Source organism: Arachis hypogaea, chromosome 17 (assembly GCF_003086295.3).
Source record: "Arachis hypogaea cultivar Tifrunner chromosome 17, arahy.Tifrunner.gnm2.J5K5, whole genome shotgun sequence".
Taxonomy (NCBI): Eukaryota; Viridiplantae; Streptophyta; class Magnoliopsida; order Fabales; family Fabaceae; genus Arachis; species Arachis hypogaea.
Window position 1 is genome coordinate 10,407,757 of NC_092052.1, and position 72,089 is coordinate 10,479,845.

General features: G+C 36.5%; 2 protein-coding genes across 2 annotated transcripts; one reads left to right on the plus strand and one right to left on the minus strand.

Annotated features, from left to right (window-relative positions):
* Nucleotides 1–17,334: 17,334 nt before the first annotated feature.
* LOC112767165 (putative serine/threonine-protein kinase-like protein CCR3) lies at nt 17,335–20,314 on the plus strand. Its single transcript, XM_025813045.3, has one exon. The coding sequence runs from the start codon at nt 17,683–17,685 to the stop codon at nt 20,131–20,133; it is 2,451 nt and encodes an 816-aa protein (XP_025668830.1). The 5' UTR covers nt 17,335–17,682; the 3' UTR covers nt 20,134–20,314.
* A 14,966-nt stretch (nt 20,315–35,280) lies between these two features.
* Nucleotides 35,281–37,011, minus strand: LOC112762766 (uncharacterized). Its single transcript, XM_025808609.1, has 2 exons — nt 36,306–37,011; nt 35,281–36,206 (listed from the first exon to the last, which is right to left on the minus strand). Exons 1-2 carry the CDS (start codon nt 37,009–37,011, stop codon nt 35,281–35,283), a joined length of 1,632 nt encoding a protein of 543 aa, XP_025664394.1.
* Nucleotides 37,012–72,089: the final 35,078 nt, after the last annotated feature.

A 72,089-nucleotide genomic window follows, 5' to 3' on the forward strand; every position in this document is an offset into this window, starting at 1 on the left:
TATAAATATAGCATGTTAGTGCCTTTGGCTTCTTGCACGTGCCTCCAAGTTTCAATATCTATTTTTTTAACAAGATAGTTCAACATAAAAAGGGAAGCAAAAATTTTATGCTAATATCAATTTTGCAGTAAAAATTTTATTTTCATGGACAATTACAAATTTCACAACAAAGTTCTGATACCACATGTAAAAAAAAAAGACTTCATAGATAAGAAGAAAGGACTAAATTCTGATTTTTTTTCGTAAGAAACAACTTCCATCAAGTTAGTTATGTTTTAAATAATCATGTAACTTCTTTTATTTTATTATTTTAATTAAATATTTATTAAACCAATAAAATAAGACACACCACGCACATCAGACATCACATAATAATATGATTTCTTACAAGAATAACAACAAGCAAAAAGAAAAGTAAAAAACGAACAACAAAAAAAGCAAAAGAAAAAATCGCAAAGTAGCTCATCAAATATTTTTTACGCTCTTCCTTCCTATAGTGTAGCTCATCAAATATTTTATTAGATAATTAAGGTTTTAGGTGAAATTTAGGTGAAAAAAAACACTTTTTTAATAGTCACGAAAATATATTAGTTTTTTTTTTAATTACTTATAACAAAAAAAATTAATTATTTAAATAATAATTTTATTTTTGTAATAGCAATTTAATTTTCTGTATGACACTAAATTTAATTGACATTTGTTTTATTTTTTTTAATACTGGTTTGTCTTATTTCTAAAAAGATATAAAAGACACAATTTAGCTAGTTAGTTTTATACTTTTATGAATAAAATTATGCATTTTTTTTTATTACTACTATTTCAAACAGCTCTTAATAATTTTGAAGAAGAAGATACTACAAAAGATCAACCGCGTTTGAAGAACATCGACCAACTGCGTTTCAAGCTTTCAGCATAAATACAGTCGTGTCTTGAATTTTTTGTGGTTCTTCCAATATCTATTTTTTTTAACAAGAGAGTTTAACATAAAAAGTAGAAAAAAATAACAATAAGTAAACAGAAAAGTAAAAAAACAAAAAACAAAAAAAAAAGTAAAAAAAAAATGACAAAGCAATTCATTAACTATTTTTTTGTGTTCTTACTCCTTATAGTGTACTCTTGAAAAAAAATTATCTCAAGTGTATACATTATTAGATGATTAAGATTTTAGGTAAAATTTAGGTAAAAAAAAAATAACACCTCCTTAAGTCATGAAAATATATATTAGTTTCTTTAATTACTTATAACCAAAAGAAAATTAATTATTTTAAATAATAATTTTATTTCTATAATAACAATTTAATTTTTCTTAATAATAATCATAACACTAAATCTAATTTATTTCTTTTCTCTTAAAAAGATATAAAACACACGATTTAGCTAGTTAGTTTTAAGAATAAAATTATGCATTTTTTTATTACTACTATCCCAAACAGATCTTAATAATTTTGAGAAAGAGGATATTATAAAGATCACCGAACACCGATCATCCAAGAATCGCATTTCAAGCTTTCCATATAAATATAGCGTGTTAGTGCCTTTGGCTTCTTGCACGTGCCTCCAAGTTTCAATATCTATTTTTTTTAACAAGAGAGTTCAACATAAAAAGGGGAGCAAAAATTTTATGCTAATATCAATTTTGCAATAAAAATTTTATTTTCATGGACAATTACAAATTTCACAACAAAGTTCTGATACCACATGTAAAAAAAAAAGACTTCATAGATAAGAAGAAAGGACTAAATTCTGATTTTTTTTCGTAAGAAACAACTTCCATCAAGTTAGTTATGTTTTAAAATAATCATGTAACTTCTTTTATTTTATTATTTTAATTAAATATTTATTAAACCAATAAAATAAGACACACCACGCACATCAGACATCACATAATAATATGATTTCTTACAAGAATAACAACAAGCAAAAAGAAAAGTAAAAAACGAACAACAAAAAAAGCAAAAGAAAAAATCGCAAAGTAGCTCATCAAATATTTTTTACGCTCTTCCTTTCTATAGCGTTCTGTACTCCTAATTTTGTACTCATGAAAATATCTCTAGCCACTCCAAGCTTATTAAAATTCTGTCAATTCGACTGCAAACCTCTAAACCATGTAAGCTTTCGATCGCTAAGAGAAAGTCCACCAATTACATATTTTCTTGTGTCTAATTCTTAGAATCGTTCGCAGTCGCGGTTAATCTGACAGCATCCTTTCTCCCTTCCACTTGCACAATCTCATTGAATTTTTTCATAAAGATTGACATAATCTTGTAATATAACTTATTCCTTTCATACAGCAAATTTCTCTTCTCTTACATGAGCCTCGTAAAAAAAACACAATTAAAACTATTTAGATTTTGACCACAAAAATAAATTAGTGTAGTTTGACTTACGTAATCATTTATTTTGTTTATTTAGTTGGAAAAGTTTTCTCTACTAATATGAATTTCATATTTTATATATAATGAAAAAATATATCTCCGTTTTGATGGATTATATATATATATATATATATATATATTTTGAAAGAAGGAGTTCAACACTCAAGTGGAGCTATAAAAGACAAAAAAGGAAAATAAAATAAAATAAAAACAAGAACTCCTACATCATCTCCGACATAGCCATCGACAACATGAGTTATTTGTCACACCACTCCGTAGCACATGAAAATGTTTGAGCCACACAATCCACCACCCCTGTTGTCTTGCTCTTAAAAATGACATCATTCTGGCATAACCAAATATTCCAAATTGTTGAGAAGAATCCAACTAGCCAACACTTGTGCAACTCTTTTCTCATCGGCATGGATCTCCAACTCTTAAGGTGTTCTTTCAAAGTACCAGGTGCAGTCCACGTCTATCTGAACTCTAAGATTCAAACACACCACACCTGCCAAGAGTACTCACAAGTAATAAATTATCGTTCTGTGATAGAATTCCCAGCCTACTTAATCAATCCTTTGTATTGATCTAGCCAACTAATACAAATCAAGTGAACAGCTCTACTCGAGGTGGAACTAGGCCTTTCCAAATTTCTTTTGTAAATCTGTACCTCAGAAGCTCCTCGTCCAACGTCTCTTCCTGCAAAATCTGCACAAATGAGTTAGTAGAATAAACGCCTTCTTTATTAAATTTCCACACCACTCTATCTTGCACGTCTGCTAACAATCTAACAGATTGCAATACATGGAGCATCTGGTCTAATGTATCTGTTTTCCATTGGCGTAGTTTCCTCCTCCATTGGAAGTGTCAGACCCACTCTATCCCATCCCAGAACCCACAGTCCCTAATTACTGTTTCTATCCATCTCATTGGTATACCGAGATCTAGATATTTGCTTTCAGTGCAGATCCTGTCTCACATAGCACTTTTCACAGCACCTTACTAGCGCCCTCCTCCTTGGCTCCACTGTACCATCATACTGTCTACTACTAACCATATCATCTACCTTCTTTATTTCTTCCTCAAGCCTCTTTATTGTCTCTGTTATATCCCCAAAATGCTGCTTATGCCATCTACGCAATAGTGTTGCCAATGCTTTCATCTTCTCTAAGTGTCCATCACCTAATTCCCTCCATTCTTCCTTTACCATTCTCAAAAATCCTTCATGCGTGAACCAGGAGTCTAAACTACGAAAAGGTCTTAGAACATCGAATCTTCTACTATCTTCCATGATCAAGGGGCAATGATCCGATAAACCTCTTGGACTTCCCCTAAGACGCAATTCCGGGTACACATCACGCCACCCCCAAATTAACTAGGCACCTATCAATACGACTGCATGACTGTCCCCTAAACCATGTATACTTGTGATCATTTAGCGCCAAGTCAATCAATTCCATATCATTTGTCCATTCTCTAAAATCTTCCGCAGACGCTGATAATCTAGTCGCTCCTTTTCTTTTTACCAAATGCAAAACTTCATTAAAATCCCTCAAACAACAGAATGGTACCCGACACAGCCCTGCAATATAACTCAATTCTTCCCAAAGGGAGCCTTCTCAACTCTCTCATGCGGTCCATACACCAAACAAATAGCACAATGAAAATTATCTCTTACCACAACCCTTTCTACACACAGCCATCTATCCCTTTTATAGCAGTTAGACAATTTAAAGACTGCCTCATCTCAAATTAGCAATAACCCTCCAGAAGCCCCAATTGAACTTACAAACTCCCAACAAGCTCTGTCCCTTTCCTAGATACGAGCTACATCAAATTTAGTCACAAGCTCTTTCTTTGTTTCTCCTAAGCCCAACATTTCCAGCTTAAACTTACTTATAAAGTTCTTTAGCATACTAAATTTTCTAGTACCTCCCAACCCCTAACCTTCCAGGAACTAAAAATCATTTCACAAAATTATTACACACCTGTTTTCGAGTTTTTGGACGACTTCTTCGAGCTTTTTCTTTTTGCTTTGCCTGTCGTCGCTTCAAAACGTTCACTTCATTATGCTCCTGCAAAATAGCCATAATATCCTCCTCATCGCTGCACTGAGCACCTGACTCTACAGCTAATTTCCAAGCTTCTTGATTCTTAGCCATTTTCTCTTTCCAACTCGGCCCTTGTTCTTCACTGTAAGGGCAGTACCACCATCCAAGATAGCCCCTGTCTCTGATCCAGATTGTGTACATATATCATGTTCTTCCTCTTGTACATTGCCATTATCCTTCCCCAAGCTCTCCATCACGATTTCTCCCTCCTCCAATCCCACTTTTGTATCACCTTGTATGTGCTAGTCCTCCTCTGGTACATTCCGGCTTGTAATAATGCCAATGGCATTGCCTTGGCTTGCATCTCCACTTGCCCGCAAGCTCTCTTTCGAGTTACTGGAGTCCCATAGTACTTGGCCTGAATCTGCGTTCATGTTCCTTTCCTGCCTCCATAGCCGTCTTTCCCTTTCATCGTTCCTGGCTTCCCCAGCAATAAACTCTTCTCCCGCAAGCCTCCCCACCGTTGCCTCTTGTGAGACCTCCTCTGGCGCTAGCTGTTGGCCACAACCCTCCTCCGTTCCATGGTGCAGCCCATCCCCTGCTCCCCTCACACGTTCAGACTCCTCCCTCGCCATATCAAGGATCAGTATTTGCTTACCTTGTCGGGTTAACAAGGCGGCCACTTCCCCGTCGTCGACGCAAGCTACTCGTAGCCATCCTCCCATCTCCCCCGCGTCCTAGGCTCTCCTGCACACAAACATGGATGCGCCGTGATTGAAGAGTCATCCATCAGGCGTTGCTTCTCATTCCGGGTCAGGGTGAAATCCGGGTCAGACCCTACCCGGTTGAGAACCCCGTTGGAAGCCCTAGTCCGAACGGCCCACTCCTCCCCCTAGCGCCATTTTCCTTACTCACGTTAATGGACCCAGTACCTCCCAACCCATAACCATTTCTTGTGACATCACAAATTTGGTAGCCATTGCCTCCATAATAATTATGGGATATTGTTCCTTTCGAATCCACCTTGTCATTAATATGAACTGATTCCTGAGAATCCTCCTTCTCCTTTATTGTCGCGCAATTATTGTTCTCATAATTAGGATTTGAATTCTGATGATCCCATTCATTCAAAATTGCACATGAATTTACCAATCTGTCCTTGTCTTGTTCATCATTCCTATTGTCCACCATTGCCAACACTGCCGCCTGGTCCCAATCAACCTCATGCCGTTCGTCGGGCTTGTTCAATACACGACCATATTCTTCGTGTTGCATCTCTCCTCCATCTACCATATACCTGTCTCCTGCTTACTTTTCTGAAAGCATTCCTCCCGATATACCTCTCCCCCGACTTCTCTTACAAGGACGTCAAATCCACTTGCACCTATTGTAACGTGTATCCACTCGTTAATCATATCAAAGACACATGTATCAATCAGCACTTGGCCCACACTGAATGAATTACAAGATTCTGTCAGTTTATCGCACTCCACCACCTTGCCCCATTGCTCCCCAATTCTGCGAAAAGTGTCTCCTGACCATGCATGTAATGGAACTCCATAACAATCCAGCCAAACTCTTCTAGACTCGCTTCACTCCGTCTCGTCCCATCTTCATACCATATAAAACGTCTTCAATAACTCGTTCATTCTAAAAGTGTACACTTCTTCAGTGCTAAGCACAGAGTCTAACGTTATCATTGCTTTATATGCTCCTAGCTCCCTTACATGTGTTACTCCTGGCCATTCCTTGTGAATCTTTTGCTGTAAAGCATGAAAATCGATCGCCGACTTCATGCCTCCTACGATACTTCTTTGTAGCCACGCAACATTCTCATTGACTATCGGTACTTCTACCTTCTTTGTCCAACCATTATTATTTGAATCTTTGATGGGGGCTTCATTCGGCTGCCTTACCACTTTCTCTTCCGCTACTTTCACGCTCCTTGACTGTAGACTCTTTCCTCTAGCATCCTTCCTGGTGATAAACTTCTTTTCTCTGCCCCTTATTCTGGATCACAGCTCCCCTTCTATATTTCGCTTCTCCGACAAACAGTCTTTTTCCTCTCAATACTATATTGTTCATATCTGCAACAACTTTCAAAGCTCCTCTTTTCGTAGTATACTGCACAAATGCAAACAGGTAGATATGTCCATTTTTATTCTTCCGTCCCAGATATATGTCGATGATTCTGCCTGTCCATTTAAACATATTAAAGAGTTCTCTTTTTTATATATCGTCCGACAAATTGTCGACGAAGACAGAGAAAGAATCAAGCTCCAATCGTTGATACTCTTCTTTATTCCAAATTCTAGGATCTTTATCATGTTTACTCTCTCTTTCTCTCATTGTCTAAGTTTATAAGGTACAACTTTATTTATACAAATATTTTTTTTAATTTTTAACTAATATTTAATCAAATTTATTCTTATTTCTTTCCTTCTCTGTTTTTCTTCCTTTACTATTGTTTTGGAAAAAAATATTTATTTTTTTTATTTAATTAGTGATTATCTAAAAAAAATCCCTAAATCCCTAATTAGACTTATAATTAAAGAGTATCCCTTTTTAGAATGGTTGCAAATCTAGAATTCATTGTGGTAATATGATATCATTCTCATCCCTTATTTTGTTTTTTTATTTCAATATATCAATACGTCACTTTTAAAAAAAGAGATAGCTTGAATTATGTGATCTAAGAAATTGAAATGTGAGATTCAGAAGTAGATGAATCAGATATTCAAATGGAATGACATGGATTCTTCAATGTTTGGTTTCGATGCAAAAGAAGAAAAGGTGAGAAAGAGACAGAAAATGAAATATGGTGCTTTTGCAAGTTGGCACTTTGCTGGGAAATTGCAACACCGTTTCAGCAATTTCAGGAGGACCATATAGCAAGATATATATCATATATGCATACGTTATATTATGAAAGGGAAAATGTCATAAAAAATATTATAAAAAAAAGATTTTAAAATCAAGGAGGGGAACTTGTAAGAAAATGAAAGGAAAAATATTTTTTTTCATATATGAGCTCACAGTTCATTATTTATGTATTTTATCATTAAAAAAGTATAATACTATGAATAACAGCTAACACTATAGTAGATTATTGTCAAATAAATTTAATATAAAATTCACTAAAAATAAATTTTTGTTGAGTTTAAATTTAAAATTTTTAATTAAATTTTTGATATTCTAATTTTTAACAATTTTAGATGTTTCTTTTCTTATGAACGTTGAGGATAATATTAGCTATGCAATATTAATTTTTAAGACTTTCTCTTAAAACAAATATATCTAACATGCCAAGTTATAAAATATTACCAAAGTGTCGCAAATTCTTTATTTTCTGGTATATATATATATATTTAAAAATAAAATTCTAAGAATTTATACGAATAATAATTTAAAAATATATTCTAAAAACATATATTAACTAAATCATTGGAAAACCATATATATATATATATATATATATATATATATATATATATATATATATTTTATATTTATGGGTTTTCAATGATTTTGGACTAATGAGTAATTCAACAAATCTTTTGCAATTAACTCATTTTGGAATGCTTTTAAAATTTATGATTCTCAAAGGATATACTAGAAAATAAAAAACTTGAGTCAGATTTGTAATATTTTGTGATTGGACATGTCATAAATGGTTCACGTAGAAAGGGTATTCTGAAACCTCTCATTTACTGGGTTGGGTATCAAAATCACCAACTTGAAAATGGTAAATATTGTAACTCTTTTGGTTTTTAATATTTTTTACTTATTAAATATTATTTCTTTAATAGTTTAATGTCGTAAATTTTTTTATTCGATTTTGTTGATTGAACATCAAATGAAAATATTAAAAATGAAAAGTTAGAAATGATTTTAATGGTGTGTATAGAATACTAGAATAGTCTACCACTACTTAGGTATAACATTATTATATTTGTAAATAAAACTATTTTGCTGAGCAAAATAATACTGAATTCAATGCAAATGAAATTTAAGTTAAATGTGACGATGTTTGTGATTTTCCCCATTTGTGATATTTCTGTTTCTTGAAACTTGATTAAAATTACATACGTCAAAACCTTTGGATTTTGGGATAGAACCAAACATTGAGCTTAACTATTTGGATGATTTTTGTTCTTCAAACATAATTAAAATTATTCTATACGCTAAGGATAAACATGGACAAATAAAATATTTTGGGATAATTTAGTCCCAGTGTTTGGAATGTAATGTATGATTAATATTCCTTAACTCTTTTTACATCGGCTTTAGTTTAGGTCACGCTCTACCAATATTGAATTGCAACCACCAAATATTAAGCTGTTATTGCTACATAGAATGATAAAAATCTATTTGAGTATCTAAATTTTTTCTTTATAACAAACAAGTTCAACGCAATGAAATAGAACCATAATAGAACAAAGTCACAAAATCAATATATAAAGTAAAAATTAAAAATTATTTCTAATGTTATTTTTGATATTGTCATTAATAACATAAAAAATTCATACAACTCCACGTTCTATATCTAAATAATTTGTGAAAAAAAATTTCAATACCTACTTTTTTCTTAAAAAAGATTCGTCTATTCTTTTCTAGTTAGACGTTCCAAATAACTATAAAAAAGCATATGAGCTACTTGTTACGCTTCTCTTTTCTATTAACGACACCTGTCCAATTTTTAAAATATTGTTCCAGTAAGTCCGGAACAGACCATAACCTCTTAAAATCAGATAGTCATGCACATCATGTTTCATTTGTTCTGGTAAAAGATAGCTTGGATACTATCTCTTCCAGACGCTTTCAGATTGTCTATACTAAATAAGGACTCTTTAACCTCTTGTAAGGAAATGTTACCTCCAATAGTGGTTAAGTCAGATGAACTAAGCCTTAGAAACACCTCTTTGAGAGCAAACGGCACCTCTGAAGATCATTATGATAAAGCTTTGTAAAAAAATTGATACCCATAGCCTCTAAAATCTCAGCATTCGAGACCCAGTTTCCTTCTTCGTCTTGTAAGGAGACCACCTTATTCCTCTTTCTTCTTGTCATGGTGGTGCCATGCAAGTACTTTGTATTTCGATCACCATACTCTATCTAATGACACTTAGATTTTTGGAGTCACAACATCTCTTTCTGAGACAACAATTCTTCACATTCTTTTCACAAATTTTTTTGGAATTCTTCCAAAAAAAATTACCGTTCATACTTAAGTTATTAGAAATGCCTTAAAGCTTTCTCAAAATTTTACTTTTTCTTCTGAAGATATTCCCAAACACATTAGCATTCCAAGCTTTAAGAGAGTTTTAAAAATCAGCTATACATTGAGACCAAGAATCAGACATCCTCCAATTATTAGTAACCACATTATGAAAATCAGGATAGAAAAGCCAAGAGGCTAATAACCTGAATAATCTTCTTCCCTTATTCAGAGGAGGTATAGTGGAGAGTTGAAGACAAAGAGGAGAATGATCATATTTTAGCATGGGTGAGTTTTTAATCATGACATTTGAAAATCTTATCTTCTAATCAATATTGTATAAGTCCCTGTCAAGCCGTTCCACTAAATTTCCTCTACGCCAAGTAAATGGCCACCCAACATAGCCTAAATTTATAAGCCCGCAGTCCAACACACAATCTAAAAATTCAGAGCATGCACCTTGACTTCTAAGACTCAAACTACCAATTCTTTCAAAATCATGTACGAGAGCATTAAAATTTTCTATTACACACTAAAGAACATATTCACTTTTTTCAAGAGCATTTACCGTGAGGTTCCACAAAGCAACAGTTTTAAGAGACTCAATACCTGGGACCCAATGATCCTCCCAAAAAAGGACTGTTTCACCATCTCTTAACCTCCAAACAATGCTAGTCTTGAACTGGTTCCACACCTTAGCTATTCCCTTCCAGGCGTTAGAGCAATTAGGCTTTAGGTGAATTTTAGGCATAGTATCACCACTGCATCCATATTTGGATCTCATCACCTTAACCCATAAGGAGTTTGTATTTGTAATTAAGTTCCATGCTAACTTCATGAGGAAAAGGCGGTTCGAATTTTGAGCTTTACGAAGGCCTAGACCTCCTCTATGCTTGGGTTTGCACATAACATCCCAATTAATAAGATGAATTTTTTTCACCCTCACTAGCCCCCCAAAGGAAATTCCTGCAAATTCTATCAATCTGATTGCACACTTCTTTAGGGATCTTCATGGTTTGTATTACATATGTCGGAATGGTAGAGAGAACGGATTGAACAAGGGTACATCTTCCTGCAAAGGAAAGAGTCTTCATGTTCCAAGAGTTTAGCTTATTACGCATCTTGTCGAGGATAAATTGGAAATACTGCTTAGTATACCTTTCATGAATGAGCGGCACCCCTAGGTATTTTTCCAAATTGTTAGTAAGGTTAATACCTAGGTGTGAGCTTAGTTCGTGCTTGATAGTGTGGCTTACGTTCTTGTAGAAGAAAACACATGATTTCTGAAAATTGACTTTTTGTCCCGACCTCTTACAAAAAATCTTGAGAGTTTTCTTGATGACACGGACTTGCTCGTTGTTGGCTTGAGTAAAAAGGACCAAATCATCTACAAAACACAGGTGAGAGATCTTAGGTCCATCTCTAGATAGGATAATAGGCTTCCATTCCTTATTATTGATAAGAGAAGTAATAAGATGGGATAATCTTTCAATACATAAAACAAAAAGGTAAAGAGAAAAGGGATCTCCCTGTCTGATGCCTCTGGTAGGATAAAACTCTTCTAAAAGGGAGCCATTCTAAAGAATATTCATAGATGGAGTGGAGATGCAATGAGAGATTATCTTGATCAGGTTCTCAGGAATTTTACAATCCTTAAGCGTTTCCATGACAAAGTTCCAATTCAATCTATCATAGGCTTTTTCAAGGTCTATTTTTATAGCCATCAGACCTAAGCCTGAATTTCTAGTCCGCATTGTGTGTATAACCTCTTGGGCAACAAGGATGTTATCCACACTCACCCTTCCTGGAACATAACTTGCTTGAGTATCAGTAATAAGAGAAGACGTGTGCGGTTTCAATCTTTCGGCAATAATCTTAGTGATAATCTTATAGCAGACGTTACAAAGACTAATAGGTCTAAACTGTGCAAAGTTTTCAGGGGCTTGAACTTTAGGGATAAGCGAAATTAGAGTTTGGTTAACATCCCTAACATGTTCAGGTTCTCTGAAAATTTTTTGAACCCATGTAAACAGAGATTCTTTAACAGTATCCCAAGAAATTTGGTAGAACTTAGCTGGGATGCCATCTTTTCCTGGCGCTTTTCAACCACCCATATTAAATACAACATTTTTAACCTCTTCAAGGATGACATTCTTGTTAAGCATGGTGGCTCCCTATTCTGAAATGTTTGGAAAACAACCTGTAATAAAAAATGTAGAGTGGTTAATGTCATTTGTATATAAATTTTTAAAATAGGACACTCGCATCTCTTTAAGAACAGCAGGATTATCCACCCAATCTCCCTCGCTGGTTTTAAGTCCTGTGATTTTGTTTTTTCTTCTTCGACCAGTAATCTTCTCGTGAAAATACTTTGTATTTTTGTCACCAAAACTAATCACATTGCACCTTGACATTTGTTGTCAATAAGCTTTTTCTTGATTGATAATTTATTCATGTTCTTTCCAGAGGTCTCTTTGGAGTTTATCCAAGAAGGGGTTGTGGCCAAAAGAATTTCTACGGTTGATCCCCTCTATATGCAGCATAATACGGTTCTTTTTTTTAGAATATGGCCAAAAACTTCCTTATTCCACACCTTAGCTTTCTCAACAAATAAAGATATGTTAATAAGAAGGTCCCCGTTCTTATTCTAGTTGTTATTCACGAGGTTGTTATAGTCTGTGTGCAATAACCACGCCACTAGAAGCTTGAAAGGTCTTTCCTCTCTACCGAACTAGACAAGTTAAAATCTATAAGGATAGGCAAATGATCCGACTTGAGTTTAGGCAAATGTTTCACACCAACATTAGAAAACACATTTGTGAACTCTAAATTGCATAAAAACCTGTCAAGTCTCCTTTTAGTGTTACCCCTTTGCCAAGTGAAAGGTGGTCCAGTAAAACCCAAATCATTTATTGCACAATTTATTTATGCAAGAATAAAATCTATCATGGTCTTGAGAGAGGTTTGTGCTCCCTCTAGTATCATCTAGGGATAGGATAGAGTTAAAATCTCCTCCAATGCACCAAGGCTCCCGGATGTTTAAGGCCAACTCCTCCAAGCGGCTCCAAAGCCTTCTTCTGTTAGCTAAGTGAGGACTACTGTATACCGCTGTGAACCACCAAATATTATTGGCAGAATCTCTAATTTTCATGTGTATAAGTTGGTCTTGAATCGAAACAGGTTCAATACTCCAAAAAACTTTATTCCAAAGGCACCAAATACCACCGGCAAACCCAACAGCTTCGCTAATGCACCAAGAATCAAAGTCTAATTTTTTAATAATATTCTTGGCCTTGTTACCTGAGATATGAGTTTCTAAGAGAACACAAAAATTAGAATTATATCTATACGGCATATCTTTAATAAGAATGGGAAACCCTTTAGAAGCAGTTCCTCGACAATTCCAAATGATAAAATTCATTAAAAAAAGAGATAGAGAAAGAGTTTAGAAAAACTCCTGGTTGCGCAGGTAATCAAGCCTCCATAGGCTTTGGGCTTGAGGGAGATTCTTCCCCATCCACTTTTGGTCCATGATGACCATATCCTTTGACTCAAATTTCAGTTCTGGATCTCTTGGATCAATCGGATTATTAGCCGTGCTGCTGTCTCCTTCTCCTGAACCCTGTCCTCCCATGATTCTCGAGATGATCGACATGGTGGTTGGATTTGGGACATCAGAAATAGGGATGTGACCTCGGTTGTTGTGTTTTTTGGCTAATTCCTTATTAAGAAGGCTGAAGCTTCTCGAGTAATCCTGGTGTTTATCTTTCTGTTTTCCTTTGTTTTGTGTGTGCTCCATGATATTTTCTTGGTTCTGATTATTTTGCTTCTCATGGGTGTGAGTGGTGCTTGGCTTGTTTCGGTACTGGTTTTGATTTGGAACTTTTTTCTTTCCATCTCCTTGGTTTTCTCTCTCATGTTAGAGGTGGAGGCTTTACTTTTGGGTTGAGTTTTTTGATCTTACAGTTTATGATTGTGCTTGTAGGCATTATTCTCATTTTTTCCTTGATCTTGCACTCTCCCCTTATTATGGTACTAATTTCCATCGCGGACCGCTCTTTCCTCATTACTCTCATTATTATCATCGGGAGTTTTCTCTGATAACACTTAAAATTTTGATCATAAGAGATTTCATTTATTCCTCTCGCAGATTTCTCCATTCTGATTTTATTCCTTCTAGGATTGCATTTGACCAGCATCCATGGTCCAAAGGGATTCTCCTTATTAATGGTGAGTTTATTTCTTTTACCTTCCTCATTAACTATAGGATTCTTTCATTTTTTGGTCCCTGAAATTTGTTTCTCGTGATATAATTCCTGATTTTTTGCCTTGATAGCTCCTTCCCCATTAAGAGTTTCCTTTTCTAGGGATCCCGTCTGATTATCGGTACTTTCTTCTCCTTCACCGTACTGCGACATCCGGCCACCATCTATGGTTGTTTGAATTACTTGTTTGAGCATATCTCCCACACATTTTGAGCAGATTTCCATCCTATGTCTGTACCGCCCGCACTTAAAGCAAATCTAATGGAGGCCTTCGTATTCAAGCTTGAATTCCTTTCCTAGGGTCGAGAAAATTGGTATAATTAGTTTCCTTAGATCAATTTCCACGCATATGCGGGCGAACTTTCCTCTAGAATGTATTGATGTAAGCTCATCAATTTTCAGCATTGTTTCTAAAGCTTTTCCCACCTTCAAAAGAAAGTATTTGTTGTAAAATTTCGTTGGAAGGTTTGGAATTCTAATCCAGATTGCTACCTTACGTATATCCACTTCTTGGGGGCATGAAGAGAGGTCTCCAGCGTTGAACTTGGAGGTAGTGATCTGCGATCATCCAAAGTTCCTCAAAGAGGATGTACGAGTAGTATTCCTGATTAAAGAAATGAATCAAGAAAAAGTTCTCCTCAAGATTCATAACTCGAACCACGTCTTTTCTAGCCCATTTTTTAAGAACCCATCTCTCCATAGCCTAGAGATTGAGGCTTTTTTCAAGGGGTTTTACTATCAAGGATAATTTTCATGGTCTACACTAATCTTCATACTCCTCCAAAGTGACATCGATGCTGGGTTTAGGATTGAAGGGAGTTTCCAAATCTTCCATAGCCTCCAAGGGGTCTTGATCTGCCATATATTCCTTCGCAACCATCTCCGCTATCTCTTTTGGATTGAGGTTATCGAAACCATTGTCAACCACCATATCGCGGTAAGATATCCTCTGGTGCGTGTTTGCTCCAGCATTGCCTTTCTTAACCTCCATGTTGTTGACTTCTTCCTCCACATCATTATTGATGGCATCTTCCATAGTTTCTTCTGTTTGCTCCTGATCATGTTTTCCATCCATCTTTACCTTCTTAGTACTCCTAGCCACTTGATCTTCCTCCTCCGATGACCTTTTTTTCAGTTTCATACGAAGAAATCTCAGAGCTCATATTTGGCAAAAGTTTCTAAATTATAATATTCATAATAAAACTAGTCATAAAAGAAAGGTAGTCGCAAGAGAACAGCATCAAACCTTAGTCATGGTCTTTGTATGCACAACAGGCTTGTCATATATATCCTTGCCATCAAAGAACTTGCTTCCTTCATAGCTTCGTCTGGCAGCCTCCCTTGATGGGTGCCTCCTCCTTATACTTTGTTATCAGCTTCTATCGCTACAGTATCAGGGAAGGGATTTTGGTTTAAGAATAGAGGGTTGGTAGACACAATTTGAGAGTTCGCATCGTCCCTCATGGCTTTCTCAACTTCAAATGCCTCCCATTTCTCACAAGTCATATGCCTCAATCTTTCTAAAATTTTATGCTCCATAGCCTCCTCTTTTGGATTCCTCGAACTCATTCTTATATTTTCCTTGGGAATATACTAATTTGAGTGGCTGGAAGTAGCATTATCAACGTTCAGGTTGAGGATGGACTTCTTTCCTTTGGACTTGTTGGGTTTAACTTGGCTATTGGGCCCAAACTTAGAATTATTACTATTTCTTTTGAAATTTTGGCCACTCTTTTCGGCCCCAAGTCTTAGGACTTTCTTGATTATTTGATTCCCGTTCTCATTAGCTTTACTATTTTGTCCTTTCACATTATTAGCATCCAACGTTCCAACGTGCATGGCTTCAGAATGAGCTTGTAATTCATGCACTATATCATTCCTTTATTGCGTATCCTCACTGTTCTCATTCATTACATCAAATCTCATCCCATTACCATTCAAATTATATCTCTCTGATACTCATTTATTTCAAGTTCAAGATTAGTGTCATTTTTATCTAGTGTGAAATTTTTTCTAATTTGGCGCCTAAACATCATCCATAGTCCGAAGGGGGGAATCTTGATTGCTCTTACTTGATCCAAAACCCCTTGACTATGGTTACCATCAAGATCACCTATGCTGCTCCTTAGTTACCACCATTCCTGGCATTAGCTTCAACCTGAACATTGTTATTTTCTGGCGCCTCCATGCATAGATTAGATCTATGACCGTACTTGTCTCTATATTGAGGACGTTCTCGAGAACCGAGATGCATAGCACAAACTTCTTCGATAAATCTAATTCAACATATATTCTAGCAAACTTACCACACGAATGGATGGAGGTACCACGGTCAATCTTTAGCATAGTACCAATAGTAGATCTCACTTGCCATAAAAATCGATGATTATATAATTTGATAGACAAATTAGGAATCTGTATCCAGAAAATAATTCTTCGGACTCATTCTCAGAAGTAAGAAAGAAAGGTCTCTATCATTGCATTATCAAATAATATCCCGCCACCATCCAAGGTTCTTCCATGAGAGCATAATTATAGTCCTCCTCATATGAAAAATAAACAAAAAAAAAAAAAAATAGTTACATTCCATATCAATAACATTTATCTTACCTTTCTTAACCTAGTTCCTCTACCTAGTTCCTCTGCAAACGTTATTCATGTATCCCAGACTAACTTTTTTCCTTAGGACTTTGACAATTAGCGCAGTGTGCCATAGTTTGCATCATTCATTAAATTTATCTTTGGAGATTGAAATAACAAGGCACGAATTAAAAGATTTCTCTTCCTTAGTTAGATCATATCCTCTTTATACCATCGATCTTCCAAATCAAAGTCGTCTTCCTCAATGCTATCAAAAGAATCCGTAAGACTGTCCTTGGATTTTTCTGGTATTGACAATAGTAAATTTTTATACGAAACTTTAGCCTCCATGTTTGTGGTTCTGCTTTCTCCAATATTAACATTCACGTTCTGTATATTATTTTCTTCACCAAGAGTCTCTATATTATCACCTGATTTATTTAGATCCATATCTTTTTGTGTTTTAACTTTTTTGGTACTACATTACATAGGATCAATTCTTTGGGTAGAAACTCGAGGAGTATTCGTGCGTTTTTTCTTTAATCTAATGAAACTCACACTTCCTTTTTTATAGATATAAAATTATTTCAAAAATACATTGAAACTATACAAAAAACAAATTATTTCAAAAATAAATTGAAACTATACGAAAAACAAATTTCTTGTTATATTCATCATGTTTTCAGAAAGTATCACTTTGACCAGTTTAATAGATTAAAAAATTAGTATTGTTTAATTCACTTTGACTAATTATCATTTAATTAATTTGAGACTGATTTTTGTAACATTGTTGCTAATGATATCATATTGGTACTCTCGAATCCCTCAATTCCAAACACCAAAAATTGAGAAAAGAAAATAAAAGAAAGCAGCCAAACAGAACCTTGAAAAGCCGACGCAAAAAAGCGGAGGTTTAATGATGAGTTTCAAAATGTGATAACTTGGGAAGAAGAAGAAGAAGAAGAAAGTGTTGAAGTTGAAAATGAATGTCTCTCTGATGTCACAAAACAACCACACTCTCCATTCTCATTCTCCATAACCACAACCAACCTTCTAAATCTTCAAATCTCTCTCTCTCTCTCTCTCTCTCTCTCTCTCTCTCTCTCTCTCCAGCTATCTCTTCCAATGAAGCAGAAACCATTCCAACACACTCGAACCAAAAACAACGACAACGCCATAACTCACCCTTTTAGATGAAGATTCCCGCCAACGCTACCGTCGCCGTCATCTCCGTCTTGTTCGTCTTCTCCATAATAGCGCCATCCTCGTATGCCCTTGGCTCAGGCACCACCCTCGCTGTAACTGACGCCTCCTCCGCCACCGTCTGCGGCGTTGTTGCGGCGTCACAGACCCGCCGAATCCAGTGCTACCGCCGGGGAAGTGGCGGGGCAATTATCCCCGTCTTCCCCGACGTTTCATTCTCTTCAATCTCCGGAGGCCGGAGCTACTTCTGCGGCCTCCGCTCCGGCAACTACAGCCTCCTCTGCTGGGACACCACCACCACCACCAACGCCACCACCTTCGAAAGCAAGCGACTTTACAACAATGACACTGTTCTATTCGAGAATCTCGCCGTCGGGGACTCCCAGGTTTGCGCCACGGTTGTGGGAACCGGAACGGCGACGTGTTGGAGAACCGGTAGAAGCAAAGGTTCCGACTTTTCATCTGGGTCGGACCGGTTCGCGTCCATATCATCAGGGTCGGGTTTTTCATGTGGTATTTTGAAGGAAAGTTCTCGAATTCGGTGTTGGGGAAGTAACGCTTCCGTTGCGGATTCCATAGAGAGTGAGTTTCGAAACGTTTCAATGTTGAGCATTGTGGCTGGCGGTTCACACTTGTGTGGTTTGAATTCAACTGGGTTTTTGGTGTGTAAAGGAAGTAACAGTTTTGGGCAAATTGAGGTTCCTCATCAAGGTGTTGCTTTTGAGTATTCTGGTTTGGCTCTCGGTGATTCTCATAGTTGTGCTATTAGAAGATCCAATGGTTCTGTTTTTTGTTGGGGTGACAACGGAATTTTCAATGCTAATTTCACAAAAGGTGTGTCTTTTGAGGTTATTGTTTCTGGGTCTGATTTTATCTGTGGATTAACGACAAGAAATTTCTCTGTTTTGTGTTGGGGTCCTGGTTGGTCAAATGGTTCTGATTCTGATTCTGATTCTGATGTTGTGGTTCCTTTTTTGTCTCCGATTCTTCCGGGTCCTTGTGTTCAATCTTCTTGCAGTGAGTGTGGTATCTATCCTCAATCTCAATACTTGTGTTCTGGTTTTGGTAACATTTGTAAGCCTAAGCCTTGTGGGGCTCAAGTGCCGGTGATGCCGGCTAGGCCTCCTGCGGTGGTGCCATTGCCGGCGGCGGCGCCATCTTCTCGGTCAAAGACCTTGACAACAGGGTTGTTGGCATTTGCCATAGTTGGATCAGTGGGTGCTATTGCTGGAGTTTGCACTCTGCTTTATTGCTTGTGGAATGGTGTTTGTTTAGGGAAGAAGAAAATTCATAATTCTGTTCAACCAACCATTACTAGAGGTGGCAGTTCCAATAATGGTGGGGCCGTTCAATCCAATAGCCCGCTGTCGAGATCAATGACCGTTAGGCGTCAGGGATCGAGGATAATGCGGCGGCAGAGAAGTGGAACCTCGTCAGCCAAACATCCAGACAAGGCTGAGGAGTTCACCCTGGCTGATCTTAGTGCTGCCACCAATAACTTTTCACCCGAAAACAAGATTGGGGCTGGAAGCTTTGGCATTGTGTACCGAGGAAAACTCGCTGATGGACGCGAGGTGGCGATCAAGAGAGGGGAAACAGAAACAGGTACCAAGATGAAGAAGTTTCAAGAGAAAGAGAGCGCGTTCGAGTCGGAATTAGCCTTCTTGTCACGACTACACCACAAGCATTTGGTTAGGTTAGTAGGATTCTGTGATGAAAAAGATGAAAAGCTCTTAGTTTATGAGTACATGAAGAATGGAGCATTGTATGATCATTTGCATGGCAAGAACAATGTGGATAAGAATAGTAGTGTCTTGAATTCTTGGAGAATGAGGATCAAAATCGCATTGGACGCTTCGCGAGGGATTGAGTATCTCCATAATTATGCAGTTCCTTCTATAATTCACCGAGATATCAAGTCTTCCAATATCCTTATTGATGCCACTTGGACAGCAAGAGTATCCGATTTCGGATTGTCATTGATGAGTCCGGAATCTGATATTGATTTCCGGCCAACAAAGGCAGCCGGAACAGTCGGATACATCGATCCTGAGTACTATGGTCTAAATGTATTGACAGCAAAGAGTGATGTCTATGGTCTTGGAGTGGTGCTGCTAGAACTCTTAACCGGAAAGCGAGCCATATTCAAAATCGACGAAACTTCAGGCACCCCGGTGAGCATAGTGGACTTTGCCGTGCCTGCGATCAAGGTTGGGGAATTGGCGAAAATTTTGGACCCAAGGGTTGCGCCGCCTGAGTTGAATGAAATGGAAGCTCTGGAGCTTGTGGCCTATACTGCCATGCATTGTGTGAATTTGGAGGGAAAGGATAGACCAACAATGGCTGACATTGTGGCAAATTTGGAGCGCGCTTTATCCCTTTGTGAAAGTAGTAGCCATGGCAGCATTTCCAGTGGTACAATCTCTGTTGTATCAGAATAATATTATCATTTTCCCCCATGATTCTTTGTCATAAATTATATGAGTATACACATTATAGGAATTTCATCTAACATTAAGCTGTGTAGCGTAGAATTTTGTTAAACACCAACAGCTAGTGAAGTTGAACAATTTTCATGTATTTACCAAACAAAAAAAAGGCAGTTAATATTTTTCATGTTGATTATGGGTCTATAAGGTCTATAAGTACACACTAATCTTTTTTCAACTCCTCTTTTTGTCATTCAACATTATGCGACAAGTCTGAACATGAGTAAATAATCATATTAAAACCCGAAAAATTTCGATTTTGACAAAAACAATAATGGGATTGGGATTCGATATGTCAAAATCAGAATCTTTTCGATACCAAAATAGTTATTTACTCTCTAAACATTGTACTTGATGCGCATCTCAAACACAATCATCAAGGTATTCAAATATTAACCATAATTTCTTCTCATTATTTGGTTCCAAAATTGACCGATTTGATATTAGTTGGATAATCAATTGATCGAGTGGTAATCACGTCTATGTGAGGAAGAGTGTGAACAAAGATGGGCTTTTAAAGCATAAGAAGACCATGTAAGTGCACCCTCATTTTCTATGTTGCTCTTTGTTATGAGTAGTTGACCTAATCCATTGAGTCCATAATAAAGCCTTTTACTCATTTTTCATCTTTTCTAAAACATGCTCCCCCCCCCCCCCAAAAAAAACAAAAAGAAAAAGGGTCGAGTTATTTTCTTGGTTTGTATTGGTTGAGAGAGTAAATACTAAAGAGAGACTATACAAATTAGGTATCATTGACCAGCATGATAATATACATGTTTTTATGTTATAAATCTGTTGAGTTTGCTTTTCATCTATTTATTGGCTGTGATCTCACTTGACATGTGTGATGTACTTAGCTTTTCGCTCTTGGAAGGACATGGAATATGCCAGGTACACTAAAACAACACTTTGAGAGATGGACGAATGTTTCACAAAGAAAGAATGAGAGGAAGCAGTGGTTGATTGGGTTCTTTGCTGTTATCTGAGTAATTTGGCTAGAAAGTAATGGTAGAGTCTTCAATAATAAAGGCTCAGGGGTAGTGGAAATTATAAACAGGTCCTTTATGCTCTCCGACGAGTGGATTGGTGGTAAACCTTTTGGTTGTTGATAGCAATGCCGAAGATGACTAGAAGATACTTTACTTTTTGAGTTGTTCGATGACGATTTGTATTTTGAGTAGTCTTTCGTTACTTGATTTCCTGTTGCTCCACCCTGTTGTGTTGAACACTTTTTACTTAAAAAAAAAAACGTTGTTGACTTCCATGATGTGCATTAAGTCTGATCAAGGTAAAAAGAATGGAACTCAAATTTGATCTTCTTCATAAAAGATATTTATTTATTTATTTTTTATCAACTTAGATACACTAACATAAGTACATAACTAACAATTCAACATTTTTTTTTGGGTAATAGAATACAGGAATGGATGGAAGGCTCTCAAATTAAACCCATGGGCTACAGGACTGGTGGGCTATAAATTATGAAATGGGATTTGTTGGGCCCATGAGATGAGTATGTTGTATGATATTAGTGGCTGATGAGTCGAAAGCCTTAAATTTGTTTCTTCCTTTCTTTTTTTTTTTTGTTATAAAAAACCCTAAGATTATGTTTAGTTTTAAGAATAGAATAAGACAAGATACGGAGAATTAAATACAAAAACAGAAACACAAAAATTAATGTTTTTGTATTTTGTTTAATCATAAACTAAAACAAATTATAAAAGTTCAATTTATTCTCAATTTTTTTAATAAAAAAATTTGAAAAGAAAAATATAATAATAAAAAATATAATTATAAAAAAATTAATAAAAATAATAAAATAAATTAAAAAAATTTGAAAAGAAAAATATAATAATAAAAAATATAATTATAAAAAAATTAATAAAAATAATAAAATAAAAAATAAATTATGTCTTCTGTTAGTATCTTTGTCATTCAGACACAAAATATAATAATATACTAATTCAGTATTTTTAGATACAATATCTTTGTCTATATCTTATTTATCAAACACAATTTTATATTTTTATGTTTTTTATCTCAGTGTCTTGTGTTAGTAGACAAAAACAGCCAAAAAAATGCTTCTTGGCCAAGGCACTGACCAAACTTTAAAGATGTTCTTGATTTCCTGTGGTGTTCTTGAAACTCGCCAAGAAGCTATGATATACTTGTATGGACAGCATGGTTTTTTTAATTCATTATAGATGTTTGACTTTTCCTTTAGAAGAACCCAATTGAAAAAGAAATAACAGGACACTGAGTCAATCAGCTCTGGATTGATAAATTGTAATTGAATTATATTTTTAAGATAAAAATATATATGAAAATAAATATTTTTTTAGGGTAAAAAAATTGTGTTTTATCTATATATTTGTAACAAAATCAATTTTGGTATTCTATTTCAGAAATAATATTTAGAACTATAAATATTATTATTTAAATTATTTTTTATTAATTTAATATTGATAATAATTAATTATAATATGAATATATTAAAAAATATATCAAATTAATCATTAAATATTGTTTATTAATTTAATATTAATTTTTTTTTACCAAAAATAGGAGATTCGAATCCGCAACCTCTTAATTGAGTATGTGGAGATTATGCCATTTGAGCTATTAATTTAATATTAATGATAATTAATTATAATAAGAATGCATAAAAAATACATAAAGAATAGTTTATGAGGCATCATCCCACAATACTAAATCATCTTGAGGCATGAAAAGAGATTCTGGGCGTCCCGCATGTGTGGCTGTGGAGTGGCGAAAATGCACAAAATACATGCGCCAAAACGGTATTTGGAAAGACCTTGTACCATGCTGTGTAATTGTCGAGTCCAACAAATATTTAGGGATGTCAAACAGGCTAGTCTAACTTATTTAGGTCCGATCTGTTAATTTTGTGGATTAAATGAGTTGGCTCGTTTAAGTTCATTTTATTTATGGGCCAGAATTTTTTAATTCGAACCGTTTATGATTAGTCTGATGGGAGTCTGTTTATCATTTATTTTTATTTTTTAAAAAATATTTTGACAAAAAATACCACTTTTAGGTAAAATACTTTTAAAAATAATAATTTTTTAGTTGATGGGTCTGATTTTCGGGTCGGATCGAAAAAAATATCGATTAAAAATACTACTTTTTTTAAAAAAAATCTAAAAAAAAAATAAATAGGCCACCTATTTAGCCCGCGGACTAGCCCGTTTAACCCATTATTTTTTTGAATTAATCGGGCTCAGCCCGTTTAGACCAAAATTTAAATGAGTTTAATTTTAAAGGTAAAATCCGTCTATTTAAATAGATAAACAAACTAGTCCGATAAATTTAATCTATTTTAACGGCCCTACAAATATTTTTACCCCTTCCATTTTGAAGTGAAACCCAGTGACTTTGCACTAAAGGGTCTATCGGAAGAACAAGATTTACATTATTATATTGGGGAGTGCTAGGGGAACAATAAAAATTTTGAACAATATGAACAACCACCAATCAAATGAGAATACACTACACCCTAATTTAATGTTACTAATCAAATTTACTCTTTTATCCATATTAATTCACATTGTTTATACATTGTTCAAAAATCTTGTTGGTTACCTATACTTAAAAAAAGGAAAAAAGGGCTCATAATGTGATGGAGGGAGACGGTTACTAAAAAAAATATATTTTATTTAGATTATTTTTATTAATTTAATATTAATGATAATTAATTATAATAAAAATAACTCCGCCTATGTTACACTTGCGGTACATAGCCGGTCCCAAGCCCGAATAAAGGAGGAGGGTTGTGTTAGGTCTTCGGCAACCAACATAAAAATATAGCCGAACCTCCATGACATGAAATTAATTATAATAAAAATATATAAAAAATACATAAAGTTAACCACTAAATATATTTTTTTAATTTTTTGTTTTTTTTATTTAAAAATTTTTAAAATGAAGAACTCATTTTTCTTTTTTTCTTAACTTTCTTTTTTTTTTTCTTCCTTTGTTCTAGTTTATTAAACTATTAACATAAATAGCTTATGAAATGAGATTTTTTTTATGGTGCTATGAATTGAATTAAAAAGGTTGTGAATTACCAATAATTACTAATGACACCGTTTTTTTTCTTTCCCTTAATATTTCTTGATTTCTTGTGGTGTGCTTGAAACTCGCCAAGAAGCCATGATATGCATGCATGGGCAGCATGGTTTCTTTAATTCATTACAGATGTTTGGACTTCCTTCAGAAGAACCAAATTGAAAGAAAAATAATAGGACACTGAGTCAATCACTCCTGAGTTGATAAATTATAATTGAATTATGTTTTTAAGATAAAAATATAAATGAAAATAAATACTCATTTTAGAGTAAAAAGGTTGTGTTTTATACTTTTATCTATATATTTGTAACAAAATGAATTTTGCTATTATATCTCAAAAACAATATTTAAAACTATAAATATCATAAACCGATTCTCAACATATAATTTTAGTAGCAAGTATGCTTACAGTAATTATTAATGTTATCAATTTTGAAAATTTTTCTTTTGTTAAGGAATCAAATTATGAACTAACAGGCTACATCATTAACTATTGTATGTAATTATAAAAGTGCATGTATATATCAATTTTTTTTTGTTAAAATGAGAAAGTTAATTTCGACTTAAATCATTCTAAAACGTCTAAGATATTCATTAGTCTAAAAAAAAACATTTTATAATTTTTTAATAATTTTAAAAAATTCTTTTTAATTTATATGTATTAAATGATTCTTGCATATTTGTTTAAACAAACGAGTGAACAAACTACTCTATTAATCCAAATTAGTTTCTCGTTTTCTTTAGGATTTTTTCTCATGAATCAAAATTTGAATTTTTTCTTGAAAAAAAAAATTGTTATTCACATTCTAACAAATAAGATAACAATGCTACATAAACAGAATTAAATTCAGGTGTAAAGCAAATTAAAGAACTCTACGAAACACTGAAAAAAAAAGTTCCTTCAATCTAATTGTAATGGAGAACATGGGAGACCTATTCATCGTGACTATGTGAAGTTGGAAATATGATGCAGCGGCACAATGGACAAGAATACGGCCACTGACAGTTGTCACAACATTGGAGCCAGCAGAGCATGCAGCGATCATGGAAAACATGCGAGCAATTTGTGCGAACAACTCCTACACTTGAATCTTCATTACCATCGCCAAACTTCTCCAAGCAAATAGCGCATTCAGCATCATCATCATAGATATCAGAATCTTGAACAATAATGTGCGTGGTAACATGAAGGTTCACAACAATCTCCGGCGTGTAGGAGTCACACCCTTGATGGCGCCGCCTTAGAATCCTTCTTGCAATTCTGCCTATGTCAGGTAAAATTTGGTCCAATAACTCAGAGGATACCGGCGCTGAAGAAAAGATTTTATGTAATAAGATTGTGTCTTTTCTGTTAAGGTCTGTAACTGTGAGTGGAGTACAACTACATAGGATATTTGAGGAAACCAAGATTGTTTTATTGGCTGTAGTTGTAGTCGAAGAAAAGTTTGGGTTTGACTGAGGGGTAATTTGGATCAGTTCCTCGGTGCAATTCATAACGATGGAGACACAATCACCGAAATAAAACTCTTGTGGTATGGCTGGGTCTTCAATCGGAGCTATTTGCCACTTAGAAACGGTGAATTCCATGGCAAAGTTGCAAAACTGCAGAAGTATTTGATTTGGTTTACTCTATGTTTATGTAACTTTTGTACACTCCTGATTTCTTTAAATAGCTTAAGAAAAAATATCTTATCTTTATCTCTATGGCTATGCCAACCAATTGATTATTCTTTTAAACAAATCGACTGGTTATGTGAAATAGAAATAACAATTTAGTTTTGCTTTCAGTTATTTAATTGGATGATTTTTAATTCATTGGATTTCAGCTAAATAATTAATTTTTATTTTAACCAATTCATTGGTTTTGCGAAACAAAAATAATGATCTAACTTTTCTCCTAGCCAATGAAATGTAAATTCTTCATTGACATTTAATTATTTAATTTATATAATGATACATTAGATATTGATAATTAATAAATATCTAATTTGATTTCTTTTTATTATTGCTTGAGGACCTGTTTTTACACTTTGACCTCTGCCGCCAATTCGTTTCACATATTGTACGTTTACATAATTTTTTTAACCATTATCACTTTAATTCTTTTTAGAAACATTCGACAAGCAAAAAATAATCACAACTTTGTGTCTAGCCACTGTAGCCAGATAATGTAATGTTATTCAATAAATATAATCCAAAAAAAAAAACAAATAAAGAAATAAAAGTGACGAATTATCATTAATATAATAAAACCAGAACTATTATTTATTATTTAATTCATACATTCCAGCAATCTTCTAGTCCTTATTCCAGCAAACCCTACAACAGAAACTTATCCACTATATATGTATATGAATTTAAGTAAAAGATTGTATTTTAGAGCTAATAGCCATCGGAGTTGCCTAGGATCTAAGTTCTAAGGTAATAAAGATGATGACAGATCTAAGTTCCCCCAAAAACGCTAACAAAATATATTACACCTTGACTTCTGCAAGTATAACTTTCTATCTAGTGAGCTTTTTATTTCAATATTTTTTTATACCTTGGTTCAAATTCTTAATTTTTTAGTTAATTAAGAGATCAATAATAATAAAATTTTATCTTAATGTGAACATTTAAAGAGGATGAATCCAAATAAAATAGACAAAAATAACATAATAAAATTTTAAACAGTAAAATTTTTTATTAAAGAGGATGAATTCAAATTCTATCGTTTCTATTATTACTTTAATTTTTAAACAGTAAAATTTTCTCTATATACCGAATATGTTTAAGAAAAATAAAATAGATAGAATTCAACTAAAAAGTTAGATTAGTTAAATGATAGTTCAATAGCTAATATGAAAAACAGACTACAATGAAATTATTAAAAAATTAATTATCAGAAGAAATTTGAATATAAATTGGTTGAAGATAGATAAATGGCTGCGACTTTGGTGGCCGCGGTAGTGGTGGCTAGCGATGATTATCAGGTAACTAACCAATAAAATGATGACAGGTGAAGTATGTATTGGTGTCTTTAACTTGTATTTAAGTGTTTAAACACAGTAACTGTTTTTTGTTTACTGCAAGAATATTTTTGTAAATAGGTGATGTCCCAAAGGATAAGAATGTCAATTTGTGAAATGGCTTGGGAAAAGAAATGGTGTGGTCGGCGTCCACGGAAAATTGATGAAATGCGCACCGGACATCATTGGACAAAATCAGCTCAAAGTGAAAGAAGGCTACATTGGTTATGTGTCAAATGTTGTGGCCTTATTCACTATAGCCATGGTCGAAGGTGGAAGTTGATATTAAACTCAGCATTGTGTTAATAGTTGAACAAGTGGAAGAATGTGGCACTGGTTCGTCTGTGAAAGGCGTTTGATAGTTCTCTGTGTTGTAGGATCGGCATCATCGAGTTTTTTCAGGCTGTTTGAGTATCCGAAGCAGAAGGGAGTAACTGCTGAAGGTGACGTGGTTAGAGCTCTGAGTTATTTTCAGGTTGAAGAGTGCCTCCTTTTTTTCTCTGGGACATGAAGATGGATCTTTGTTAGTCCAAATGGGTTAAGTTTTTTTTTTTTTTTTTGGGTCAAAATAGGTTTGGATTTTGGTTCATAGTTTGTGATTGATGAGTTATTTGTCTAAACTGTTCGGAAGAAAATTCCCTATACGGAACACGATCGGACACGAAAGACGCTGTTTAAGGAGATATCTTTGTGTTGTTTAATTTTCATTGATGATATTTTTTATTTTTTATTTTTTCATTTTCTTCTTTCATATATTTTTTATTTATTTTTTCATCAAAACTTGTTCTGTTAATTTAAATTCTACAAATAATTCCTTTTATTTTTGTACAAATTTAATTGATTGTTTAGACTAAATACGCACACTTAAAGTTACCATTTTTAAACTATGCCTTAATATTAACCACATGCGATCAAATTTGTTAGTCAATTCATCACGTATTGTATTATTACTGAGAGGTATCATAAGCCAGCAGAAAGAGTGAAGAAGATTAGAGAGTCTGAGAGTTTAGAAAGGAAGAGAAAAATTGTTATTGGGCATATTCATCAACTGATGTAGGATACAATGATAGTAATCATATATAGAAAGCAGATGCAGAATTCACTAACGGGTTTATTAACAAACTATGACAGCTGGCATAACAGAAAGGTAGAGGAAGTTGGAAGTTTCTAGAGAAAAGGAGGGGATTTAACTAACTTAAGCCAACTGGACTAACAGAATGCAAGCACAAGTTTCACGTGCTACTGCTGTATCCTCTATCATGCCCCCACAAACTCAACGGTATTCTAATTCTAAATTCTGCACCTTGAATTTGTCCCTGAGATGAAGGAACGCAGTGGAGGGGAGAGCTTTGGTGAAAGTGTCTGCAATTTGCACCGAACTTAGAACATGACTCACTTGGACAGCCTTGCATGAGACACGGTCCCTGACGAAATGCAGGTCTATCTCAAAATATTTCATCTTTGAATGCAGAATTGGGTTTGTTGCTAGAAGTGCAGCACTTTGGTTGTCACAATACGAGCCTCTTGAACTGACCACTTCAATTCTCCTATCAAGCCTTTAACCAAAATCAGCTCTGCTACTAAGTCTACCAGTGTTCTATACTCTACTTCTGTGCTTGATCTAGCTACCACTCTTTGTTTCTTTGAGTGCCAAGAGACCAAATTTCTTTCTAAATATACACAGAACCCACCAAATTTCTTCCTAAATATACACAGAACCCACCAAGAGACCAAATTTTTTCATAGACGGATCCTTGTGCAGCTTGAGGCCATAGGTGGCAATGCCACTAACATATCGTAGTATCCTCTTTACCAGCTTTCAGTGTGACTCTAGTGGTGCTTGCATAAATTGGGTAACTTTGTGCACACTAAAAGCCAATTCAGGTCTGGTTACAGTTAAGTATTGGAGACTGCCTACCACTTATCGATATAAGTGGGGGTTGTCAAACTCCATCCCCTGTAGCTTGAATCTTTAAGGATGATGGTAGTGGTGTCGAGCATGCTTTGCAGCCAGTCATGCCTGCCTTGGCAAGCAAGTCTTTGGCATACTTGCTTTGAGACAGTATTAGTCCTCCATCATCAGTCTTGGTTACTTGAATGCCCAGAAAATGGTGTAACTCTCCCATATCTTTTAGTGCAAAGGCTTAGTTGAGTTTGTTAGTGACCGCAGTAATGACTTCTGATGAGCTTCCAGTTACAATTATATCATCAACATAGATTAGTACATAGGTGATTGAGGTGGATGTTTGCTGCACAAAGACTAAGACATCTGATTTGGTGGGAGAGAAACTGAGGTCTTTAAGGACTGAGGACAGCTTATGATACCAAGCTCTAGGTGCCTGCTTTAGGCCATAGAGTGCTTTAGTGAGTTTGCAGACCATGGTGCTGTCATTTGAAACATAACCTGGTGGCTACTTCATGCAAACATCCTCTGTGAGCTCACCATGTAGAAAAGCATTATTCAACTTGTCGAATTGGCCAGTCTCTTGCTAGTGTAATCGAGAGTATGATCCGAATAGAAGTTGGCTTCACTACTAGGTTGTAGGTCTCAGTAAAATTAAAAGCTGGTCTTTGGGAAATACCCTTGTGCAACCAGGCGTGCCTTGTATTTCTGCAGGCTTCCATCAGCATTGTATTTGACTCTGTACACTCATTTACTGCCTATGGGCTTCCTGCCAGCTTGGTAGTGGTACTAGTGTCCAAGTGTTGTTCCTTTGCAAGGCCTGAAACTCTGCATCCATAGCCTCTTTCCACCTTGGATAAGCTAATGCCTGCTGCACACTTTTGGGCTCGATACTTGCTTGGAAGGCTCTTGGATTTAAGGAGCCAGTTTTGCTCCTTGTAACCATAGGGTGATGGTTTGTTGCTGCATTAAGAGAATCAGAAGAATTTGTGTAGGTCCAGGGTAGTAGTGCTTCTAGGTCTGAGATCCGAACATGGATAGGTATATCAGATTGGGCTATATGTGAAGGATGGATGGAGGTGAGAGCTTTGGTGAAAGTGTCTGCAATTTGCACCGAACTTGGAACATAACTCACTTGGACAGCCTTGCTTGAGACACAGTCCCTGACGAAATGCAGGTCTATCTCAAAATGTTTCGTCTTTGAATGTAGAATTGGGTTTGCTGCTAAAAGTACAGCACTTTGGTTGTCACAATACGCCATAAGAGCCTCTTGAACTCACCACTTGAGTGTAGAGCAAACTCTGATACCCTGAGAAGTATCATAAGCCAGCATAGAGAGTGAAGAAGATCAGAGAGTCTGAAAGTTTAGAAAGAAAGAGAAGAATTGTTATTGAACATATTCATCAACTGACGCAGGATACAATAATAGTAATCATATATAGAAAGCAGAGGCAGAATTCACTAACGAGTTTACTAATAAACTATGACAACTGGCATAACAGAAAAGTAGAAAAAATTGGAAGTTTCTAGAGAAAAGGAGGGAATTTAACTGACTTAAACCAACTGGACTAACAAAATACAAGCACAAATTTTACGTGTTGCTGCTACATCCTCTATCAATTACAGATCAACTTAAAATAGCCACATTAGCCACGGAACACAACTAAACATCATAAACAACACCTAGATAAATTCATATAAAACATAGAACACAATGCACGACTCTATCACCGCAGTTTGATGCACAAGGTAGGCCGGGAATGTTGTATCCAAGGAGCCAGGCTCAACTTTAAAAATTGTTCTTTCATTTTTTGAATCAACATAATCAAATAGAACATATAAGAAACAAAAATAAAAGAAATAAAAAGGACAAAGTTATATTTCTAATTCTTTCGTTATCTATGGTTAATTGGTTATGGTATTAATCACTGTAAGAATTAATATAATTTCACTCTTTAGTTTTTAGTCGATCTCATAATGATTTTCAAAACACTTGATGCCTTGTTCTGAAATAAATAGTAGAATTTCTTCTTTCTCATATATTTTTTTATATGTTTGCTATTTCATTGTGCATAATTTAATATATTTGGGATATTTGTTATGATCTTTTTATTATATGTTTCCATTTTATTGATGATTGAGATCGATTATGGATTGTTACAATTGCAATGATTTATTTAATTTTTCATCTCATATTAAGTGACCGATATTTTTTCTTTTAATTTACTAAAAGTATTGGCCCTAAATTTTGTTCGTGCTCAATTAACAATGATACATAAACCTATAATTAATATTAAGATTTTTTATTTTAAATTATTTAAATATTTTATTTATTAAAATATATAACGTATAAAATATTTATATTTTTATACTATTATTATACATATCAGTACAAAAGATAGAAAATAAATAAGTATAGAAATCAGGTACTATATACCTAAAATATGTAATACCTTAAAAAATATACCTGGGATATGTAATGTATTGTGCACGTGAGATAAAGTCAAAATGAATTTCAGTACCGTGTATCTAGAATAAACATCCTCATTTTATTTAATTTAGTGTTATTTAAATAATTTAAAATTTTAAAATTACAAAATTTTTTAATTTAAAATTTTAATGGATATAATTAAAATTAACAATTTAATTTAATCTAATATGTACGAGATGTCTCTGATACGGGTTGAAGGGTGGATTGGGAACCTGCGGATCAAGGCTGAAGCTGGATCGCTTGACTGGAGCAATGGGGGGATGTACCTGCAAAGACACTCCGACGCTCAAGTCAGAATGGATCTAGGAGGTGTAAGGTGTGTGGAATGGATGAATACCTGGAGGGACTTGGGTCCTCATTTTATAGGTGTTGGTGAGCATCTTATCTTATCTTATCTTATCTGGCTAAGATAAGGGAGATGTTTGAATTCGAAAGTCGGTTAGAAGTTCCAGGGGGCCGGTTTTAGGCCTTCCAGGATAGAGAGGCGGGTCGGACCCGAGGTGCCGAGTTCGGGCCCAACCTTGGGTCCAGGATCCATGGGCTGGATCCGTAACAGTTGCCCCCGCAGCGGGAGAGCGAGCAAGGTTGGTCTGGCGCTGGGAGGTGTGGTGTTTGACCGCGGGCTAGGTCTTTTTCCTCGGGCGTTCGTTTGTTTCTTTGGAGGGAGATCGGTGTCTCGGCCTCGGCTTGCTTTTGAAGGGCTCGTCTAACCGTTTTGGTTTTGACGTGACTCTTCCGAGTCCACTGCGTCCGTTGCGTTCTTCGAGGCATGCTTTATTAGCTTCTTTTTTCGAGGGGGCGTTTTCCTCTTTTGCCCTTACGAGCCTAACCTTGCTTAGGGTTAATTGTGTCTTTTCGTCCCCTCCTTTTTGTAACCGTTTTGGCCTTTTACTTGAGTTCCCTTTTTCATTTTATTTTCTTTTTCGTTCTTTCTTCTGAAAAATCTCCTTTCTTCTCTGTGAAATTGTTCTCTTGGTGTTTGCTTGCTGCTCCTGCTTTTGAAGCTTTTTCCCGGATCATCTTCTGTATTACCAGGTTGGCATGCTTTGCTTTTTCTTCTTTTTGTTTTATGGTGTATCTATTTGTTCTGTTTCTGCCATGCATTACTCTGTTTGTTTCCTTTGTTGCTTTCATTTTTGGACCGTGTTTTGTGTTTTGGGAGGTGGTTTTCGAGTCTTTGGAGGGGCTGAGTGTGGTTGTGTTTGGTTAGTAGTGGCGGTGCACCACCGTGTTGGACTAGCAGTAGTGGTAGGTTTTTGTTCTTGCTTCTGCGTAGGGTTATTAGGCTGATGGTGGTGCTCCTCCGTGTTTTAGGTATGCATCGGCGGAGAAATCAGGGTGTTGGTGCTCCCATAGCTCCCTCTAGGGGCGTCCCCGCTCGCTATACTTGGGTGACTAGCGACGTGTGGGGCGTTCCGTCACGGATGACGGAGGCCGATCTTCAACGCCTCCGTGATCAGGGGGTGATTTATGGTGGCGGTGATATGGAGCGGCAGTACGAGCTTGCCCTTCCAGATGCCGACGAGCGCGTTTGTTATTTAAATCTTCATTCGCCCACTGTTCCGGACTGGATGTGGGTTTACGAGTCGATGTTCACTCGGCTCGGCGTGCGATTTCCTTTCTCGCCGTTTGTTCAGGATTTGCTGAGTCGGTGTTCCGTGGCGCCGTCTCAGCTTCATCCAAATAGTTGGGCTGCCGTGCGGTCTTTCGAATTGGTGTGCCGGTATCTCGATCTTCCGGCTTCTGTTCCTGTTTTCCTTTTTCTTTTCTTATGCACTCTCCCGACTAAGGAAGGGAAGCATAAGAAAGGATATATGTCATTTCGTGCTCAGCCTCATCGCCGAATTTTTGGGTTATTTGAGGATTCCTTTCATGGTTTCAAAAGGGAGTATTTTAAGGTGCGCCCCGTCCAGGGGCATCATCCGTTTTGGCTGTCGCTGGAGGGCGTACGCCGGTTTCTGACATACTGGAATTTCCGTGCTAGCCCGTCGGTTCTGACTAAGTTCACCTATGACGGTTTGTCTCAGGAGGATAAGGATGTTGCCAACGTTTTGTGGCATTTGTTTGGCGAGCGTCCGTTGAATCCTCGGAATGTCATGGGGGATCCCGAGGCTTGTCAGGCGTATATTGGTGTGTGCCTTGTCCCTTTCTTGATTTTTTATGTTTTGTTTTCCCGACTTTGTAACTTGATTTTTCTTTGGTTTCTTTCAATTGAGATGGCTGGTGGGCTGACTTCTCTGGCTAGGTTGAAGGCAGCGATGGGTTGGGAGGAGGGATCTTCGTCTCCTTCTACCCCTGTCTCCAATCCTGCCGTGGATTCTCAGCCGGTTTCTCAGGAGGTGATTTCCTCGGGTGCGCGGGCCGACGCTCAAGTTTCTCCTGGTCCTGCGAACTCTCCTGAAGTCGTCGTGGTGACGGCTGCTGAGGCTTCTCGGAAGAGAAAAAAGGCCTGAGGATCCGAGCAGCGAGACTTTTGAGGAAGAGGGTTTGGTGCCTAGTGTGATGGACCGTCGTTTCGATGCCCCGGGTTTCATTGATCAGCACTTGATGCCTGGTACGGAGCCGTTTTTTGATGGCTGCGATGTTTCGTTCCAGGCCAAGTCGGTGTATCGTGCCTTCCTTCGGTCTGCTGTCATTGTTCGGAAGGCTGAGCCTGTGATGGCTCAAGTTGGTTTGTTGGATAAGAAACTCCGTCATTCTCAGGATGAGATGGTTAAGCTGAAGGAGAAGCTTGAGGCTGCCGAGATTACGAGGGAGAAGGCAGTGAAGTCTTCTGAGGAAGCCGGGGCAGAGATTCTCCGGCTTTCCGAGGTTGAGACTTCACTTCTTTCTCAACTGGGCGAGGAGCGGCAAAAGGCTTCTAATGCGGGTTCCCAGGCTGTCGTGCTTCTCGGTGAGTTGGAGGCTCTGAAGGCCGAGGTTGCTGCCTTGAAGAGGGAGAAAACGAAGTTGCTGGCTGATGCCAAGGATGCGATTACCGCTACTGAGGAGACGATGAAGGCACAAGCCCTGGTGTTGGCTCCAGGTGTGGATGTGTCCGTGATGGGAGCGTTCAAGACCGTCCGTGATGGCCGGATAGTCGACCTCGAGTAGCTTTATCTCTTGTAATTTTGTATTTTTGCTTTTAGACTTGGTTTGTTTTTTGGATATTTTGGTTTGGCCGTAGGCCGTGTAACCGTGACTTCGTGATTTTGGTTTTCGTTTAACGAATTTTTCGGCCGTTCGGGCCTTTTTGTATATTCCGTTTAAAGCTATTCCATTTTTTGGTTTATTTTATTCCCTGTTTGGGATGAGCGGACCGTCGTGTGGTCGGATTTTCATGGATATCCGTGTTTTGGGCCTGGAGGGTGATCAGTCCTCCAGTCGTGGCCGTGATTTTGTTCCGTATTTGGGATATTTAAAAAATAAAGAATATAGGGATAGATTTTGATGGAATTTTTATTGATGGGTGGGCCTCGTTAAAACCCTCCGTGTGTGGCGGGAAAGAGTACCCGGGATTGATACTTAAGCGAAATTAAAAAAGATTTTAAGATTCGTAAAAAATGGGAAGATAAGTGAAGAGAGGACGATAACCGAAAAAAGGAGGGGGGTGACCTAGGGAGGTCGGTCTAAGTGTAATATCGTCGTAAGTTGGCGGCGTTCCATGTTCTCTGGACTTCGTTGCCGTTGAGCCGTTCGAGTTTGTATGCTCCTTTTCCGATTGCAGCCTTGATTCTGTATGGTCCTTCCCAGTTGGGGTTGAGTTTTCCCTCTCCTGGGGTCGGGGGACCGATGTCGTTTCGTCGTAGGACGAGGTCGTCAGTTGCGAATTCTCGCCGGATGACTCCGCGGTTGTATCTTAGGCTGATTCTCTGTTTTAGGGCTAGCTCTCTGAGATGGGCTATGCTTCTTACCTCGTCAATGAGGTCTTGTTCTGCTTCCTCATCGTTACCTCCGACTGTTTTTCTGGGGCTTGGGTCTCCGATCTCTACCGGGATGACCGCCTCCACCCCGTATGTTAATCGAAAAGGTGTTTCTCCTGTGGCCGTTTGAGGTGTGGTTCGGTATGACCATAGGACCGATCCGAGTTCGTCGGCCCATAGTCCTTTGGCTTCGTTGAGCCGCTTTTTGAGTCCTTTGACGATTAATTTGTTCGCGGATTTCACTTGTCCGTTTGTTTGGGGGTGTTCTACCGAGCTGAAACGGTGAGATTCACGTAACCCTTCCAGAAATTCTCTGAACTTTTTGTCGGTAAATTGGGTTCCATTGTCCGAGATAATGATCTCGGGGATCCCGAATCGGGTGATGATCTGTCGCCAGAGGAATTTTCGGCATTGGGTTGCCGTTATGAAGGCCAGGGGTTCGGCTTCGATCCATTTGGTATAGTAGTCTATGGCGACGATGAGGTATCTGAGTTGACCGGGTGCTGTAGGGAAAGGTCCGATGAGGTCGATCCCCCAGGTGCCGAATGGCCGTTCTGCCAATATGATGCTGAGTTGGTGTGGGGCGGCTTGGTGGATATTGGCGTGCCTTTGGCATTTGTCGTAGCTTTTAACTATTTATATGGAATCCCGGATAACCGTGGGCCAGAAGTAGCCTACCCTGATGACTTTTTGGGCTAATGTTTTGCCTCCGACGTGGTGGCCGCAGCAACCTTCGTGGATTTCGCGGAGTATGTACTCCGTGTTCTCAGGTTCGACGCATTTGAGCAGGGGTTGCGAGAATCCGCGTTTGTATAGCTGTCCTGTGACAACGGTATAGTTGGCGGCTTCCCTTTTTATTCGTTTTCCCTCTTTGGGATCCAGCGGCAGTGTTCCGTCAAGGAGGTACTGTAGGATAGGGTAGGTCCAAGATCCTTGGTTCGAGAGTGTCAGATGAGCGTTGGTTGTCGTTGACACGGAGGGTGACTTGACGACTTCCTGGATTAGCGATTTGTTACCGTGTCCTGGTTTGGTACTGGCTAGTTTGGAGAGTAGGTCTGCTCTGGCGTTTCGTTCCCTAGGAACGTGCTGTATGGTAACTCGCTCGAATCCTTCTTTTAGTTTGTTTACCTTGGCGAGGTATTGTTGGAGTAGGGGATCTCGTGTCTGGTAGTCTCCGTTAATTTGGGAGCTGACTACCTGTGAGTCGGTATTTACCTCTAGGACCTTTGCTCCGACTTCCCGAGCTAGGGCTAGGCCTGCCAAGAGGGCCTCGTATTCTGCCTGGTTGTTTGAGACTGAGAATTCGTATCGTACTGACTGTTCGATCACGACTCCGTTTTGGCTTTCGAGGATGACTCCGGCGCCTCCGGAAGTGATGTTCGAGGAGCCGTCAACGTGTAGCTTCCATGATTCGGGGGTGGAGTCTCCTGGTGTCATTTCGGCGATAAAGTCGGCCATGGTTTATGCTTTGATCGCGTATCGGGGTTCAAACTTGATATCGAACTGGGATAGTTCGATGGACCATGCTAGCATTCTACCCGCCAGGTCGGGTTTTTGTAGTACCTGCTTGACCGCTTGGTCGGTTCGGACCGTCACGAAATGAGCCTGGAAGTATTTTCGTAGGCGTCGGGAGGCTGTAAGGAGTGCGAAAGCTAGTTTTTCTAAGCGTGAGTAGCGAGCTTCCGCATCCTGTAAGACTCTGCTTATGAAGTATACGGGTTTTTGTTCTTTTTTCTCGTTTTCGCGGATGAGCGCTGCTGCCAGTGCCTCCTCCGTTATGGAGAGGTACAGGTAGAGTGTTTCCCCTGTTTGGGGTTTGGCGAGGATTGGTGGTTCCGCTAAGACTCTCTTGAAATGTTGGAACGCTTCTTCGCATTCCATCTCCCACTTGAAAGGGGCCCCTTTTTTCATTAGTTTGAAGAAAGGGATCGCTTTTTGAGCCGATGCCCCGAGAAAGCGTGATAATACCGCCAATTGGCCGGTGAGCTTTTGGATGTCTTTAAGGTTTTTTGGGCTCGTCATTTCGAGGACAGCGCGACATTTCTCCGGGTTCGCTTCAACTCCGCGTTGCGTGATCATAAAGCCGAGGAACTTCCCTGCCTCCATCCCGAAGGCACATTTTGCCGGGTTGAGTCACATTTGGTGCTTTCGTAGGGTGTTCATTACGACTTTGAGGTCGTTGGTGAGTTGCTCTCCGGATTCGGTCTTGACGAGCATGTCGTCTATGTAGACTTCTAGTTTGCTTCCGGATAGGTTTTGAAATATCTTGTTGACAAGTCTTTGATAGGTGGCTCCCGCGTTTTTCAGGCCGAAGGGCATCACTGTATAGCAGTATGTCCCGTCTGGGGTGATGAACGCTGTTTTTTCTTCGTCTGGTCGGTGCATCGGGATCTGGTTGTAGCCGGAATATGCGTCCATGAAGCTGAGGTATCGGTGGCCGGATGCGGCATCTACTAATCCGTCGATGTTTGGTAAGGGAAAGGCGTCCTTTGGGCAGACTTTGTTGAGGTCCGTGTAGTCGACGCACATTCGCCATTTCCTGTTAGATTTTTTCACTAGTACGACGTTGGCTAGCCATGTCGTGTAGGGGAGTTCCCTGATGAAGTTGGCTTCGAGTAGGGTTTTAACTTGCTTTTTGACCTCGGTGGCTCGGTCTGATGACATTTTTCGTCTCCTTTGTGCCACTGGTTTGGCTTTGTGGTCCACGGCTAGCCGGTGGGACATAAGGTCGGGGTTTATTCCCGGCATGTCGGCTGGTGTAAATGCGAACAAGTCTCTATTTTGCTTCAGGAGTTGGGAGAGTTCTTCTTTAAGATCGTATGGGAGGTTCCTATTGATGAAGGTGTATTCCTCTTTGGTTGGCCCTATTTGTAGTTTTTCCATGTCTCCTTCTGGTTCTGGCCTGGGTTGGTCGTCTTGGCGGGCATCCAGGTCGGCTAGGAATACCCCGGCCGCATCTCGGGATTTCTTCCTTAGAGCTAGGCTGGTGTTGTCGCATTCGGTTGCGACCTCTCGGTCCCCGTGGATGGTACCGACGGAACCGTCGTCGGTTCTAAACTTCATGAGGAGGTATTTGGTAAAGATGACTGCGGAGAAGTCGTTGATTGTTTTTCTTCCGAGAATCACGTTATAGGCTGTGGATTCTTTTAGGACTACAAATTCAGATAGGATTGTCTTCTTTTGGTTGCTTGTTCCTATGGTGATGGGAAGGGTGATTGAGCCGTCTGGTTTGAGAAAGTTGTCTCTGAGTCCCGTGACACCGTTGTGGTGTGTTTGGAGGTTGTCGTTGTGGAGCCCGAGTTTGTCGAAGGCTCCTCGGAAGAGGATGTTCGAGTCTGCTCCGGTGTCCACCAGTATCCTTCGTACTAGTCCTGTTCCGATTCTGGCCGAGATGACGAAAGGGGCATCTTCGGCCGAGGTGCCGTGTTGGCAATCCTCTGGTAAGAAGGTTATCGTGTTGTCGACCGCAGTGGTTGGAGTTTGGTTTCTGATGGCCATTATTTTGAGATCTTTTTTCATTGTTAGCTTTGATTTGCTCGATACGTCCTTGCCTGTGATGACGTTTACTATGATGGTCGGGTCTTCGTCTGGGCTTTCCCTGGGGGGCTGCTTTTGAGTTCTCGGGTTGCGCCCTTCTCTTTCCGGCAACCTGTCTCTTTCCGTACGTCTTGGTTCTCTGATAATTTTGGCAAATTCTGGGAGTTTGCCGTCTCGTATGGTTTGCTCGAGGGCGTCTTTAAGGTCGAAACAATCTTGTGTTTTGTGACCGTAGCCTCGGTGGTAGTCGCAATAGAGGGTTTTGCTGCCTCCCGTTCTTTTTTTGAGTTGTCGGGCTTTCGGAATGATGCCTCGATCTGCTATTTGGTGGTATATCTCGGTAATTGGTGCTGTTAGGGGCGTGTAATTAGTGAATTTGCCTATTCTTGGTGGTCGGCTTGTATTTGTCAGTCTGGGGTGGTCCTTTTGATTTTCTCTGGGTGGTGGGTTATGGCGAGAAGCCGAGTTGCCGTGTTGGGTGTTGCCGTGCTGCCGCTTGTTGGCGGCGACGACCTGGCTGACCTCTTCATCATTGATGTAATCTTTGGCGACATTCTGGATCTCGTGCATGGTCCATACTGGTTTGGTGGTGAGGTGTTTGCAAAAATCTTCGTTCATGAGTCCGTTGGTTAAGCAAAGGCTTGCGACGGAATCTGTGAGTCCGTCGACCGTTAGGCATTCGTCATTGAAGCGGTCGAGGTATTTCCTTGTGGATTCTTCTTGTTTTTGCGTGACCCCTAGCAAGCTGATAGGGTGTTTGGCTTTGGTGATTCTAGTTGTGAACTGGGCCATGAACTTTCGTGTTATGTCGTGGAAACTGGTTATGGATCCGTTTGGGAGGGCGTTGAACCATTTGATTGCTGGCCCTGCAAGGGTTACCGGGAAGGCTCTGCATCGGACCGCGTCGGCCGCTCCTTCTAGGTTCATCCTGTCCTTGAAGGCCGTTAGATGTTCCTGGGGGTCCTTGGTCCCATCGTACTTCATGTCGGTAGGTTTGTCGAAACCTTTGGGAGTTTCGCTCTTAAGATTCTTTCTGTGAAGGGTGTAGCTCCCATTATTGTGTGGTCGTTTCTTGTGCGCTTGGTATTTTGGTACCTCCGATCTTCGTCTGAGTCGTGTTGATGACTTAGATCTCGAGAAGCGCTGCGGTTGTGTTTCTTGTTGTACCGCCGTTCCGGCGATTTCTCGTGACGGTGGTCGCGTGAGGCGCTGCGACCGTCTCTCCTATCGGGTCGTCGAGTTGGCGACCTGCCGCGGCGAGACCTTGATCTGGAAGTTGCCTGGCTTCCGTGTTCGTTGTTGTGTTTTTTTCTATTGGTCAGTTTGCCTTCGAGCTCCTGGACCCGGAGGCAGAGGTCCTGGATGATCTGTGCCGCTTTGTCCCTAGCTTTCTCAGGATGTCGTTGGTCCGTGACGACGTGGTCATTCGTGTGGTGGATAGTACTTGCTATTCTTGCTTGGTTCGTGACCTCCCGGTGTTCTGGGGTTGGATGAAGCGGTCGGGAGTCATCCTGGCCTGAGGGGGTTTCCTCCAAGACGTTCCCCATCCGGCTCGACTGGTGCAGGTCCCCATAGACGGCGCCAATGTACGAGATGTCTCTGGTACGGGTTGAATGGTGGATCGGGAACCTGCGGATCAAGGCTGAAGCCGGATCGCTTGACTGGAGCAATGGGGGGAGGTACCTGCAAAGACACTCCGACGCTCAAGTCAGAATGGATCTAGGAGGTGTAAGGTGTGTGGAATGGATGAATACCTGGAGGGACTTGGATCCTCATTTTATAGGTGTTGGTGAGCATCTTATCTTATCTAGCTAAGATAAGGGAGATGTTTGAATACGAAAGTCGGTTAGAAGTTCTAGGGGGCCGGTTTTAGGCCTTCCAGGATAGAGAGGCGGGTCGGACCCGAGGTGCCGGGTTCGGACCCAACCTTGGATCCGGGATCCATGGGCTAAATCCGTAACATAATACAAATAAATATACTCGTATGATATTTATATTAAAAATATTAAAAATTAATTAGACAATACCTCTAATTAACCATACAAATACAATAGTATAAATAGATTTATTTGTATTGAATTAAATTAAGGTTAATTTTAATTATATTTATCTAAATTTAAAATTTAAAATTTAAAATTTTATGATTTTAAATTATTTGAATAAAAATAGATAACATAAATACGTTTATTTCAAGTACACTGGGTGAATTTTTTTTATTTTATCTCGAGTATATTTTTTTGAGGTATTACACATTTTGAATGTACAGTACTTAATTTCTGTACTTATTTATCTTCTATTTTTTATATTTGAAAAGTGTAATAATAGTATAAAAACAAAAAAATCAGGAAATAAAGTATTTAATAGTTTAAAAATAAAAAATTATTAATATTATCAAAGTATATATACTCGTTAATATTTTAATTGACTATTTTTTATTTAAAAGATTAAATTTATAGATCTCACAATGGTTATGAGATTTAAAATTATACTTTAACAACAATATCATAAATTCATGTCTCATTGTTGTCTTTGAATAATTCTTGACTTTACCCTTTAAAAATAGGTTCTAATTATTAACTATATCTAGAACTATTAAATGGGCTAATCCGACCCATTTAAGTTCAGCCTGTTTAAGTTCGTTGATTAAATGGGTTAACCCGTTTAAAACAACTTTATTCATGGGCCATAATTTTTCAGCCTAGCTGTTTTATGGACAATTTGATGGGTTAAACCGGCTAGCGCGTTTAACCTTTTTTTTTTAAAGAAATATTTTGATAAAAAAATTATTTTTAATAGTAGTAGTATGTGTGAATGGGTGTATTGTGTAACCTAGGATTGGGGTTATTCAATCCATCGACAAAAAAAAAATTTTTTTTTTAGTTGATAGGTCGGATTGAAAAAAATGTTGACTAAAAGTGCTATTTTAAAAAAAATGCAAAAAAATAAACAAATTGTCTATTTAACCCGTAATTTTTTAGTTAATCAGGCTCAACCCATTTAGCGGACTTAATTTTAGAGGCAAAACCCGCTCATTTAAATAGTTTAACGGACTGACACGATGCTCGATCCACTTTAACTAGTTGACCCATTTAATGAAACAAAGTAAAGGCTTCGGTTATAGGACATGATTTCTTATGTAAAAGCAATCTCTATAGGACATGATTTCTTATGTAAAAGCAATCTCTATCACATAAATATAATATATAATAGAACACAACTCTTGTTTTCGAGTGATTAATTCACTCGTTTGTTTAATATTAGTTGCTTAGTGTGTGTGATGTGAGTAGTATAGAATATTGTGTAACAAAAAAACACTAATGTATTTCATTATATTTATGTAGACTAATAAATATTTATGATATTTAATTTATGTTTACTTTTTGTATTATTTATTGAATTTTTTTGGTTTTATTTCGAGAATATTTTTTTAAGGTGTTACACATTTTGGATATATAATACTAAAATTTGGTGCTTATTTATCTTCTATTTTTTATACTCAAAGTATAATAATAGTATAAACACATAAAAATTTTAGGAAATAAAGAATTTAAATAGTTTAAAAATAAAAAATCATTAATATTATTAAAGTATATATACTTGTTAATATTTTAATTGACTATTTGTTTTGTTTAAAAAATTAAATTTATAGATTTCACAACGGTTATGAAATTTAAAATTATACTTTAACAATAATATCATAAATTCATGACGCATTGTTGTCTTTGAATAATTCTTGACTTTGGCCCTCTTGAAAAATAGGTTCTAAGTATTAATTTTATCTAGGACTATTAAATGGGCTAATCTGACCCATTTAAGTCTGGTTTGTTTAAGTCTGTTGGTTAAATGGGCTAACCAATTTAAAATCGCTTTATTCACGGGCCATAATTTTTCAGCCTAGCCGTTTTATGGATAGTTCGACAGTCCGTTTAACCTTTTTTTTAAAAAAATATTTTTACAAAAAAATTATTTTTAAGTAAAAATCTTAAAAAAATAGTTTTTTTAGTTGATAGGTTGGATTGGGAGAAATGTTGGCTAAAAGTGCTATTTTTAAAAATATGTAAAAAAAATAAACGGGCTGTCGATTTAACCTGTAATTTTTTTGAGTTAATCGGGCTCAACCCATTTAGCTTGAAAATTAAACGGATTTAATTTTAGAGAAAAAATCCGTCCATTTAAATGATTTAACGGGCTGGCACGATGAATTTAATCCATTTTAATGACTCTAACTCGACCCACTTTAACTAGTTGACCCATTTAATGAAATAAAGTAAAGGCTTCGGTTATAGTGCATGATTTCTTATGTAGAAACAATCTCTTTATCACATAAATACAATATATAATAGAACACAACTCTTGTTTTTGAATAATTAGTTCACTCGTTCGCTTAATAGTAGTCACTTAGTGTATGTGATGTGAGTAGATAGAGTATTGTGTAACGATGAAGACTAATGTATTCCATTATGTTTATATAAACTAATAAATATTTAGCATATTTAATTAGGTAAAATGTATATTTAAACCAAATGGAAGCAAAAATTACACAAATTAACCAAAAGCAAAAACGTTACATGGATCTCCCAAAAGGACATTTTTATGTAAATCGAATGAGACCCATTCGAATTACACAATCTAACACTAATTCGAATCAGGCCAATTCGAATTAGTAGTGATACACACAAATCAAACCTAATCAATTCGAGTTATGCATGCATGGAATGTTAGGTTAAATTGAATCACCTCAATTCGAATTATGTTTCACGTGAGCTACACTAAATCGAATCAAACAAATTCAAATTGTCCACAGTTTTTTGCACATGGTAATTTGAAACAGGCTGTTTCGATTTACCCATGATATAGGGATCCCAAGGTAATTCAAATTGGACTCATTCAAATTACTAATGCTTTTCCTATAAATAGAATTCGAATTGAGCTCATTCGAACTACAATTCCAAACCCTTGGCCCACTAAATCCCAGAGAAAACTCTTTTCCTACAACTCCAAGAAAGTGTTCAACATCATATTCTGCTAATGGAGGATAATCCGGACTGGCTTTATCGTTTGGATGGAGTCGCCCATATAGCTGATGTCATCAATGAAGAGGTTAGTGCGCACTTTTCTTTTGAAAATAGGATTTAATGTGTTGCTTTTATATTTTTATTTTTTGTTTCTTATAATGCTAGTCATTATTTACAGTTGTTAAGTTAGATAGAGTGGTTATATTAGTGGTTTATTAGTTTCTAGACGTTCGACAGATCAATTTCTAATTTGGATAGTGATTACAAATAAGTAGAAGAGTATGCGTAGTAAAAATAGTAGGGGGGATGAAACTTATTTATAGTAAGATTTTTTTTGTTAACATAAAACGTAGTCATTGAAGTAAATTTTTATGCTAATGTTATATTATTTTTAAGAAAATATTTTTTTATTAGGCCCAGTTTGATATGTATATATGATGTTATTTTGCATTTTAACATGTAACATTATTTGGTTGTTTACAAGTTGTATTCTTTGGATTAAGATATGCATTAGTTGATAATGTTATATAAATATGTTATGAGCTGAGAGACAATTTCCTACATTCTGTATGCAGCCCCACCGATGTATCACGAGGATGCGACGTCAGCAGGGTATACGCCTGGACGACAGGATCGTTCCGTACTTGCAGATGGCCGGTTTATACCATCTTACGAGGCTGAATGAGACTTGGCTTAGGTTGGACAAGCCACTGGTTAGTGCATTCGTCGAGCAATGGCGTCTGGAGATGCACACGTTTCATATGTCGTTCGGGGAGTGCACGATTACACTGCAGGACGTGGTGTACCAATTAGGGCTACCGATTGATGGACATTATTTCAATGGTTGCCTGACAGATTTTGAGTGATACATCGAGGGTGGTCGCGCAGGTTAGGCATGGTTTGAGGAGCTGCTAGGTGTTTTGCCTTCTGCGAACTGCATCGACAAGTTTGTAGTGAGATGTTGTTGGTTTCAGGACACATTTGGAGAGCTTCCTGATGGTGCTGATGAGGCCACTGTTAGAAGGTATGTCCGGGCCTATATCATGATGATGTTAGGCACTCAGCTATTTGGCAACAAGTCTGGTACTCGCATTCACATTCGGTGGCTGCCATATGTAGCCAGGCATGAGGATGTGGGCGGGTACAGTTGGGGATCAGCTACTTTGTCATGGTTATACCGGTGCTTGTACCGCGTGGCAAACAGACACGTTGTGAAGTTAGTTGGACCATTACAGCTACTTCAGTCATGGATCTTCTGGCAGTTTCCTGGATTCAAACCCGCTGGATATGATACGTTCGGCTGGCCTTTGGCCTCGAGGTAGTATTCTATTTAAATGTTATGTTTCTCACAATTATTTGGTGTTAGTTTCATTTAGTGATAACCTATGTTTGGGTTGCAGGTGGTCAGGTCAAAACCCTACAGTGAGCGAGAAGGGACCTTGAGTTGCGAGTTGGAGGCTCAGGATAGATCTTTTACAGGCTGGGGATGTGAGTATTTTAACCACTCTAAATAGATTAAATCTCTCCTATGTTGGCAACACTGTATATTTAATGATGACATTTAATAACTATTTCTATTCACAGTTCATTTGGATGTCATATAGCTCTTATGATGTAGTTTAGGTGGTGGATCTAGAGATATTGGAGCCTCGACATATGGCGTTATGGAGGTCTGTGACAACGTTGATATATATGTGCCTCTATCGTATTCAGCAGTACCTTGATACACACGGCTGCATCAGCTCTAACCATTGGCAGTATGAAGACCGAGATCACCATTTAAGTCTGGTCCGTTTAAGTTGTGGGTTAAATAGGGTGGCCCGTTTAAGTCCGTTTTATTCACGGGCCATAATTTTTTCAGCCTGGACCATTTATGGACAGTCCGATGGGTTAAACGGGCTGAAAAATTATAAAGATGTCTCTACTATATGATCCATATCTATCATTTCATATCTAAAAGAATTTTTTGTGTAAAATGGTATATAGATATTTTGAAAAAAAAATTCATGTTATCACTGACCAAAATTTAAAAATTGAGCAAAAAACATGAAATCTTTACATATACGATGCATGTATCTCCAGTTATTTTTTTTCAAAATGATAGTTGACACCAAAATATCAAGTCATTCAAAATATCCAAAGCTAATACAACATTAATTAAGAAAGATAAAAAGAACATACCACCATGAGAAGATATAGAAGCCACACTCTAAGCTACAGTTGTAACTGTAGCCTGATTTACAATAATCTTGAGTGAACTTTGATTCTTCAAAATCTGCTGAAGAACTAAAATAATTTTTTCTATCTCTTTATCTTTTTCACAACTTTGACAAATTGTATCCCACCAATTGATGATGTTGTTGTCGTTTTTAATTATCTTTAAAACTTTAGAAAGGATTTTTGCTCGTTCTTTTTCAGCATTTAATCGATCCCCAAGTGAATCATTCTTTTTAATGAGATTCTGTATGTCCATCTTAGACATTCCCTCCATGATGTAACCTAAGAACTTATTATTACCTTGAGGTTATTGTTCATTTGAGAGAGCCATTTTTATTGTCGTTAATAAAAAATCACCATAGTAATAGGCTTTTCCACTTGAAGAATATATTATCAAATCAACAACAGCATTACATAAAGATTTTGTTTTATTTGCCTTTTTCAAGATGCCGTTTTTCTCTTTATAAAAGCAATTTGACAACTTTTTATTCTCAATCCACTTTATCTCTGTCTTTTGTCTCCCTTTAATTTTTTTTGATCATTTTACCACCATTTTCCGTTTTCAAAACAAGAGATTAGTAGTAACTTAGTGTATGTGATGTGAGTAGTATAGAGTATTGTGTAATGATAAAGACTAATGTATTTCATTATGTTTATATAGACTAATAAATATTTAGGATATTTAATTTATGTTTACTTTTTGTATTATTTGTTTCTTTCAGATAATTTGTTATTGTTTGATCTTTGACTTTCTAATAAGAACTACGCACACATATATCATATACTAATATATGGCGATTAAACCAGGATTTCAAAATTCTACAATAAAAATTCAACTGAGCAATATTTTTTAGAAAATATTTTAAGATGATATTTTTATAGATTTTTATATATATAAATCGGGCAAATGCTTATTTATAATTTAAAATTTTAGTAAGTGAAAAATAATGAGAATTTTATATGTTATATTTTGAATATTTAGACTCTGAACCTTATTCTATAAATAAAGGAGAATTAATTTAATTATTTTTTATTTTCATTGAATTAGTATTTATTTGAAAATAATTTACAAGTTGATAATTAAATAGTATTTCAAAGATAATTATTTTATATTTAACTTGGTTTTAAATTATTACTCTACTCTTTTATTTTTATTAAAATTCTTACTCTATCCAACTCCAAAATCTCCAAATTCATACACACACTACCTCTGACCCTGACATACCTCACTTACACACTCACACTTCCTCACAAACCCTAGCCATCACTCACCTCACCCCCTCACCCTCCCTCACCAACAGATACCTACACCCACACCACGAAAAGAAAGAAAGAAAGGAAGAAAAGAGAGAAGAGGGTGAACAGAGGAAGGAAAAGAGAGAGAGAGGGAGCCATCGCACAGAGAGAGAGTTTGCAGAGGAGAGAGAGGGAGCTCGCATGCGTTGTCGCTGTTCTGCTTCCCGTTGATGCGACGTCGTCATCAACGCCGAACTACATGTGTCGTCGCCGCCGTTGGGAAGCGTTGCCATGCACGTCATCGCCGTTGGGAAGCGGCGCCATGCACGTCATCGCCGTTCCTTTGTGGAGCCGCCAAGATTCATCCTTGTCGCGTTCTCCTTTTTGTCGTGCCTCTATCACCGCCGATCCGTCACCGCTACTGCTGAGTTGGCTTTGCCACTACTGCTCGCCGTTCTGAGCTGCGCTGCCGTGTCTGTGGTCGTCGGGAGTGGTGCTGTGTTCGCCAGAGGTCATCACCAGAGCTGCCGCTGCTTTGTTCTTGTTTTCTTTTTGTGTAGTTATTTTGCTCCAAAAACTCTTTTAATCGCTGTTCCATTATATGTTGATGAGATTTTTGTGGCGTTATTGCCATAAGATTGAGTTTCGGTGATTGCATGTCGCAGTTAAAGTTGCTGCTATTACTGTGAATGTAATAGGGAGTTGTGGTTGTGGCTGCCGCTGTTGCGGGCCAGGAGAAAATGAGTTTTGACGCGTTTTATGGATTACGGGTTTCGACAATTCGAGGTAGGATTTTTTTAAAACTTTTTTATATTATAGAATTGTTATAAATTGATATTGATGCGAAAAATATATATTTAGTGATTATGTGAGTTTTATGGATTGACTGATTTATTTTGGATGAATATGACTGTTTACTTGATTGAGTTGGCGTGTGGTAGTTAAGGAAAGTTGATTTGGAAAGCTGATTTGAATGTATATATTGAAAAATGGTTTGGTTTTGAAACTATTGAGAAGGGTTGAGAAATATGGTTTGGATGGAACCCTTGAAGGGAGGTAAATTCTGGGTTTTAACGGAGGTACTGTCAAAATTTTTATAAGTTTTGACTTAATTGAGTAATTGATTTAAGAATAAATGTTTTTTTAGTCTTTTGAAAGAGGTTTAAACTTGAAATGATTTTGAAGTTAGTTCGAGGATATTGGTTGAGTGAAAATGAGTTTTATAAAAGAAAAATGGTTTTAAGTGAAGTGACTTTGGAGGTTCCGGAAAATGTTATAAAAGATGGTATCGGTTTCAAACGAAAATGAATTGAAAAAAAGTGTTAAATGGTGTAATATAAGAAAAGTGAAATTTTGTAAAGGATGAAATGAGGATATAACTTGTTTTCAAAAGAATGAATTTGGAAAGAAGTCTATTTTGAAAGTGCTAAGTTTTTGGGTAAAAAGTGATTTCTGACTAAATTTGACGGGCCATAACTTAGTCCCCGAATCTCAAAAATTTGTGAGACTTAATTTGAATGAAAACTGGATTTGTCTAGTTTATGACGTTTGAAGAATGGACGGAGAATGATTTTTGTATCAAAAGTTATGATGGTATGAACATCGGTATTTAAAAACTGAGAAATGAAGGTGATTATTGGCATGAGGTGAACTAAATATAAATATATTGTTACTATAGTGAATGGGCCAAGTATGATTTTGAATTGTGAATATCAAGACTTATGGTGTCGATTTTGGTTATGATTGAGTTTGAGTATGACTATGAGTATGATTTTGAATCGTGATAACTGTGAATGTAAATGTTTATGATTATGATTGAAAAGTGTGCTGGACATTATATCCCAAGAGTGTGCATGGGCACTATATCTCAGTAGAGTTGTGAAGTGCGACCCTAGTGAGAGGGTAAAAGGTCAGGATCCCCTTTTTTGTTCCTCTTCGGAGTGTAAGATCGCCTCCAGTGAGACGGTTGAAGGTTAGGATCCCCTTTTTGGTTCCTCCTAGATTGTTTGACATGTGATTGGCAAGGTCTGGGTGTATCATGCTTGTGTATTTATTTGAGTTTTGCTTCGAACAAGGACGGTGTTAATCCTACTTGTTCGCGATTCCGAGCAGGGACGACGGTTAATCCCGCTTGCTCGAGATTTCGGGTAAGGACGGTGGTTAATCCTGCTTACTCTTGTGGTTCTCTCTGGTTGTAAGGTGACAGGACACTCTACCTCTAATGGTGACAGAGCACTCTCCTTCTAACGGCCAGCTGATATGCTGGGATATTAGTGCGCAACAGAGAGACAATATCCAAAGCTAATACAACATTAATTAAGAATGACAAAGAAAGCTTACCACCGTGATAAAATATAGATGCCACACTCTCAGTTGCAGTCACAACTGCTGCCTGATTTGCAACAATCTTGAATGAAATTTGATTTTTCAAAGTCTGCTAAAGAACTACAAGAATTTCTTCCATCTCTTTATTTTTTTCACAACTTTGACCAATCGTATCCCACCAATTGGTGATGTTGTTGTCATTTTTAATTATCTTTAAAACGTTAGAAAGAGTTTCAGTTCATTCTTTCTCAGCATTTAATTGATTCACAAGTGAATCGTTCTTTTTAATGAGATTCTGCATGTCCATCTTAGACATTCTCTCCATGATGTAACCAAGGAACTGATTACTACCTTGAGGTTGTTGTTCGTTTGAGAGAACCATTTTAATTTCTTTAACAAAAAATCACGATAGTAATAGGCTTTTCCACTTAAAAAATATATTACCAAATCAACAACATTACATAAAGATTTCATTTCATTTGCCTTTTTCATGATGCCATTTTTTCTCTTTTGTATAAGTGATTTGACAACTTTTTTATTCTCAATCCACTTGATATCTCTCTTTTGTCTCCTTTTAATTTTCTTGATCATTTTACCACCATTCTCCATTTTCAAAACAAGAGATTAGTAGTAGTTTAGTGTATGTGATGTGAGTAGTATAGAGTATTGTTTAATGATGAAGACTAATGTATTTCATTATGTTTATATAGACTAATAAATATTTAGGATATTTTGTTTACGTTCCTTTTTATATTATTTGTTGAATTTTTTTGGTTTTATATCACGTCTATTTTTTTAAGATGTTACACATTTTGGATGCACAATACTCAATTTTTGTGCTTATTTATCTTTTATTTTTATACTCGAAAAGTGTACTAATAGTATAAAAACCATAGTTGTCAGAATCGAACCGATCAGGTTACTGATTTACTGGTTTATTGGTTCAACCGATGAGTTATTGGTCCAACTAGTAAAACCGGTCTCATGTAAATAAAAATATAAAATAGTAAAAAAACCTAACATTAAAATTTAAAATACATATTTTTACTAATATTTTAACAATAATTAAGTCTCGAATTCTATAACTAACTAATAAAAAGATATACATAAAATTAGTCTGTATTACTATAATAGTATCTTAATTGGACCGAATAAGAATAACAATCTATAAACTATATCCTAAGAATAATTTTAAAGTCTAAATATCTTTATATAATTGGTGCGTGGCAGAAATTAGGCTGATTAAGAGATTGTAATATAAGAACAGCGTTGCGAGTATAGCTCTTAACCAGTTGAAATTCGCCGCATCAATTTAGAAAGGTGTCACAAAAATTAGAATAAAAATACTGGGAGTATGAGTCCCAGGTCGTCTCCCAACGAGTTGCTAGAAAGGGTGCTAAGTTATTAATCAGGAGTTTTTCCGAGAGATTTGAGAGTTGAATAACAGAAAATAAACAATTGTAATTTAGTGCAATGAAAATTAAAAGGAATTTATATTATTCAAAATAAAAAGCCTTGACTGGGGGAATGATTAATTGGAAGTTCTGTCCTTGTTGGAATTCTCTCAAGTGTAGTATAAAGAGGTTGTTATTTTCACTTAGTTAAACCTTACTAAATAAAGGAAAGTCAAGTGATTGAGCTAACTCTTATTCACAAATCCTAGTCCTCTCCCTTGGGAAGGTCTAGCGTTAGTAAATACAGAATTAGCCAACAACTTCTAATTTAACTAGCCACTTGAGCATTCCAACTCAAGTGTCTCCTCTTAATCAACCCCCATGTCAAGTAGGGAATCTACTCTATTGACATGGATACCATCTTCGTTATTGGGAGTTTGGAATAGAAAAGAGACATAATAATTTAAATAAAATAGAGATTCAAAATTAATTAAAAGTAAAAGTAATATTTTGCATTAACAATCCATGAAAATAATCCAATTACCACTCTAAATAAGAATTAAGAATATGAAATAAATAAAAGAGCAAGTAAGAAAACAAACTAGAATAGTATCTTCAACGGAGGTGATGACTCTTCAATATCCAAAAGCAAAATCAATAAACTAATAAACTATGAATGTATAGAAAACCTAGAGGAAGAGTAAATTCTCTCTAGATTCCGATCTAAAACCTAAAAACTATCCGAATGAGAATGTGTGTTGAGTCTCTGCTTGTTCTCTGGCTTTAATCTCTGTTTCTGAACTGAAAACTGGGTCAAAACGCGGCCCAAAATCGCCCCCAGCATTTTCTGTTAATTCTGCAGATTGCGTAGGTCACGCGTACGCATCATTCACGCATGCGCGTCATTTGGCGAATTTTCTTGTCACGCGTACGCGTCGTCCACGCGTGTGCATCTTTTGTGCAGACTCCAATCCGCGCATACGCGTCAGGCACGCGCACGCGTTGCTGCAATTTTCTCCATGTCATGCGCACGCGTGAGCCATGCGTGCGCGTCGATGCTCGCTGGTCATCTCCTTAGTTTCTTGTGTTCCTTCTATTTTTGCAAGCTTCCTCTCCATTTTCTAAGCCATTCTTGCTCTATAAAGCCTGAAACACTTAACACACGGATCACGACATCGAATGGTATAAAGGAGAATTAAAATACACAAATTAAAGATCTCTAGGAAGCAAGTTTTCAACCATAGAATAAAACTAGGAAAGGAAATGTAAAATCATGCAATTTGTATGAATAAGTGGGTGAAGACTTGATGAAACCACTCAATTAAACACAAGATAAACATAAAATAGTGGTTTATCAACCTCCCCACACTTAAACATTAGCATGTCCTCATGCTTAGCTCAAGGAGATAAAATAAATAAGTAGGGAAAAGTAAGACTCATGTAATGCAATGCAACCTATGTATATGAATGCAATTATATGCTAAGATGTTTTTGCCTACTTGGTTAAAAATAAATAAGTTCTTCAAGACAAAAATAACTCAAATTCCACTAATTTAAACTATACAGTAAAAACAAGTAAACTTGTAAGAAGACAGCTCATGAAAGCAGGGAATCATAGAATCAAGTACTGAACCCTCACTGATAGTATATGTGCACTCTAATCACTCAAATGTATAGGGTAATCACTCTATTCTTCTCTAATCATGCCTTCTAAATTTTGTTCTTCACCTAACCAATCAACAAGTATTTAATGTCCCAATGCAAACATCATGAGGTCTTTTCAAGGTTGTAATGGGGCTAAGGTAAAGGTGAGGGTATAAATATATGGCTAAGTGAGCTATAAATTGAATCTTTGAATAGCCTAAGCTCTTACCTATACATACTCTATATTCTTCTTAAATTATACCTAGCTACCCAAAATTCCCACTTTTGCATTACATACTCATGCATCAACTTTTCTTTTAATTTTTTTTATCACATATGCATTGATCTTTTATTAAACTTAGTATTTGGGGTAATTTTGTCCTCTTATTCATTTATTTATTTGAATATTTTTGGATTTTTTAAAATAAAAGTAAACATAACTTTTATTAATGCACATGGATTTATAATTTTTCTAGTTTCACATGAGTAAGTACCCAAATTCCCAATTAATTCATCAATGTAAAAATATAACACATTCCCTTGTTAACCCATGTTCCCACAGTTTCTCACACTTAATCAACACAGAATCTCTATCTTAAGCTAACCAAAGATTCAATTTGGGGTATTTAATTTATTTTTCTACTTAAGGCTAGTAATGTAGTAAAATATAGAACAAATGGGGATTAAAAGGCTCAAAGTGGCTAACAAAGGTAATGGAAGGGTAGGCTATTTGGGGTAAGTGAGTTAATAATCAAATAATGGCCTCAATCATATGCATGCATATAAAATATTAAACATTGGACATATAGGATGGAACAAAATATAGATTACAATTATAGAGAAGCAAACACACAAGAATAAAATTTTTATGGTTAGATAATGTAACCATGTAATTAAGCTAAAAAATCTCACTGGGTTGTGTGTTCTAGCTTTAAACTATGTTCCAGTTTACAATCTTCAAACAATTTTAACACAAAAATTTTGATTTAAATTAGTGAAATTTTTCTAAAATAGGGTCTTAAAAAGAAACTTATTGCAAATACCTATTACTAAGCAATATATCCTATCTTAAACAAAAGAAAAATAAATAATTTATTGGTGCTAAGAAAGAGAAATTACCTCCGCAAGTCAGGTACTGACCAACCTCCCCACACTTAAAGCTTGGTACCGTCCTCGGTGCCATCAGTTAGGAACAAAGGGGGGCTGGTAGCAGCATCTCCACAATCGGGGTCGTCATGGCTCCCTGTGTTGGTAAATGAAGTGGAGTCCGAGGTGTCTGGGTTTTCTTCAGGTGGGTGGTTACCAACAAGCAGCTCCTTGAGGTATGTAAATCGGTGCTTGTTACGGTGCTCTCTTTGCTTTCCTTTCCGGTCAAGCTAGTCCAACCTCTCGAGTATCTGATGGAGCAGTTGGTTTGTTGAAGTTGCTTGGGATGTGGAAGGGGAAGGAATATCTTCCGCCGGTTATGCAGTTTGGCTAGTAGTGGCTGCTGGAGGTCTGATATACTTCCCGTTAGGGACAATCTGATCATCCCGTGGAATTATGGCCTTGGTGTCCCCAGCTCTGTAGGAAACTCCGGCTGCTGAGACTAGATCTGAAACCAAGGTAGGAAAGGGTAGGTTGCCCGCAATCTGTACGTGTCCCACAGCATGCCGAATGTGTCTTGGTAAATTGAGGTGCTGGTCTGTAAGGATACACCAGAGTAGAACATCCATGTCTGCAGTGAAGGAGGACTCGTGAGTGCTCAGAAAGATGTAATGGGACATAATTTGTGCCCATACTCGAGCCTCCAAGGTGAGTGCTGAAGCCAATATGCTCTTAGATCGAGATCGATGGTATCCATAGATCCATCTACTGTCAGGTTGTGCTATAACTCTGAGAACGGCGTCCCAGTCAAATTGGTATGTCTGGCGTTTGAATGAGGCTTCTTGGAATGCGTCCAATCCTTCTGGAGCAGGGAGAAGATCTAAAGCTCATTGAACGACCTCTTCAGTTATGGGGACTTGCTTCTGACGGACATAGACAGACTGCATGGTCGGCATGTGAAAATTGGAGTAGAATTCAACTACCCATGAAAGGTTAACCTGCCGTGGCTGTCTCCGTAGGAATCCCCATTGTCTTCACTCAATGCGGGGCTCAACAAATTCAACAATGTGGGTTGGGAGGATGAGAAGGTGCTCATTGTTATAGTTCCTCTCAGCCAGGATGGGGAACATCTGCTCACAGTAGCAGTTAGTGAACCGCGCAGTGTCCTTTGCTGGAAAGGCTTTCTCTTTTTCATCAACCTTGATGATCCTCTTGATTCGCTTTGTTGAGGACTTTACTACTGTTGGAGATGGCTCCACAGCTAGTGCTCTTTTTGTTCCTTTCCTTGCTGGTGGTTTGGGAGTAGCTTTCTCTTTACCCTTCTTGGTGGCCATCCTGAAAAGGGAAGAAGAAAGTAATGTGTAAAGCTAAGGGTTATAGCAAGGAGGAGAATAGCACAAGTGATAATCAATGCCAAGGTAAAGAAGGATTATTCGTATCACATGGTCGTGACTCTATGTGATTAGTTCATCATTGGAAATATAGCAAGGGCATATTCAGGCAAGATGCAAGATGTTTATTGGCATGTCGGCAAAGGCATGAGTAGCATAGATCAAGCATTAATTGCCCAATTTGATTATCAACTCTTTCAAACTAACAATCTGATTGTATTGACAATTATATTCAATGAATAATTTATAAAAAGGGGTTTTGTGAAAAACAGGCATTAGAGTAGAAGAATAGAATAATTTAAAAATTCACAAGGCCATACGGGCTTTTTCACAAACACTTAGCATGCATGGTAAATATGTTATTGAAAGTATTAAATTGAACATACAAGCAACCCTTAAGAAGTAATATTAATTGTCAAACAACTTCTAAATAATCCACAAGCAATTATAGAAGAAAATAATCACCCAATTAAATTTCTAACATCAATCAAAAGAATGTAAAAAGAAAAAGAAAGAAAAAGAAAACATAGATAATGAAAGTAAAAAGAAAAATAAAAAGAAGAAGAAAACATAAATAAAAATAAAAATATTAATGGAAAAGTAGAAAGGGAAGAAGAAAAGAAAAGAACCTTGATAGTGGATGTGAAAAAGAGGGGAAAAAATAAGAAGGAATAAAGAAGAAAGAAGGAAGAAGAAAGAAATAAGAAGGGAGAAGAAAAAATTAGGATTGGGGAAGAAAAGATAAGATATCTGGCGCTGACCTAGTAAAACTGTGCGTCGCATGTGACGCGGCCGCGTGGAGCACGCGTTCGCGTGGTTTGTGATAATTTCAGGTGACGCGTCCGCGTGGGTGACGCGCACGCGTGACCTGATTTGTGCTATTGGCGCGAGTGCAGCCTCGCGTACGCACAACTCTCTTTATTATGTGCACATTGCCAAAATTTTGGGTGACGTGTGCACGTGGGTGATGCGCACGCGTGAATGGCCTAACTGTAAAAAAATGACGCATACGCGTGATGGGGTTTGTGCTTCCAGCACCATTCCAGACCCACTCCATCATAACTCTCTGCCATACACCTCTTTACGTCAATTTTGCAGGGTCACGCGTGCGCGTGAGTGACGCGCACGCGTGGGAGGCTGATTTTTCAAATGACACGGACGCGTTAGGGACGCGTTTGCGTGGAAATTTTTGGGCCTAAGGCACGCCTCCAGCCACGCTCCCGCGTGACTTTCTGCTTCTTTTCTTCCTTGTTTCGAATGCACATATGACGCGGACGCGTCAGCGACGCTTGCGCGTCGCGTGCATTTTTTTATGCAGTATGCAAATGCAAATGCAGACTATATGCAGAGATTATGAGAAGATTCACTATGAAAAATAAAGTAGAATAAAATAAAACAAAACTAAGACTGAAACGGAACGATCATACCATGGTGGGTTGTCTCCCACCAAGCACTTTGCTTTTACGTCCTTAAGTTGGATGGTCTTCAGGCTCATTCTGCTTCTGTTGGTGGGTCTTCCAAGAGGAAGACCTCTAGTTCTTTGTGATCCTTCATCTTTTCTCCATGATAAAGCTTTAGGCGATGTCCGTTGACCTTTATGAATTTGGAGCTAGAAAGATGACGCAGGTGAAAAACTCCGTATGGCTCTGCCTTCTCTACTCTGTAGGGACCTTCCCATCTTGATCTCAGTTTACCTGGCATGAGCCTCAGTCTGGAGTTATAAAGAAGAACTAACTCCCCTGGTCTAAATTCTTTCCTTTTTATGTGCTTGTCATGGACAGCCTTCATCCTCTCTTTGTATCGCATGGAGTTGTCATATGCTTCTAGGCAAAGGTTCTCCAATTCTGCTAGTTGCAGCTTTCTTTCAGCACCAGCTTCTTCAAAATTCATGTTGCACTCCCTCACAGCCCAGAAAGCTTTGTGTTCCATCTCTACTGGAAGGTGGCAAGCCTTTCCGTACACTAAGCGGAAGAGGCTCATCCCAATGGGTGTCTTGTATGCTGTTCTATATGCCCATAGTGCATCTTGTAGCCTGGCACTCCAGTCTTTCCTATGAGGCTTTACTATCTTTTCCAGAATACACTTAATCTCTCTGTTAGACACTTCTTCTTGCCCATTGGTCTGGGGATGATAAGCTATTGCTACTTTATGAACAATCTCATGCTTCTTCAGTAATCCTGTTAGTCTCCTGTTACAAAAGTGAGTGCCTTGATCACTCACGATTGCTCGTGGTGATCCAAAGCGACAAATAATATGGTTTCTAACAAAGAAAATAACAGTGTTAGCATCATCAGTACGGGTAAGAATTGCTTCAACCCATTTAGAAACATAATCTACAACTAACAGTATATAAAGGTAACCATTAGAGTTTGGAAATGGACCCATGAAGTCAATGCCCCAAACATAAAAAATTTCACAGAAAAGCATAATTTGTTGAGGCATCTCATCTCTCTTGGATATATTACCAAATCTTTGGCATGGGGAACAAGATTTACAAAAAGCAGCAGCATCTTTAAAAAGAGTAGGCCACCAAAATCCACAGTCTAAATTTTTTCTAGCTGTTCTTTGAGGGCCATAATGTCCTCCACTCTCAGAAGAGTGGCAGGCCTCTAAAATGGATTGGAATTCTGATTGGGCCACACACCTTCTAATTACCTGGTCAGCACCACACCTCTATAAGTACGGGTCATCCCATATATAATATTTAGACTCGCTTTTCAACTTGTCCCTTTGATGCTTAGTAAAATTGGGAGGGAAAGTATGACTAACTAGATAATTAGCTACAGGTGCATACCAAGGAACTACTTCAGATACTGCTTGCAAACTATCAAATGGAAAAGCATCATTTATAAGAGTGGAGTCATCCTTAAGGTGCTCAAGGCCACTCAAGTGGTCTGCCACTAAATTCTGGTTACCACTCCTATCCTTAATTTCTAAGTCAAATTCTTACAGCAGCAGTATCCAACGTATCAACCTTGGTTTGGACTCTTTTTTAGCTAATAAATATTTTAGAGCTGCATGGTCCGAGTACACTACTACCTTAGTACCAAGTAAATAGGCTCGAAATTTATCCAGAGCAAAAACAATAGCAAGAAGCTCTTTTTCAGTAGTAGTGTAATTAGACTGAGCAGCGTCTAAGGTCTTAGACGCATAAGCAATTACGAAGGGGTCCTTACCTTCGCGCTGAGCCAGCGCCACTCCTACTGCATAGTTGGATGCATCACATATAATTTCAAATGGCTAGCTCCAGTCTGCTCCTCTCACAATTGGAGCTTGAGTCAGGGCGATCTTCAGCTTATCAAATGCTTGTATGCAATCCTCACTGAACTCGAACTCAATATCTTTCTACAACAGTCTGGATAAAGGTAATGCTACCTTACTGAAGTCCTTAATGAATCTCCTGTAGAAACTTGCATGGCCTAGGAACGAACGGACTTTCCTCATGGAGGAAGGGTAAGGTAAACTAGAAATGACATCTACCTTTGCTGGATCTACTAAAATACCATAAAATGACATTTTTCAAAATTCAATACAAGGTTTGAACTAACACACCTGTCTAATACTCTAGCTAAGCTATCCAAGCAAAGGTTAAATGAATCACCATATACGCTAAAATCATCCATAAATCCTTCCATACAGTTCTCGATAAGATCTGAGAAGATACTCATCATGCATCTTTGGAAAGTAGCCAGTGCATTACATAAGCCAAAAAGACATCCTTTTTTATGCATACGTTCCAAAGGGACATGTAAAAATAGTCTTCTCCTAATCTTCAGGAGCTATATGAATTTGAAAATAGCCTGTATAACCATCTAAAAAGCAGTAATGGGATTTACCTGACAGGCGATCAAGCATCTGATCAATAAATGGCAAGGGGTAATGATCCTTGCGAGTAGCTTGGTTGAGACGCCTATAGTTAATGCAAACTCTCCATGAATTCTGCACTCTAGTTGTCAGGAGCTCTCCATGCTCATTCTTCACTGTTGTGACTCCAAACTTTTTGGGCATCACTTGTACTGGACTGACCCATTCGCTGTCTGAGATGGGGTAAATGATATCTGCTTCAAGTAGCCTGGTCACTTCTTTCTTGACAACTTCTAAGATGGTGGGATTCAATCTTCTTTGGAGTTGACGGACGGATTTTGATTCCTCTTCTAAGTATATTCTGTGCTCACAAACTTGAGGGCTGATGCCTACTATATCCGCCAAACTCCACCCAATTGCTTTCTTATATTTTCTCAGCACACTAAGCAGTTGCTCCTCTTGTTGGGAAGTGAGTTCCCTTGCAATAATAACTGGGAACTTCTGATTATCCTCATGGTAAGCATACTTAAGGTGTGGAGGAAGGGGCTTCAATTCCAATTTATGCTCATGGCTAGGCTCTGGATCATCCGGGACTAGTGATAAGGGCAAGGTGTCTTCATTATGTTCAAAGAGTGTCCCCACACTTGGACCTTGCTCCATGTGTCTCTCTTCCACTTCTTCTTGGTGAACTTCAGCTACAGTTTCATCAATGATGTCACACTGGAAGATAGAATGATCTTCCGGAGGGTGCTTCATAGCTTCATTTAAACTGAAACTCACTGCTCTGCCATCTATCTCAAAGGAGTAAGTTCCTGAGAATTCATCCAGCTTGAACTTTGAAGTCTTTAGGAATGGTCTTCCAAGTAGGATTGATGATGGTCTTCCTGAGTCATTAGGGGGCATTTCCAGGATATAGAAGTCAATGGGAAATGTGAGACCCTTAATGCTCACTAATACATCTTCAGCAATTTCAACTACTGTAATAATACTTTTATCTGCTAACACAAAACGAGCTGCCGACCTTTTTAAGGGAGGGAGCCTCAAAGTATCATATATAGACAATGGCATTATACTAACACACACTCCTAAATCGCACATGCAATCAGAAAATATTACACCTCCAATGGTACAGTTAACCATGCATGGACCTGGGTCACTACATTTTTTAGGTATACCTCCCATTAAAGCAGATATAGAACTACCTAAAGGAATAATTTCTAGTTCATTAATTTTGTCTTTATGTATGCATAAATCCTTCAGAAACTTTGCATATTTAGGTACTTGCTGAATAACATAAAAAAGGGGAACAGTTACCTCAACCTTTTTGAAAATTTCTACCATTTTGGGATCAAGTTCCATCTGCTTTCTGGATTTCCTTGCAAGGTGTGGAAATAGGATAGGAATGGTGCCACTTGCAGCTTCTGCATCCTTTGGTGCTCCATTCCCTTGCTGAGCTACTTCTTCTTCAACCTTGTCTTGTACTTCTTCTTTCTCTTCAGCATCTTCCAATTCCAGTGAGTCTTCAACTGGGGCATGTACTTGTGGGCTTGGCTCCTCCTGATTCCTCTCTTTCAGTGTGGTTTCGGACCTCAAAGTGATGGCATTGATGCCACCCTTGGGGTTAGGTAAGGGTTGAGAAGAAATTCCACCGGAGCTTGAAGGTTGGTTGGTGGAAGCAGGTAATAAATCTATCTGGGAGACGATAGCTTGTAAAGTGGCATTCAGACCATTTAGAGTAGAGTTCAATGTAGTCTGCATGTCTTGTTGTCCTTGTGCAAGAGAACAAAGCATCTCGTCATTTGATGAGGAAGTAGGATAAGTAATATGAGGGGCCTGTTGTTGGTTGTGCTGGGGTCCTTGTGATTGTCTCAGGTGAGGTGCTCTGTAGGGCTGGTTCTGATTCTGCTGTCTGTTGTTATTATTCCACCTCTGGTTTCCATTGTTTTCTCTGCCTCCTCTGTTATAGTTGTCCCTCCAGCCATGGTTGGAATTATCTCTCCAACCTTGGTTGGAGTTGTCCTGCCATCCTTGGTTATAGTTCCCACCTTAGTTGTAGTTGTCGCCTTGCTGATTGTATCCTTGATTCGGGCGATCATAGAAGTTATGAGTAGCTGCCACAGTATTGTCTTCTTGTTGGAGCTGTGGGCATTCATCAGTATAATGACTATAATCAGCACATATTCCGCATACTCTTTGGGGGACCAGCTGTTGGCTTTGTTGTGGTGGGGGAGGCTGTTGTTGTTGTTGATTCAACTGCATTTGCTTCAGTAGGTTGGTCATTTCACATATACTCTGTGTAAGAGCAGAAGTCTCAATGCTAGAGGAAACTTATGCAACAGCCTTTGAGTGGTTGTTTCTGTGCCTGTGATTCCGAGTGGACTCAGCTAAGTCACTGATCAGTTGCCATGCTTCATTTGCGGTCTTGTACTTTTTTAGAGAACCATTACTGGCACCATTCAGTGTAGTTTTATCCCGAGGCTTCATGTGTTGAGTGAAATAGCTGATCAACACTAGCCTGTCAATCATGTGATTGGGGCATACATCTAGAAGGTTCTTAAAGCGCTCCCAGTACTCATAGAGAGTTTCTAATTCACCTTGGAGAATGCATGAGATCTCTTTTCTCAATCTATTTGTGACTTCAGCTGGAAAGTATTTTTCCAAAAATTCTCTCCTGAGCATATCCCAGTTGGTAACAGTTGCTTCAGGTTGGGAGTAGTACCACTCCCTTGCCTTTCCCTCAAGAGAAAACGGGAAGGCAGTTAACAGAATAGAAGTTTCATTTGCACCATGACGCCTAACAGTAGAATAGGCTGTCTGAAAATCCCTGAGGTTCTTGATGGGCTCCTAAGCAGGTAAGCCATGAAACTTGGGCATCAAGTTAATTAGTGCAGTCTTCAGCTCAAAATCTATAGCCAGAGTTGGATGATGCACTTGATACGGCTGCAGTGTAAAGTCTAGAGCTCCAGCTTCTTGGAGAGTAATCCTCCTAGGTGCTGCCATGTTATCTGCACGTGAATCAACTGAATCAGTAGTAAAGGAGCTTGTTTCGCTCTCAGATGGCGGTTCGGATCTCAGATGAGACTGGTGAATCGATAACAATCACTTCACCACCCTCAGAGGCTAACCTGCGTCGAGCTCACCTAATACGTGAAATAGTCCTTTCAATTTCAGGATCAAATGCGGCTAAGCTCAGATCAGGCAACGAATGTGTCATTCAATGAGAGAAACATATAGTTCATGGTAACAAAATAAAATAAAATATGCAAATAAAAATAAAATATGTACACTAATTAATAATTTAGCACACAATTGCAACTCCCCGACAACGGCGCCAAAAATTGGTGCGTGGCAGAAATTAGGCCGATTAAGAGATTGTAATATAAGAACAGCGTTGCGAGTATAGCTCTTAACCAGCTGAAATCCGCCGCATCAATTTAGAAAGGTGTCACAAAAATTAGAATAAAAATACTGGGAGTATGAGTCCCAGGTCGTCTCCCAACGAGTTGCTAGAAAGGGCACTAAGTTATTAATCAGGAGTTTTTCCGAGAGATTTGAGAGTTGAATAACAGAAAATAAACAATTGTAATTTAGTGCAATGAAAATTAAAAGGAATTTATATTATTCAAAATAAAAAGCCTTGACTGGGGGAATGATTAATTGGAAGTTCTGTCCTTGTTGGAATTCTCTCAAGTGTAGTATAAAGAGGTTATTATTTTCACTTAGTTAACCCTTACTAAATAAAGGAAAGTTAAGTGATTGAGCTAACTCTTATTCGAAAATTCTAGTCCTCTCCCTTGGGAAGGTCTAGCGTTAGTAAATACAGAATTAGCCAACAACTTCCAATTTAACTAACCACTTGAGCATTCCAACTCAAGTGTCTCCTCTTAATCAACCCCCATGTCAAGTAGAGAATCTACTCTATTGACATGGATACCATCTTCGTTATTGGGAGTTTGGAATAGAAAAGAGACATAATAATTTAAATAAAGTAGAGATTTAAAATTAATTAAAAGTAAAAGTAATCCTTTGCATTAACAATCCATGAAAATAATCCAATTACCACTCTAAACAAGAATTAAGAATATGGAATAAATAAAAGAGCAAGTAAGAAAACAAACTAGAATAGTATCTTCAACGGAGGTGATGACTCTTCAATATCCAAAAGCAAAAGCAATAAACTAATAAACTATGAATGTAAAGAAAACCTAGAGGAAGAGTAAATTCTCTCTAGATTCCGATATAAAACCTAAAAACTATCCTAATGAGAATGTGTGTTGAGTCTCTGCTTGTTCCCTGGCTTTAATCTATGTTTCTGGGCCGAAAACTGGGTCAAAACGCGGCCCGAAATCGCCCCCAGCGTTTTCTGTTAATTCTGCAGATTGCGCAGGTCACGCGTATGCGTCATTCACGCGTGCGCATCATTTGGCGAATTTTCTTGTCATGCGTACGCATCGTCCACGCGTGCGCGTCTTTTGTGCAAACTCCAATTCGCGCGTACGTGTCAGGCACGCGCACGCGTCGCTGCAATTTTCTCCATGTCGCGCGCACGCGTGAGCCATGCGTGCGCGTCGATGCTCGCTGGTCATCTCCTTAGTTTCTTGTGTTCCTTCCATTTTTGCAAGCTTCCTCTCCATTTTCTAACCCATTCTTGCCTTATAAAGCCTGAAACACTTAACACACGGATCACGGTATCGAATGGTATAAAGGAGAATTAAAATACACAAATTAAAGATTTCTAGGAAGCAAATTTTCAACCATAGAACAAAACTAGGAAGGGAAATGTAAAATCATGCAATTAGTATGAATAAGTGGGTGAAGACTTGATGAAACCACTTAATTAAACACAAGATAAACCATAAAATAGTGGTTTATCAATAATTAAATAATTATATATAAATTTATTTTTCTTTTTAGAATAAGTAATTTTTATTTTATTTTTATATTAATTATTATTTTTTATTTTAAAATTAAGGGTAAAGTATATTTTTTGTCCCTGAAGTTTGACAAAAGTTTCAAAAATACCCTAAGTTTTATTTTGTTTCAATTTTGTCCTAAAAGTTTTCGATTTGCATCAAATATACCCCGAACGACTAATTTTTCAAAAAATTTAAGACCAATTCAACAACAATTTCGTAAGAACAACCCTCAACACAAGCAAATCAAGCATAGTTTTCATGCATTATTGTTCGATTGGTCTTAATTTTTTTAAAAATTTAGCCGTTAAGGGTATATTTGATGCAAATCGAAAACTTCTAGGATAAAATTGAAACAAAATAAAACTTAAGGGTATTTTTGAAATTTTTGCTAAACTTTAGGGACAAAAGATATACTTTACCCTAAAATTAATTAATTTGTACTTCAATTAAAAAATAGTTAATTTAAAAAATGTTGACTATAAAAAATATTGAATTAAGTATTTTTTGTGAGTTTATATTAGTTAGGATATTATATAACATACAATATATACCATAAAAGCATGAAATATACTAAAAGAACAAATTAGTGTAGTGGTAGTTAGCTTGGTCCTTATTTGAGAAGAGCCAAGTTTGACTCCTACCTTGCATTACATTTTTAAAAAATTTCCCAACCCCGCACGCTGACATCTGCATGACGTCATCAACGCGCGGGGTTGACTGTTGATTGTGCTTGTTGACCGGACCGGTTCGGTTCAAGTTTGTGCCAGTTTTGACCGGTTTGCATTGGTTTAATCGATTCGTACCGGTTTTGACCGGTTTAATTCCTTAAACGGTCAGTATACTAAACTGGACCGGTACATGGTCCGATTCACCGGTTTTCCGGTCGAATTGGCCGGTCCAGTCTGATTTTAACAATTATGATAAAAACATAGATATTCTAGGAAATAAAGTATTTAAATAATTTAAAATAAAAAATCATTAATGTTGTCAAACTATATATACTCGTTAATATATTAATTGACTATTTATTTTGTTTAAAAAATTAAATTTATAGATCTCACCATGGTTATGAGATTTAAAATTATACTTTAACAACAATATTATAAATTCATATATCATTATTTTCTTTGAATAATTCTAGACTTTTGCCCTTGAAAAACAGGTTCTAATTATTAACTCTACCTAGGGCTGTCAAATGGGCCAATTCGACCCATTTAAACGCGTTTTATTCACGAGTCATAATTTTTCAGCCCGAATCATTTATGGACAATCCAATGGGTTAAACGAGCTGAAAAATTATAATGATATCTCTACCATATGATCCATATCTATTATTTCATATGTAAAAGAATTTTTTTTGTGTAAAATGGTATATGGAGATTTTCGAAAAAAATAATTCATGTTATCACTGTCCAAAATTTAAAATTTGAGCGAAAAACATGAGATCTTTACGTATACGATGCATGTATCTCCAGTTATTTTTTTCAAAATGATAGTTGACACCAAAATATCAAATCATTCAAAATATCCAAAGCTAATACAATATTAATTAAGAAAGATAAAGAGAGCTTACCACCATGATAAGATGTAGAAGCCACACTCTAAGCTACAATTATAACTGTAGCCTGATTTGCAACAATCTTGAGTGAAATTTGATTCTTCAAAGTTTGCTAAAGAACTAAGAGAATTTTTTCTATCTCTTTATTTTTTCACAACTTTGACCAATCGTATCCCACCAATTGGTGATGCTATTGTCATTTTAAATTGTCTTTAAGACTCTAAAAAGAGTTTCGGCTCGTTCTTTTTCAGCGTTAAATCGATCCCCAAGTGAATCATTCTTTTTAATGAGATTCTGCATGTCCATCTTAGACATTCCCTCCATGATGTAACCTAAGAACTCATTATTACCTTGAAGTTATTATTCGTTTGAAAGAGTCATTTTTATTGTCTTTAATAAAAATTCACCATAGTAATAGGGTTTTCCACTTGAAGAATATATTATCAAATCAACAACAACATCACATAAAGATTTCGTTTTATTTGCCTTTTTCAAGATGCCGTTTTTCTCTTTATATAGACTAATAAATATTTAGGATATTTAATTTATGTTTACTTTTTCTATTATTTGTTACTTTCAGATAATCTGTTATCGTTTGATTTTGACTTTCTAATAAGGACTACACACACAGATATCATATACTAATTTAGGACAATATTTATAATAGTAAAACATAATATATCTATATTTTTTCAAGGTTCAACAATTGGAAAATAAACATTTGAATTAATAGGCCAGTAACATAAACCCATGATCAATACAAATAATATAAAAATTTATTAGACATGGATATTAACTTTATTTAGAACATATTCATGTAAATTTATAGTAGATCAATGCATTTAAATTGTTATTATCGCCAAATAATTCCTTTAGAAAACCCTCTGTGGCGATAAACATTGTATGTTAAATCGATTATTGTGGCATGGAAAGCCAAAAAAGCATCCACCATTGTTTTGGTTAGAATTTGAATGATAAGGATGATTTCCAGTGCCGTTGCAGCAGTCGTTGTTTCCCCCAAAACCATTCCAGTTACTTACATTATAGAGAAATAGACCATTATATCCTTGTTGGTGTTAGTATGATGGATACCAAATAGAGGCATTCTGGTCACCAAATTCTCTAGTAACATCAAAAGGGTTGACACCGGTAGTAAAGGATATATTGGAAAAAGCACTCATACTTCCATGAGTAGGGTATTGTCCAATAACTCAGAAATTTATTCTTGTACCTTTATTTAACAATGGATTTTGCTAAATTGTAGAATCTACAAATGTAATTTTTTTATAGAACTATAAATTTTTATATTTTGACTAACAATTTTAAGTTTTAAAGAATTAATATAGATCTCTTTAGTGTAAGACACGCGATTATGTCCTTTATTTGTTACAAAGAAATAAAAAACTATTATAACTCTAAAAGTTAAAATGTTAATAAAAAAATTATAAGATATCTCTACCATATGATCCGTATCTATTATTTCATGTTTAAAAGAAATTTTTGTGTAAAATGGTATATGGATATTTTGGGAAAAAAATAATTCGTGTTATCATCATCCAAAATTTAAAATTTGAGCAAAAAACATGAGATATTTATGCATATGATACATGTATCTCCAGATATTTTTTTCAAAATGATAGTTGACACCAAAATATCAAATCATTCAAAATATCCAAAGCAAATACAACATTAATTAAGAAAGATAAAGAGAGCTTACCACCATGACAAGATGTAGAAGCGACACTCTAAGCTGCAGTCATAACTTTAGCCTAATTTGCAACAATCTTGAGTGAAGTTTGCTTTTTCAAAGTCTAATGAAGTACTAAAAGAATTTCTTCTACCTCTTTATTTTTTTCACAACTTTGACCAATCGAATCCCACCAATTGGTGATGCTGTTGTCATTTTTAGTTGTCTTTAAAACTCTAAAAAGAGTTTCGGCTCGTTCTTTTTCAGTATTAAATCGATCCCCAAGTGAATAATTCTTTTTAATGAGATTGCATGTCCATCTTAGACATTCCCTCCATGATGTAACCTAGGAACTGATTACTACCTTGAGGTTGTTTTTCGTTTGAGAGAGCCATTTTTATTGCCTTTAATAAAAAATCGCCATAGTAATAGGCTTTTCCACTTGAAGAATATATGATCAAATCAACAACGACATCACATAAAGATTTCATTTTATTTGCCTCTTTCAAGATGCCATTTTTCTCTTTATAAAAATGATTTGACAATTTTTTTATTCTTAATCCACTTTATCTCTATCTTTTGTCTCCCTTTAATTTTCTTGATCATTTCACCACCATTCTCCGTTTTCAAAACAAGAGATTATAGTAGCTTAGTGTATGTGATATGAGTAGTATAGAGTATTGTGTAATGATGAAGACTAATGTATTTCATTATGTTTATATAGACTAATAAATATTTAGGATATTTTATTTATGTTTACTTTTTGTATTATTTGTTACTTTCAGATAATTTGTTATCGTTTGATCTTTGACTTTCTAATAAGGACTATACACACAGATATCATATACTAATTTAGGACAATATTTATAATAGCAAAACATAATATATCTATATTTTTCCAAGGTTCAACAATTGGAAAATAAACATTGAATTAAATTGAATTAATAGGCCAGTAACATAAACCCATGATCAATACAAATAATATAAAAAATTATTAGACATAGATATTAACTTTATTTAGAACATATTCATGTAAATTTATAGGAGATCAATGCATTTAAATTGTTATTATCGCCAGACAATTTCTTTAGAAAAACCCCCTTGTAGCCATAAACATTGTTAAATGGATTATTGTGGCATGGAAAGCCAAAAAAGCATTCACCATTGTTTTCTTAGAATTTGAATGATAAGGATGATTTCCAGCGCTGTCGCAGTAACCGCTGTTTCCCCTGAAATCATTCCGGTTACTTACATTGTAGAGAAATAGACCATTATATCCTTGTTGGTGTTGGTATGATGGATACCAAACATGGACATTCTGGTCACCAAATTCTCTAGTAACGTCAAAAGGGTTGACACCGGTAGTAAAGGCTATGTTAGAAAAAGTACTCATACTTCCAAGAGTAGGGTATGGTCCAATAACTACAAAATTTATTCTTGTACCTTTATTTATCAATGGATTTTGCTTAATTGTAGAATCTAAAAATGTAGTTTTTTTATAGAAAGATAATTTTTTTATATTTTAACTAACAATTTAAGGTTTTAAAGAATTAATATAGATCTCTTTAGTGTACGACACACAATTATGTCCTTTATTTGTTACAAAGAAATAAAAAACTATTATAACTCTAAAATTTAAAATTTTAATAAAAAAATTATAAGATATCTCTACCATATGATCCATATCTATTTCATATCTATTTCATATCTCCAGTTATTTTTTTTCAAAATGATAGTTGACACCAAAATATCAAATCATTCAAAATATCCAAAACTAATACAACATTAATTAAGAAAGATAAAGAGAGCTTACCACCATGACAAGATGTAAAAGCCACACTCTAAGTGCTTGTGCTTGCGGCTTTTTAAAGTTAGGGGTGCTTTTGAAAGCACCTAAGAAGGGGCTTTTCAAAGTTGGCTTGTGCTTATCAAAATTAAAAAAAATCTAATATAATAAATATTCAAAATTACCATTATTAATTATTAACACCAGATTTCATTTATTTTTCCACACATATTTTCCGCCATTATATTGCCATTGAAATACTCATATATTTCTAATTTCTCAACTAACCTTCACAAATTCTAACACAATCTTCATATATTTTTTTTATTTTTCAACCTAATCTTTACAATTTCAACACAAATACATCTCTATCATGTATTAGGTATGAACTTCTATCTATTTATATTATTTTTTGTGCGTTGTTTTTGTATTTTTTTAGTAGATGTTTGTTTTTCTCTGTTCTTTAAAACGTGAAGAAGGAGACCTGATTTATGGAAACCAATCATAAAATTTTCGTACACCAACTTTATGAACATTAGTCAAAATTATAATAACAACATATATATACATATGTAAATATAGATATATAATTTTACTTGAGATATGTGTCCCATTTTCTGTTATTTGTAAAAGTGAGTCAATATATATAGATGGGCAATGGACGTATCAGTACTAACATTCGATTACATACAAGTTTTATTATTGACTAATGATAACTCTATTTATATTAATATAGAGAGTAAATCAAATAAATATTTAAATTATTCGTCTCTAAAATTTGAAAAAAAAATTATTCTTCATTATAAATATGTTTATTATAATTTTTTTAATTTTTAAAAGCTGTTTTACCAAACAGAATTATAGTGTTTGTGCTTATTAAAAGTTATTTTTAACGTAATTTTACCAAACACAAGTGCTGCCGCTTTTAAAAAGCTGTCTTTTAAAAGACAGCTTTCATAAGCTACTTTCGAAAAGTAAAAGTTTTACCAAACCAAGCCTAAGCTGCAGTTGTAACTTTAGCCTAATTTGCAACAATCTTGAGTGAAGTTCAATTTTTCAAAGTCTCCTGAAGAACTAAAAGAATTTCTCCTATCTCTTTATTTTTTTTCACAAGTTTGACCAATCGTATACCCCAATTAGTGATGTTGTTGTCATTTTTAATTGTCTTTAAAACTCTTGAAAGAGTTTTGCCTCGTTCTTTTTCGGCATTTAATCGATCCACAAGTGAATCATTATTTTTAATGAGATTCTGCATGTCCATCTTAGATATTCCGTCCATGATGTAACCTAGGAATTGATTACTATCTTGAGGTTGTTGTTCATTTGAGAGAGCCATTTTTATTATCTTTAATAAAAAAATCACCATAGTAATAGGCTTTTCCACTTGAGGAATATATTATCAAATCAACAACAGCATCACATAAAGATTTCGTTTTATTTGCCTTTTTCAAGATGCCATTTTTCTCTTTATAAAAGTGATTTGACAATTTTTTTTATTCTCGATCCACTTTATCTTTGTCTTTTGTCTCCCTTTAATCTTCTTGACCATTTCACCACCATTATCTGTTTTCAAAACAAGAGATTAGTAGTAGCTTAGTGTATGTGATGTGAGTAGTATAGAGTATTGTGTAATAATGAAGATTAATGTATTTCATTATGTTTATGTAGACTAATAAATATCTAGGATATTTAATTTATGTTTACTTTTTGTATTATTTGTTTTTTTCAGATAATTTGTTATCGTTTGATCTTTGACTTTCTAATAAGAACTACACACACAGATATCATATTCTAATTTAGGACAATATTTATAATAGCAAACCATAATATATCCATATTTTTCCAAGGTTCAACAATTGGAAAACAAACATTGAATTAAATTGAATCAATAGGCCGGTAACATACACCCATGATCAATACAAAACATAAAAATTTATTAGACATGGATGTTAACTTTATTTAGAACATAGTCATGTAAATTTATGGCAGATCAATACATTTAAATTGTTATTATCGCCAGAAAATTCCTTTAGAAAAACCCTTCGTGACCATAAACATTGTTAAATGGATTATTGTGGCATGGAAATAAAAAAAGCATCCACCAATGTTTTGGTTAGAATTTGAATGATAAGGATGATTTTTTGTGCCGTCACAGCAGCAGCTGTTTCCCCCGAAACAATTCCAGTTACTTACATGGTAGAGAAATAGACCATTATATTCTTATTGGTGTTGGTATGATGGATACCAAATAAGAGCATTCTGGTCACCAAATTCTCTAGTAACATCAAAAGGGTTGACACCGGAAATAAAGGCTATGCTGGAAAAAGTACTCATACTTCCATGAGTAGGGTATGATCCAATAACTCCGAAATTTATTCTTGTACCTTTATTTAACAATGGATTTTGATTAATTGTAGAATCTACAAATGTAGTTTTTTTTGTAGAAAGATAAAATTTTCATATTTTGACTAACAATTTAAGGTTTTAAAAATTAATATAGATCTCTTTAGTGTAAGACACGCGATTATCTCCTTTATTTGTTACAAAAAAAATAAAAACTATTATAACTCTAACAGTTAAAATTTTAATAAAAAAATTATAAGATATCTCTACCATTTGATCCATATCTATTATTTCATATCTAAAAGAAATTTTTTTGTAAAATGATATATGGAGATTTAGGGAAAAAAATAATTCGTGTTATCACTGTCCAAAATTTAAAATTTGAGGAAAAAACATGAGATTTTTACATATATGATGCATGTATATCCAGTTATTTTTTTCAAAATGATAGTTGACACCAAAATATCAAATCATTCAAAATATCCAAAGCTAATACAACATTAATTAAGAAAGATAAAGAGAGCTCACCACTATGACAAGATGTAGAAGCCACACTCTAAGCTACAGTTATAACTG

What these genes read in the sequence shown, in the direction of transcription:
- LOC112762766 (XM_025808609.1), bottom strand. Translation starts at nt 37,011, where the DNA reads ATGACACCAGGAGACTCCACCCCCGAATCATGGAAGCTACACGTTGAC. An exon ending in ACTCCGCGAAATCCACGAAG is followed by an intron (nt 36,207 to 36,305) that starts GTTGCTGCGGCC and finishes CCATATAAATAG; the next exon opens with TTAAAAGCTACGACAAATGC.
- LOC112767165 (XM_025813045.3), top strand. Translation starts at nt 17,683, where the DNA reads ATGAAGATTCCCGCCAACGCTACCGTCGCCGTCATCTCCGTCTTGTTC.